The sequence below is a fragment of the Castor canadensis genome, chromosome 10 (assembly GCF_047511655.1).
Source record: "Castor canadensis chromosome 10, mCasCan1.hap1v2, whole genome shotgun sequence".
Lineage (NCBI taxonomy): Eukaryota > Metazoa > Chordata > Mammalia > Rodentia > Castoridae > Castor > Castor canadensis.
In genome coordinates, this window is record NC_133395.1 from 3,172,504 (window position 1) to 3,244,051 (window position 71,548).

Genomic DNA, 71,548 nt, shown 5'->3' on the forward strand with positions numbered 1-71,548 from the left:
TTAAAGCAAGAAAGATTTGTTTCGGCTCCTGGTTTCAGAAATTTCAGTCCATCATGGCAGGGAGGGTGTGTTGGAGCAGCTCACATCAGGGCAGAGAGAGAGAGAGAGAGAGAGAGAGAGAGAGAGAGAGAGAGAGAGAGATGAGATGGAGGAAAGAGGGAAAGGAGGGAAGGGAGGGAGAGAGAAACAGAGAGAATGAATATGTCTGTGCTCAATGGCCTTCCCCCTTCCTTCCCTCACTCCATATAGGAACCCAGCGTCTGAAATGGGGAAGGCCAGGCTCTTGCACGTTTGACTCACAGGAGACGTGGCTGCAGGGTTGCTTTTGTTGCCCTCAGGATCAAGCAGTGCACAAAGCAATGCTTGCAGCATGTTGATATACTGACAGAATTCCGTGTTACTGGTTATATGAACTTACTGCCAGATGACGGAACCAGAAAGCACCGTATTTACTATATGCTGAAGAGACAGCTCCCCGTACTGCAGACCAGCCGACTAAAATGTTGCCTTTGGAAAATCAACCCAAATGTGAATTAAACAGAACCACTAATGCTTGACTCCTTTAAACTTACAGACGTTATTTACTGCCTTCGTTCCCTGGGAAATATTAGCAGGTAACTTGGAAAGCAAGCCCTGAACTGCTTTGAAACGGACGGGCCTTTGTGAAACGATACTAACGCGCTAACTATGCACTATTATGTTTGTGACTGCAATCCTAGGGTGACTAGCAACACCATCCAGAAAACAAAAAGTGTTTCCACCTCCCATGAAAACAAGGAGAGGTAGCTTAAGAGGGAACTTATTTACAGGCCTAGAGAAAAACTGCACCAGTGGACAGGAGCAAATGCTTTAGTTATTAAGGAGCATTGGGATAGGAATGACAGGGAAGGACATATGCCGTTAAACACGTGGAGCGCTGACTCTGGGCCTGACAGTGAACAGCACTGCGTGTTGATCACAGGTCAGCTGCTGGGGAAGCCAGTAGAAGATACTTCACAGCAGGGCTGGATGGCCAGAGACCTCTTTGCAGCCAGAGAGCACAGAAAAAACTCAGGACCACTTCCAAATCAATGTAGAAGTTAACTGCTCAGTTTTTAACATCAACATCAACATATTAAAATTAAAAGACTGTAAAACAAGATTCGCCTTAAAGTTCCCCAATTTCTTTTCTACTTGGTCTTTTTTCTTTTAAACAAAAACATAATTTTCTTCAGAAGGTAAGTTCATTTTACTAAGGTGGGCGTTTGATTTTGTTTTCACATCACCTTTCCATCAAATTTTCCTGAATATGAAATCTAATTTGATATCTGACCCTTTGTGACACTTTGTGAAACTTCCTATGCTGAAAGATGAAAATCACTTTCCCTTAGTCATTGGTAAGGAGGGATTGAAATAGCAACATTGAGACAGTTAAGGAAAAGATCAGGTGATGTCATACACATGACAATTTTTGTTTTTAAAAATGCGTGATAATGCTGCAACAAAGGTATCAATTTTAAAAAAAGAAAAGAAAAGAAAACCCTTTGAGCATGTAAGGACTACAGTGACTTACAAGCTAAAAAAAGGTACAGGGGCGAAAACCTGTGTTCTGGGTAAGTCCTCGTGGGAGGCTTAAATATCCAAGATGTTTAGTCCATTTAAGATTGGAGTTTTATATTTTGAATTGAAAAAGACATAAATAACCTACAGGACACTAATTTCCTTTTAAATCTATCTTGTGAGTGGTGTGGGTGTCATTTTGATATTTTGTACTTTTAGTGTGAAGAAGTTTTAAAAACAGGTACAACTACAGTTTGTACAGGTATCCAACTACAGTCAAAAAAAAAAATCCAGTTTCAAAATATTTCATTTTTGTGTTAATAGAAGGGCATAACAGATTTTCCTTCTTTTAATACCTAAACAAGCATTCTTGAAGTACAAAACAAATTTTAGGAGAGGTTGGGTATCTCTAGTGTTTTCTCTTTTAGCAGGATGCCTGGACAAGGCTGCCATCTGAAACTTCAATGGCGAACCAGCAGACATGAAATTGCAAGCCATGGTGTCCTCACAGTAGTCACTCTCAGAATGTGTTTATCTGAACGGAAATCTCCATTCAGTAGAGTCAGCGGGAAGCAGGCATCTGCTTCAACTTCTCAATTTGTTGCTTGTGAGTCACTAAATGCACTTTCCCTTAAGTGGCTTTAGTTTAGTATCATTTGTTACAAACTTTCCAAACAAGGCAAAAAGTATAATATGTATATAAATGACTAATTGTTTTGTTTTTGAGGTCTGGGGGTTGAACCCAGAGTTCTTTTTAACCTTGCATAGCCATGTGGGCTCATGGACCAATTGGTAAAAGTTACCCAGGTAGGAATTAAGAACCATCAGTTCAATTCCCAGCTGTGTTGTGATCATATCCTTATAATACCTGCGTGTGGGATGTCATAAGTCAGAGTATGTGAGCACAGGAATAAACTGCTCACTAGTTATTACTAATATTGATATTTTATTTGTCAGCTTTTCTTTTATACATAAATAAAGGCATCTTAATGACAAGACTGGCACAAGTAAGCCAAGCTTTGGGTCCCCTCCTGCTAGCTGAATGACAACTCTAACTAAATACATTTGCTAGTTCCAAAATCTCCATCTCTGGATTTACCCAAACTGAGACCAAAGCAATTCATACAGTGGTATCACTTGTACATTTAAAATTCACAAGTAAATCATCAGTATATAACTTTATTTTATCCAATCCAAAAGATAGTTACATTGGACACATTAACTGACATTTATATTTTTTAAGTGGTTTTGCTATTTGTAGTTTTAGAGTTTTTCTTCCACACCCATGCTGTTTTGAATTGTTTTTTGGTGTCTTTCAAGATCACTTTGACTTATTCTAAAAAGGAAAAAACCCTGAGATGTAAAGGTCAAGATGTGGGGGGATATATGACTTTATTCATGTTTCATCTAGAATACACACTGCAATAGTTATAGGCGTAGATTCCTTTTTTTCCTCTTTTTTCATTGGCACACATTAATTGCACAAGAGAGTTTCATTGTGATATTCCCATACATGCAAATAATGTGCTTTGATGTTCACCCCTTCACCCCTTGGCTAAATTCACCCACACCATTTATTACTTTCTTACCCTTCCCTGCCCTTTTTGAACAACTTTAATGGGTTTCATTATTTTATTTTCATAAATACATAAGAAGTATTTCACCCCCCCTTCACAATTTTCATCCCCTCATTGGATCCCACTTCTCCCCACATTGTTTTACACACCAGTCACTCATTTTTTTGAGGAGGGGGAGGTAACAGATCTCTGACTTTAGATTCTTGTTTGCTTTCAATTTTTTGGGTAATTTTTAAACCTTTAAATGGACATTGATAAACATTTTTCCATTTAACTGTTCTTGGTAAGTAAACATGCAAATTGAGGGGTGAACATATTAGCTTGGTAATTATTCAGTCATTTAAAAATGAAGTTCTGGCACTTCCCGAGGCACCCATGCCTCCCGTCACCTGACAGTGCTCTTGGCCACTCATTATCAGTGCTTCTCTGTTTAATCTCAAGTCATTTCTACCAGCTTCCTTCGGAGACCAGTAAAGCAATTTTCTATTAGGTCACAAGCAGATTTCTAGAAAAGCAACCAACCTGTACCGGAGCCTTGGCAACTCACACAAGCACCCGGCTCTGCCTTGGAGAGAGACATTGCCAGTGGGTGGCAGCATGAACCAGAGCGGGTCACATTTCTTCTGTTATCTGTAGGTTGAGTTTCAAAACAACTGGAGAGTACAGGCTCAGAAGGCAAGCCTAGAAGCAGCCTGCAAACGAATGCAGGGAAGAGCAAGGTTTCTGGCCATAACACAGCTTTACAAGACACTAGGGCACCTGGCGGGAAGCTGGTAGCTCCAGCCCCACCCCTATCTCCTGTGCAGTTTTCAAAACTGGGGAGAGATAGCTTGCTCCTAGAACCAACAGTGAGATCAATGAACTCAGGCTGACCTTCCCCCCTCCTATTACACTTGTACTCTGCACAAGGTCACTCGCAGCTGTCCCCACTGCACCCCCCCTCTCTCCCAGAAAATAGAGCTGTGTCATGTTAGAGACATTTTTAATGTCATCTGCTCTTGATGTGCAAAACGAGAAGCAATTTTGTTCTGCTCTGGCAGAAAAACAAAAGAAAACAAGAACGTTTTAACCCAGCAGCTAGAACAGCAGCAAACAAGACGCAGAGCAATGGTTTAGTCATGCAAAACAGGATCATATGATATTACAGGAGCCAGACATTCCAAGGAAAAGTGTGGTCCAAGAAGGAACTCTCAAGTCATTTTCTGGTACTCAGCAATGCTATGCAGATGTTAGTGTAGACTTCTTTCTGGCAGTGCTGGGGATTGAACCCAGGGCCTCAGAGGTGCTAGGCAAGTGCTTCACTACTGAGCTATACCCCCAGCACCAATGTGTAATGTTTTAATTCAGTCATGGAAAGTCTTGTTGGAAAAGGGGCTTTGTTGTGTTTTTTAAATCTACAAATATAGTCTAAAAATTCAAACATAACACAATCCAGAGGAGCATTAAGAAGAATTTTAAGTTCCTAACTACAATTATTTTTAATGGAGTACTTATATTTCTTTGACATAATCAGATTTAAAATGAAAATATTCTGAATATTTGATTAGCTTCATTTGTACCTACTACGTATTTTTTTCAAATAGTATGAATTTGATCCTACACTTTTCAGAAGAATTCTTATTTTTAAAAGTCATGGTTACCATAGACAAGCATTAAGTAAACATTTCTTTTAGAAATCCCCTCCCCAAATGAGCACTTAGGAGCATTAAGCCTATTTAATCAATGTTTTCAGTGAGAATAAATACCAAAGTGGAAAGCCGTTACAATTTCCAAGGAACTGCTCCAATGCATTGACAAACTGTAATTCTTCACATGGTTGCAGTGCAATTCACACACAGTAAATGAGCCAAGCAGCCGTCAAATTCTTGCAGGTAAATCATCATTGCACATCTAGAGTTATTAGCATGTTACAAAATTGTTGTGCAATTTCACTTGAAACATATTAGCAAATAGATTTGTGCAGAAAAACAAAAAACAAAACAAAACAAAAAAACCTAGCTGGTAACAGTAAGTCCCCCAGTGAGTCCTAGATGAGCAAAAGTCTGTGCAGGGTTCATTTGCATCAGAGAATGAAAATGTATTAAAAGAGCTACTGAATTCCAATATTTAGTACAGTGAGGTAGGAGGAAATGTTGCCATTCTTTCTAAAGACTAAATATATCCTTTGACACAAACCTGTGAAGCTAAAATCTGTACCTCCTAAAATACAGTTTGGTTAGGTAGCATTCCCCTTAACAACCTGCTTAGTCAGTTTTTAGACTGAGTTCACTCAGACACAAAATACTGTCAAACACCTACAGGGTACAGAATTAAAAAGATCAAAAACTCACAAGCACTGAGAGGCTATCTACTTTTCTCCTTCACTCCATGTCTTTTTCTTACATGAAAGGAAGGCAAAAGTGTTTGTTATTGTTAGTAACAGCAGCATTTGTATTCTGGGTTTGTGACACGTTTTATCATTTTACAAAATCGATCTCTTGATGTAAAGTTATTATTCCCCAAAGGACTTTTTTCTTGTACTAAAAGAATCTTTATTGCATGAGTCTATGTTAAATTTCCAAACTAAAAACCTTCTCGCTAAAAAGAGATGGCCATTTTGTGAGCTGTGAGAGGAAATCCAGCTTCTAGCCAAAGATCTTGAACCCTGAGAAAAAACTGCATCCAGACTGCTTGTTGGCAACACGCCAGGAAGCAGCACCCAGTCCCGCATGCTGCACGTCAACAGATGTGATTAGCTGACTTTTGCTGAAAAAGTATGGGAGAACAGTTGGAAAATCACAAGGTGCAGAGCAAGCTTTCAATAAATAAGTGGCTTATTTAACAAAAGAAAAGGGGAAATAAAAGGTGCTCCTTCGGTGAGGAAGATGGGTGCTTGTAGTGAAAAGGGTCTTCAAGGGCTGACTCATGTGGACTGAAATTAACCTCCCACATTTAGACACAGACGTTCTAGGATTTCCGAATTATGAAGTTTACAGTTTGCTGTAGGAGACAGCTACTGGTAGAGGCGGTAATCCTTTACCCTCCCTCTTGGCTCCTAGCTAAGTAACTGAGGCAGCACAAGAGGAAAGTGTCACCTGTCAACTTGGAGCCTCTGACACATTAACCTAACATCCAGGCATTTAATACTACCATAGCCCTAAAGAACACAAACAAAGCTGACACTTGCTAACATCCAATCCATACAGGAAGGCAATACAGGATGCATATGTGAAATTTTGCATTAAAAGTCAAACCCCAAAAGAAAACGAAATAATTGCAAAAGATACTTTTCAGAAGAAAGCATTGCATGATGCTGACCAGAGATGGACTCATTATCTCTGTCTGCTATTTAAGGTTATAGAACATAGAGGCATGCCCGTTTATGTCCCTAATAAAGTGGAATGTGGATGATCAGAAAGCCAATAAAATTGGGTCACGTTTTCCAAGACGGGAATCCTTTCTGTTTCTTGAGTAGACATACTGCTAGGCAATATATGTTAACATGAAACCAGCAGCAAAGTCTTAATAGAGAAGCAAGGCCTGATCTCCATGAAGGCAGTGACCTCAACACACACACAAACACACACGCACACACGCACATGTGCACGCACACACACACACACAGAGGTGCACACTTAAAACCGCATTCATCGAGGTATTATTTTTAAAGGTCTGGTTTAAAAATGGAAGATACAGCTCTTTGAGGCCCAAATTTATGCTACTCATCAGAAATCATAACTGCAAACACGCTGAAAATAAAAATTCTCCAATCTTTCTTAGGATCCCTTGGCACATAAAATTAGCCATTACAGTCTAAATTTAAGTCATTCTTTATAAAGATACGTGAAAATATATATACAATTTCAAAAAGTACAATCTAAACTATTTTCCTTAGACTTAAGATCTCATCACATTGAAAATAAAAACTTTTATAAATTATACAGGAAATCCGAAGGCCAACTTCCAGCACTTAATAATCAACATTATAATAACATAAACTATTGTAACGAATTATTTCTTGAAGACTTTTTTTTCAAATCGGCAAGGGTTTGTTTTGTTTGGCTTTTTTAGTTTAGGATGGGAGCCTGCTCTGCTCTGAACTCTAGGATTCCCCGCCCTTACTTTGTCTTTTTGAAGATGCAATTGTCTGGGTGCTTATTTGTCACCGACTCTGAAAGTCGTAAAAGCCACCTAGATGCAAAAATTCGAAGCAGTTCTTCAAGGGCATCTTCGGCTGGGCACCGCGCCCGCGGCCGCGCTCGCAGGTAGGGAACGCCCACCGAGCGGGTGCGCGGGCGCGGGGCGGGGTCGCGCGCAGAGGGCGCCCGCCGCGGGGACCCGCTCCCCGCGCTGCGCCTTGCCCAGGCCCGCCTCTTCCCGGCGCTATGGAAACCGCATTTTCCTCCGCCTGCACGTCCTCCTCCTCTCTCCTATCACATCCCAAACAGACGACTTCCACTTCCCGGGAACCTGACAAGTGAATGGCGCTGATGACGCCCCGGAAAGAGCCCACGGCCGCGGGGTGCGGGGGAAGGGCGCACCCCGGGCGGGTGGGGCCGCGGGAACGTCGCGCGGCCCGGTTCCGGGGCGCCACGCCCGCGCCCCTCGCGCCCCAGCTCTCCTCCCCGGAAAGGGCACGGAGCGGCGATCGATCCGGAGCTCGCAGGCGACTACCGCGATGCTCGTAAACAAGCCGGGGCCGTGCGCCCGCCACCCCCGCGGCCCGGCACCGGGCACCGCCCAGGGCGGACCAGCCGCGGGCGGGGGCGCGCGCCCACCCGAGCTTGGCGCGGGATCCGCTCACCGCACTGGGGAAAAGGGGGTGCGAGGGGCTGCCAAGCCCACTGTCCCTTCTTGCCTCTGCAGGCCGAGAGAGGGGCTGCCACCGCCCCCCGTCCCCCGCCCCGGTCCGCCTCTCGGGCCCCGGATCTCCTCCAGCCCGCGCCCCCTCCCCGGCGGAAGCCTGGAGCCCAATTAATTGAGTCAAAGGCGGGAGGGAAGGGCCCTCCGCTGCGGCCCGCCCCCGCCCCTCCTCCGCGCCCCCTTTCCCGCCCTGGGTGGCATCTCCTCCGCCGGCATCCACAACGAGCCTCTGATTAATGAGGCCCGGCCCGGCCCCCACCGCGTCGGCCCCGGCCTCCGCGGGAGGGGGAGGGGACGGCGGGAAACACGGCCCCGGGAGAAAGGGGGGCGGGGCGGGGGCGCTGGGCCCGCCCTACCCCGAGCCTTGCGCCCATTGGCCGCGCGCGCCGTCCGTCGGGGGGCGCGGCGCCAATGCCGGGCGGAGGGGCGGGGCGACCGCGCCGTGTGTGCCTGCGTAACGCCAAGTCACATGTTGTTTTGCTCTTCTTAGTTCAGTCACTCGGTGCGCGATGTGTTACTCACTGTGCGGCGGGGACCGCGACGAGCCCAGGTCGCCGTTGGCAGCAGCAGCAGCAGCAGCAGCAAAAGCAGCAGCCCCGGCGGCGGCGGCGGCGGCGGCGCGGACCCCGAGTGTCCGGGAGCACCCCGGCTTTCTGGAGCGCGGCACCGCGGCAGCCCTGGTGCGGCCGCGCGCACCTTAGGCTCGGCCCCGCGGCTCGGGGACCCCGACTCTCGGCCCAGCCAGCGAGTCCCCAGGCGCCGCCCGAGAGCCTGGGAGGCGGCGGTCGCGGGCAGCCGGGCCAGGGGACAACCACCGCCCGCTCCGGGCATCCTCGGGAACCGCGGAGCGCGGAGGGCGCTGCGCCACCGAGCCACCGAGCCGGACGGGCCTCCTCGGACCTTCCCCACCTCCTGGGCCCGAGGGACGCGCGCTTGGGCGGGCGGCCGGGCGACGGGTGGCAGGGAGCTGCCCCCGCCCGCGCCCCTCCGCGCCGGGCCGGGTGGCGCGGCCTGAATCGCCCGCGATGGCGAGCCCGCCGCTGAATGGGCCCCCTGGGCCGGCGGGCGGCGACGGCCCGAACCTCAACAACAATAACAACAACAACAACCACAGCGTGCGCAAGTGCGGCTACCTGCGCAAGCAGAAGCACGGCCACAAGCGCTTCTTCGTGCTGCGCGGGCCCGGCGCGGGCGGCGACGAGGCGACAGCGGGCGGGGGGTCGGCGCCGCAGCCGCCGCGGCTCGAGTACTACGAGAGCGAGAAGAAGTGGCGGAGCAAGGCGGGCGCCCCGAAGCGGGTGATCGCGCTTGACTGCTGTCTGAACATCAACAAGCGAGCCGACGCCAAGCACAAGTACCTCATCGCCCTCTACACTAAGGACGAGTACTTCGCGGTGGCGGCCGAGAACGAGCAGGAGCAGGAGGGCTGGTACCGCGCTCTCACCGACCTGGTCAGCGAGGGCCGCGCGAGCGCTGGCGACGCGGCCAGCTCCGCGTCCTGCAGCGCCTCCCTGCCGGGCGCCCTGGGCGGCTCTGCCGGCGCCGCGGCGGCCGATGACAGCTATGGGCTCGTGGCACCCGCCACGGCCGCCTACCGCGAGGTGTGGCAGGTGAACCTGAAGCCCAAGGGCTTGGGCCAGAGCAAGAACCTGACGGGCGTGTACCGCCTGTGCCTGTCGGCGCGCACCATCGGCTTCGTGAAGCTCAACTGCGAGCAGCCGTCGGTGACGCTGCAGCTCATGAACATCCGCCGCTGCGGCCACTCAGACAGCTTCTTCTTCATCGAGGTGGGCCGCTCGGCCGTCACAGGCCCCGGCGAGCTGTGGATGCAGGCCGACGACTCGGTGGTGGCGCAGAACATCCACGAGACCATCCTGGAGGCCATGAAGGCGCTCAAGGAGCTCTTCGAGTTCCGGCCGCGCAGTAAGAGCCAGTCGTCCGGGTCTTCGGCCACCCACCCCATCAGCGTCCCCGGCGCGCGCCGTCACCACCACCTGGTCAACCTGCCCCCTAGCCAGACAGGCCTGGTGCGGCGCTCACGCACCGACAGCCTGGCTGCCACCCCGCCGGCCGCCAAGTGCAGCTCCTGCCGCGTTCGCACGGCCAGCGAGGGCGATGGCGGCACGGCGGCAGGGACCGGGACAGCGGTCGGCAGGCCAGTGTCGGTGGCCGGGAGCCCCCTGAGTCCCGGGCCGGTGCGCGCGCCCCTGAGCCGCTCGCACACCCTGAGCGGCGGCTGCGGTGGCCGCGCGAGCAAAGTGACGCTGGCACCGGCAGGGGGCGCTCTGCAACACAGTCGCTCCATGTCCATGCCGGTGGCGCACTCACCCCCGGCCGCCACCAGCCCCGGCAGCCTGTCGTCCAGCAGCGGGCACGGCTCAGGCTCCTACCCGCTGCCCCCAGGCCCGCACCCGCACCTGCCGCACCCATTGCACCACCCCCCAGCTCAGCGCCCCTCCAGCGGCAGCGCCTCTGCCTCCGGTTCCCCCAGCGACCCCGGCTTCATGTCGCTGGACGAGTACGGCTCCAGCCCTGGCGACCTGAGGGCCTTCTGCGGCCACAGGAGTAACACGCCCGAGTCCATCGCGGAGACGCCCCCTGCCAGGGATGGCAGCGGGGGCGAGCTGTATGGGTACATGACCATGGACAGGCCCCTGACCCACTGTGGCCGCCCCTACCGCAGAGTCTCTGGAGATGGGGCCCCGGACTTGGATAGAGGGCTGAGAAAGAGGACTTACTCGCTGACCACACCTGCCCGGCAGCGGCCGGTGCCCCAGCCCTCCTCTGCCTCCCTGGATGAGTACACCCTAATGCGGGCCACCTTCTCAGGCAGCTCAGGCCGCCTCTGCCCGTCATTCCCCACCTCCTCCCCCAAAGTGGCCTATCACCCCTATCCCGAGGACTATGGGGATATCGAGATTGGGTCTCACAGGAGCTCCAGCAGCAACCTGGGGGCAGATGATGGCTACATGCCCATGACCCCTGGCGCAGCCCTCATGGGTGCCAGCGCCAGCGGCTGCAAAAGCGACGATTACATGCCCATGAGCCCCACCAGCGTGTCTGCCCCCAAACAGATCCTGCAGCCCAGAGCTGGTCCCGCAGCTGCCTTGCCCCCCACAGGAGCAGCAGTGCCAGCGCCCCCCTCTGCAGCTGGCAGGACCTTCCCAGTGAATGGGGCCGGCTACAAGGCCAGCTCCCCGGCAGAGAGCTCCCCAGAGGACAGTGGGTACATGCGCATGTGGTGTGGATCCAAGCTGTCCGTGGAGAACACCGACTCAAAGCTGCTTCCCAATGGGGACTACCTCAACATGTCCCCCAGTGAGGCGGGCACTGCTGGCACCCCACCCGACTTCTTCTCGGCAGCCTTGCATGGTGGGGAGGAGGTGCTCAAAGGTGTCCCAGGGTACTGCTACAGCTCCCTCCCCCGCTCCTACAAGGCTTCCTACACCTGCAGTGGGGACGGCGACCAGTACGTGCTCATGAGCTCCCCCGTGGGGCGGATCCTGGAAGAGGAGAGGCCTGAGACTCAGTCTACCCCAGGGACTTCCCAGTTGGCCAGCAGCTTTGGGGCTGGTGGAGGCAACCACATTCAGTCTTATCATCCAGCAGTACCTTCACCTATGAGGCCAGGTGGCGGAGGTGGCCGCCCAGATGGCTTCCTGAGCCATCGCTGCCGGGCAGTGCGACCCACACGCTTGTCCTTAGAGGGGTTGCAGACCCTGCCCAGCATGCTCGAGAACCCACTGCCCCCAGAACCCAAGAGCCCTGGCGAGTACATCAACATAGACTTTGGCGAGGCAGGAACCCAGCTGTCACCGCCTGCCCCTCCGCTGCTGGCATCAGCGGCCTCGTCCTCTTCACTGCTGTCTGCTAGCAGCCCAGCCTCATCCCTGGGCTCAGGCACCCCGGGCACAAGCAGTGACAGCCGGCAGCGCTCCCCACTCTCTGACTACATGAACCTGGACTTCAGCTCCCCCAAGTCCCCCAAGCCTGGCACCCGCAGCGGGGACCCCATGGGCTCTCTGGATGCCCTTCTTTCCCCTGATGTCTCCTCCCCCTATCCACCACTGCCCCCTCGTCCCTCTGCCTCCCCGTCCTCTCTACAGCAGCCCCCACCCCCCCCAGGGGAGCTGTACCGCCTGCCTCCAGCATCTGCCGCTGCCACCTCCCAGGGCCCCAGTGCTACTTCCTCGAAGTCCTCTGAACCTGGGGACAATGGTGACTACACCGAAATGGCCTTTGGTGTGGCTGCCACCCCGCCACAACCCATTACGGCACCCCCAAAGTCCGAAGGTGCCCGAGTGACCAGCCCCACATCGGGCCTGAAGAGGCTGAGTCTGATGGATCAGGTGTCTGGAGTTGAGGCCTTCTTGCAGGCCAGTCAGCCCCCCGATCCCCACCGGGGGGCCAAAGTCATCCGGGCAGACCCGCAGGGGGGCCGCCGCCGTCACAGCTCAGAGACCTTCTCCTCCACCACCACAGTCACTCCTGTGTCCCCGTCCTTTGCTCACAACCCTAAGCGCCACAGCTCAGCCTCTGTGGAAAACGTGTCTCTCAGGAAAAGCAGTGAGGGCGGTTGCAGCAGCATTCTAGGAGGGGGCCTTGGAGGAGGTGACGAGCCACCCACGTCCCCAGGACAGGTGCAGCCCCCGCTCCCTGGGCCCCTGCCACCACAGGCACGGCCTTGGACCCCAGGTCAGCCTGGTGGGTCTCCCATGCGAAGAGAGATCTCCTCGGGTTTCCAAAACAGCCTCAACTACATCGCTATCGATGTGAGGGATGAGCCTGGGCTCTTGCCCCAACCTCAGCCCCAGCACCCACAGCCAGGAGACAAGAGCTCCTGGGGCCGGACCCGTAGCCTGGGGGGTCTCCTCAGCGCTGTGGGGGGCAGCAGCACCAGTGTGGGCTGTGGGGGTCCGGGCCCCGGTGCCCTGCCCTCTGCCAGCACCTACGCCAGCATTGACTTCCTGTCGCATCACCTGAAGGAGGCCACAGTTGTGAAAGGTGAGGCCCTTTGACCTTGAGGTTGTAGAAGGAAGGAGGCTGGGGGGTGGTGTAAACCCTCTGGGCTTCTCTCGTCCCTCCTGGGTTCCTTGACCTAAATGCTGTCATGCTGGCTCAGACTTGTTGCTTTTGGCTTCCACATCCCCCTCTTTCCCTAAAGAGCTTGTCAGGAACATTCAGATGGCCTTTGGGTTGAATTGACGCCTTCCCGTGGGAGGGAAACTTTGACCTTGTTTCAGGTTCATCTCCTTTCTTGTGTCCTGTGACCCTTCGTCCTATCTCTTGGTGTGCTGAAAGTTCTCTAGATTAGCCACACCAGAGGCAGACTGTGAAGCGAGTCCAGATCTGGATAGTTTGGGGACCTAAAGGCACCAGCTGCTCCCTCTTCCTGTGCTGGAGGCTGGGTCCCAGGGCACCCCCAAAGTCTGAAGATGCCCGAGTGACCAGCCTCAAGATGTATAAAAATTTACCTGAGAATCCTTCAGGAAGTGTGCCTTGGTTTTAGTGGCTTCTCAAGGGAGTAGTTACAACCATCCCAAGTTTGCACACGAACTGTAGGAGCTTGTTCATTCATGACATGATGGTTCCCTTAGGGGTGAAATGGCAGTGTTGCTTAAGCAGCCCAGCAGTGGTGGTTCTCATCTGAGCACATCTGCTTGTCACCTGGCAGGTGTGCTGCACCACAGACACTGGGCAGTTAAACCCCATGGCTCTGAGCCCAGAATGGATATTTCTTTTTTGGGTGTTTTGTTTGTTGGGTGATTGAGACAGAGTATCTCTGTGTAGCCCAGGCTGGCCTCAAATTCAAGAACCCCCTGCCTCAGCCCTGCTAAGTGCTGGTCTTACAAGTGTGTACCACACAACGGGCATTTCCTTAAGTCCTTATGTTTTGCTGTGTTGCTGCTGCTTGTGGGACACCAGATGACATTCATCTGGGGTGGTTTGAGAAATCCAGGCCCATTAAAGTAAGTCATGGGCTGGGCAGAGTCCAGGACCTGGCGTTTCTCCATACTGCCCAGGTGGTTTTAAAGTACAGCCACGTTACAGAATCAGTGCTTTAAGGAAAACGAGGAAAAGACAGAAACACAGGTCTTTTCAATACCCTCGACATGAGGGTGCGCAGTGCTGCTCTCCCATCTCATCAAATACCCATGAGCACAGAGATGTGCTTGCCCTGGGCTGCTGGGGCCTTCTGGCTGTCTCAGACAGTGGATGGGGCAGGAGGGAGAGCCAGGCGTGGCTAGAGTGCTGCTTTGTGGCATTGCTAGCAGGACAGACTGTGGGCACCAGTAGCAAGTAGTGTTATCAGAAGCTGTGACTGGTGCTGGCCTAAGGTCACCAGTCTTGAGGGTTAGACTTGCAGGTGCACACATATGCCTTTTGTTGTTAAAGCAAGCAGACCAGATTAATGCCTTCTAAATCTGGTATGTTTTGCAGAACACTTGAAACTGTGTGATTTAAAAGTATAGCTGTAGGGTGAGTACCCTGCCCTCCAAATGTAGTAGAGGCAAAGGTATTTCTTTTTTTATTAAAACTGTAGACTAGAAAGTGAAAAGTCAGTGAATTATCAGAAGCATCTAATTACATCAGCTAGAGGTTGTCAGAATATGTGTCATACACAGTGACTCCGCTGAAGGTCACTTTGCTTAGAGTTGTGTTAAACAATAAAGATTGCTGGAGTGCCAGAGACTCAAAGGACTGCCTGCTGTCTAGGCCACAGAGCATGTAAACACAGCAGCAGAACGTGACTTAGTGGGAAGGAGGCACACGCATACGCACACATTCACGCGCACACACACAGTTCGGTGTGCCCACGTGAGTATACACAAAAGTGAGTGTGAAAACTACTTTTTGTCCAACTCTGATTCTGACTAGAAGTACAGCTTGAGACTGGAACACCTTCCCTGCCCCTGGTAGAGGGCATGGGTTGAACCTGTAGTCCTGAGGTGGGGCCAGGAGTGGGTTCTCCTGCCTGGCGTGGGCTGGAGCCCAACCTGCATTACCTGAGAAGACTCAGCCTCTCTGATGAAATCACTGCATTCATAAACCCTATTTGTATGTGTGACAAATGTCCCTTGCGGACTAGTGAGAGAGTTCTGAGCCTGATGAGTTTGTATGCCCGATTTAGAGGTCTCACTTCACGTTTTCCACAAGTATGAAATCGCTTTCCACCTACGGAATCCAGGATTCTGAAACTAAGCAGCAGTTGTAGGCTCCGTGGTTATTGAATAAAGAGGTCGTTTTGGTTGTTTTTCCAAGGTCTGTGGGTATCATGGTAAACACTTTTCTAAAAAGGAAAAGAGCTATTTTAAAGAAAAGTAGATAACTGCAGTTTGCGCAGTTGTGTCAAAACCACGTTTTAAAAAAAAGACACATCCACTAAATTGGATTTCTAGTAAATTGACTTGACCAGAGAACAGCAGGATGGGGTCTGTTGAGCCAGAAAGGAACATTTAGAAACTCAGAATGCACGCCCTCTCTTCCGCAGCTCGCACATGTAGGTAGAAACTTGTTTGTGATGCTCACAGATTTAAAGTTCACAGTAGGTGACTGTCCTGTGGGAGAATCACTTATAGAACTCAGTCTTGACCATTTCTTTGAAGATGAAATAGCAAACACACTTCCTGGCAGCCGCCTGCTCTGCCCCAGCTCAGCAAAGGGTCTGTGGCTCCATACAGAGCAGCTGGTGTTCCATATAGGACGAGCTCATTAGTGAGGTGGAAGAAGAACAGTTTGGGGCAAGTTGGGTGATGTTTAGTGTTTGCATGAGTGGTAACAGACTGAAGTTTCAGCAGTGTTTGATAGTTAGCTATAGTAGGATTGAGAAAGGGGTGGGGATTAAACAGAGCCGATTAAAAAGCTAGTATACCTCAGGGGTGTGTGTATGTGTGTGCTCACGCGTGCATACGTAGTTCAGAGCAAGTCCAAATTCTGTATTTTATTTGGGGGCGAGGGAGGGTGATTTGTGATGTGTTTTGTGTGAGCATATAGAAAGATCTGGCCAATCTGTTAGGATTTTGCTGTTGTTTGGAAATTGGAAATACATTATTGAATTTATTGTGTTTGAAAACTACTTTTTATAATTTATTTTACGTGAGGATTATAAATTGGTATATTCACTAAGATAAGTAATTTTAATTTTCCTCCCCCGTGGGGTTTTTATTCTAACATTGGTATTTATGGATGGAAGAAGCAGGTTAGGTAAGAACTTGGAAAAGCATCTGCCTTTAAATTTGGGATGATAAAAGGACTGTCCACTCAGTATAAGATTCTGGGATAAGAGAGGTCCAGTAGAATCATAATCTATGTCCAAAAAGTATTGCCTCTCAAAGTCTTAAAGCAAAGAATTTGTATGTATTCAGAAATCCAGTGGGATTCCTAGATGCCACACCAGCCTTGCTTGCTCTCCGTGTGGTGCCCGTGACTCTGTCCGAGTCATAGCCCTTGTCAGGATGAGACAGAGCTGTGCAGGGTGGCTCCCACCCTCCTTGCAGGAAGAGACAGCTGAGGTGCTAAGGAAAACACACAGGCTTTCCTGAATGAAAGTCACGTGATTCGCTCTGATTCCTTTATTGAAAGAGAAACCTTTACAAAAATAGTGCTTCAGAGGAGGAAGCCTGGAGTCAGGAAGCCAGGTTTCTGGTTGCTAATCTTGAGTGGCTCTGTGGCTCTGGGCGTTCTGTCTGTGAAATGGGGTGATTCTGTTAATGGCGCTGGTGCAGTCTGTGATCAGAAGCCTTCCAAATTCTTTGTGTCCAGTGGGGAAGAATCCATCACAGGACACATGGATGTAAATAAAAGTTAGGGAAGGGAAATACAGAGGAAAGCATGGTGGGGCTCAGGTGGCAGCTGGAAGCTGAGTGTGCCCCCTCTTCAGGTGTGATTAAAACCCATGCTAACCTATGGGAAAGGGAGCTAGGTGATTCCCATCCAATCATCAATGAGTGGGGAGGGGCGTGGTGGTCCCCAGCCAGGTGAGGGCGGTCCTTGGACCAGAGCTTGGTTAATCTAAGATGTAGTATTTTTTCTAAAGTCCCTACGTTAGCCTGCCTCAATTCCAGTGCTGTCCTTGCTGTCACAAGGTCACTGGGACTCAAAGGAGCTCATAAGCATTGAGTCTGTTCTAAGTCCCTCTAAAGGAAGTGCAGTCACTCTCCAGATACTTACCACTTTGAAAGTGTGGATACACACGGGAAAGGCACTTTTGTAAGCGGGTTCTCTTAAGGAACATACAAAAACATACCAAGCTGTTCTGTCGGTGGTCTCAAATACGGCCAGTGCCTGGTTAAGACCACTGCCTCTTTGCTAAGTGCACTGTCTCCTGGAACAAGAACCAGCTTCCTACTCCTTTGGTTCAAGATTTCTTCATGGGGCAGGGGGTGTCACTTAGTGGTAGAGTGAGTGCTTTGCGTGTGAGCTGCTCTGGGTTCCACTTCCATTGCTAGCAAAACAAAACAAAAGATTTGTTCATAGGAAATTTAACAAAAGTAACAAAGTTGTGTTTTCTGCTACATAGTAGAGTAACAATTAAGGAAAACATCTGACTCCTGACTTAGAGTGAGCTTTGAATTGCTTTGCTGATTTGTTCATGTATGGAGAGCTATTGACAGGGTGAGACTATAATCACAAAAGTCATTTTGTAAACATGGCGCTTATACGGGACATAGGAAGATGGGAGGGCCTGGCTCTGCCCCTGTGGTGTCCATCGCTCTTCTGGGATTTGCTTCTGGCTGCCTTACTTTGCAGGCTCCCTGCTGAGGCTGTGATTTGTAGCTCTGAGCTGTTTGGTTGTCAAAATAGAGTAAGAAAATGTTTGATTCTTTTGTTCTTCACCCCAAAGAGGAATTTTAATAGATAGCGCTGTTTTCTTTAGCAGTATCAGTATTATACTGAAGCTCTTTGTGTGAAGAGAAGTTTTAGCACAGCAAGGAAATAATGGCTTTTCTCTTAAGATTTCCACTCATGCATTTTCTTTACAAGCACAGCGCCAAGAGCCAGGTAACTTTGGGTATCAGATCTGGCAAGTGGAAAGGTGTTTTTTTTTAATTTTGTTTTGTTTTTTGGGGTAGCACAGAATCCAGTGTTCCCATGTCACCCTAGAAACTTAAGGGAAAATGTAACTTTACTCTTTTATCTGGTTGCCAAGTAGAGAGGGGAAACACTCAGGAAAACGGAGCCCCAACCCCTGCCAGCCCCGCACTGAGGGGCTCTGGAAGGGGAAGTTGGACAGGCATGAGGAGAGAGCATGTTTCTGTAGAAGATGGACAAGACATTTTAATCAACACACTACATTTTCCTAATCTCTAAAATTACTGGCTAAAAGATGATGTTATTTATCAGGCCATGGGTTCTATGAAGAAGTGTCCATGTGTGAAGGACACACTGTATTAATTTGGTTTGGTTTAGTGTGTTCTCAACACAGCCAGGATGACTTGGATTGGTGAGGTGGGTGGTGTAGGCAGGGTTCAATGCCAGTTTGGTTCTGGAGAGAACTGGTAAAGTAGGAAATACTGAGGTCGGGGAGAGCCACTGGCTATTCGGTGTCTTTCAGGAAGGTGACCAGGAGACAGGCTGACCACACACTGGGGCAATCTGCACAGAAGAAACTTGGGCTAGAGATGGGGTACGTTTGCTCCAGGAGCAACAGTGCGGCATGCTTCTCAGGCTGGCAGTCTCAGTGCTTGATTGAATTTGCTACATTAGACTGCTGAAATGGAATTGGGTCAAAACTTAACAGACTGTGTGTGTGAGTGATAAAACAGCCAGGCAGTAGTTCTGTTTTCTTTTCTGTTAGTCCAGAAATATACTCCATTTGCATAGAAGCATGTTTACTTGTCCAAAGACACTGTAAAATAAGCAGGTGGATATGCCCTTAATCTTTGCTGTACTTTATACACTATGTGATATTTGTATACATGAGATTTATAAGCTGTTTCCCACGTCTTGTGCTGTTATTGAAATTTGGGCTATTTAGTCAAATATTTTGATCTGCAGTGTACCTTAAAGATAAGTGGTTACAGGCATCATATTGTGTAAATACTGAGTCTTTTAATATTTATTTTAAAGAATATCAGGTTTTCCAGAAATAAATGTCTGGGACGTGTGTGTGCATGCGTATTGTGTCATAACATTGCTCTAAGAGGCATTTTTTTCTTCATAATTGAAACTCAGGTACTAATGATGTTTTGTGATCATTTTAAAATTTTACACAGTAACCTTAAGCACAATTATAAATAAGCTGTTGAATCTTATTTATGTGGAATTGGTACATATCCGTGTGTGAATTATTATGCTACATTAAATCTTGAGTTTTTCAAAACTTATATAAAGCAAGGTGTTCTGACGTATGCCTTTGTTACTTAAAGCCTATACTTTATGTCAAGAATGACTTGTGTTTTTCCGTGGGATTAGTGCACAGCATTTAACATTTGTGAATGCGACGTACTAATTTCCCTGTGCACTCTGGTCTTCAGTCAGGCCATCTTTTGCCATCAAGGTATGTTACTAACAAACCCAAACTTGGTATGGATTTGAAAGAATGCTGTTGAAGTTGGATGTAATGAAAATTATAACCATTACTTTGATAGATATGGAAAGATAGTTGCATGGAGCAAAGAACTGGGTAAATTCAAAAGGTGTTTTTCTTCACATCATAGTCTGGGGACATTTTCAAACATACAGGGTCATGCAGTGTTCCAATAAACCTTGAGATGCAGGCAGAGCCAGTTCCATCCCCATTTGGGGGAAGAAAGAACCTGCGCAGGGAGGTCTGTGCAGTGACCTGCCCAAGGTCACTGAGCCAGAAGGAGGAGTGGTGTCAGGTTCCTGGGTCCCTAGCCCAGGCTCATTATGCTTGTTGTCCACAAGGAAAGTGCAGTGCCACAGTTCCATTAAGGCTGTGTATCGTGGGCTCTGCCTTAGGCGACTCCAGCTAACATCTTGTTTTTTATTACACTGGGTGATAATTTCCCTCTTGCTTTCTTCCCTACATTATTAGTTCAGAGTCAGATTGGACAGTTAAGGAAGAAGAGGGAGCATTGTGGGAAAGCCCTTTGTTTGTTTGTTTGTTTGTTTAACCGGTTTTATGGCTACCAGTGTGGCGAGCTTGAGATTTGCCCTTTCTTTCAACACTCTTGTTTTGCCAGTGAATCTTAGAGTTCACAGTCAAGTCGCTGATGGGTCATGTGTTGTGGGATCAGGCCTTGCTCCCAGACCTCTTGTGTTCTATGAATGGAAACCTTTTCTCCCTCTAGCTGTTTTAAAATAAATTTTAGCAAAGCAGACTGCATTTGATAAGATCTCCTCCTTTCACCTCAGCATCATGATGATAATCAGACACTGATACCCTTTCACCTCAGCGTCATGGTGATAATCAGAAAAAAAAAAAAGCAAACAAATAAAAAATCAACACCAGGGCATTTGAGGGCACATAGTCGGAAGCGCTGACATAATGTACCTTACTTATTTTAAGGCTGTGAAAACAGAGACCCGGGCAGTTGGTGTCGTAGTCAAGGTCAGGGATTTCATTAGAGGAGAGCAGTTGGGAAGAAGCATGGAGGGTGGCAGGTCTCAGATGGATCAGTGTGACTGTGGCTCCCTGTCTCCAGGCCACAGCCTGCTCCCTTTGGACAGCCGGCTGCGCGCAGCAGTGGTGTCCCCTTTCCAGAGAGCAGCTGGGAAACTGCTTCATCCACGGCCCAAAAGACTCCCTGGAAGCCGGAAATAGAGAGGAAGGTGCCTAGCAGGGCAGCATGTTGACCACCCCGGGAAGGTGGCCGGTGGCCGTTCACCGCAGAGTGGGGTGAAGAGGCAGACAGGAGCATTGCGAATATGCAGGATCACATACTTGTGAAAAAAGAGAGGAAATCCTTGGGGTGGTTGAAATCTGAAGGCCTAGGCCATGTGGCAGGACTGGAGTCTTTGCTGTTTGTGGACAGGCCCTGTCCCGCTGCAGCCATGATTCAGCAGCCACCATGTGGCTTGTCCTTGCCAGGCATTTGTCCTATAAGTGGACGTCACTCACTGCTCCTTATGCTGGGAGTCCATTAGCCGTTTCCTAAGAAATGAGTCGTTCACCTATTTAATGGCGACTATTTGAAAACTAACCAATTTAGACTTTGCCTCAGGACCAAGGAGTATAACCCATCAGTTGTGACTGGGTGGCTGTCTTCTGAGGAGCCCAGCCCTTCACTGGGGCCTCTATTGTTCTTAAGGTCTTTTTTATTTATTTTTTTAATTCTGGGAAAAATCGTTTTTTACATGAAGACATGAGCGCCATACAAATTTAATTGGACAGATGTCACCATCTTTCTAAAGATGTGACTGTAACCCCATTTCAATAAGAATACTTAAGTAAACACATAAAAATTCCTAAGAGCCCCATAGTTAAAGTGCAATATGTGGATGTGGCTGGTACTCTGGGAGGCTGAGTGTTTTGTTGACCTTGGCTGTCAGTCCCCTCCAAAGCCATCCTAGAGTACTCTTCCTTCCTAGCTACATGGCAGCCCAGGGCCACCGCCTGCTGTCATGAGCCACTCAGCATTGCTGCCCAGAGCTGTTGATGGCGGGAGACTCCCATGGGACAAATGAAATGGGGTGGCCTTCCAATCAGGGGTGAAGGTGGCCAGAAAACCTCTCTCACCTCGCAGGTGATGGAGAAAGTCAAGTTCAGAATATCCTGTCTTGCATCATGGGGTTGTTGGGCACTTTGTTGGGTGTGTTCCCAGGTGTGAAAGGAGCCACCAGATCTGTCCCCTGAGTTAGGCCACCTTTGGACAATCAGCCTCTCCCCCCAAGTTGTCTGCTTGCCTCTCCCTTCAGGACTTTGGCTATCCCGATAGGTAAATGGGAAAAGCTGGGAAGCAGGGAGAAAAGTCTTGGAAATTGGCCAAGACATCCACACTAAATTTGCGAGCTGTGCAAGCAGTACTGTGGGAACCCTGAGCAGTAAGCAAGGTTAATCAGGGCTTGGATTAGAGTGTGTCGAGCAGCTTGTTTTTGCTTGAAGAGGTCAGAAAAGGAGGTGCTAGGACCCTGGTCACAGTGCGAACTTCACAGGGCTCCAGAGCTGCCCAAAAGACAGAAATGTGCAGACATGGAGGGTCTAGGAGTCACTTTCTTAAATGGTACCTTGGATGCCTTTTTAAAGATAGCTGCTTCTATTTTATTCTGATACGATAGTAAGCGTTCATTTTTTCTGTCTTCATGCATGAAAGTGACCTAAAATGACACTTGACATGTGCTGCTGAAACAGAACAAATCCGCCAGCCACCCGTACAACCCTTCCAGTCACATCTGCCAAATGAGTTTGGAGAAAATCGTACAAAGAACTTTTTGTCACGTTGTCAAGTGGACATCCTACAAATGTGCTGCTCCACTGCAGGGCGGTGTGCTTGCTTATGGAGAGTCTTGAGTGCATAGCTGCATGGGCTTTCGTCCTCCCTCCAGATATTCTGAGGCTGGGAGTGGACGTTATTTTCACTGCAGTTAATTTCAGAAAACCAACTGGAATGTAGCTGGTAGAGTAGGCCAAAAAAAAAATTTAATTAAAAAAAACTCGTAATGAACTGGATGAAATACTAGATACAAAAACCACACAGACGCTTCATAAATATAAACATTAATGAATTTGCAAATGCTCTTGAGAGTTTATTTTGACAAGCTTTTAAAATGGGAGTTTCTTTTTAAAGGTTAGACAGCTTCCACATACAATGACATTTTGGTATGTGGGATCCTGCTAGAACTTGAAGGCTGATGTAGAACAGCGCCCTTGCTTCAGCTTCCTTCATACGCCTCTCTGCAGTTTGTTTTCTGACAACGCTGGTTTATCTGCGGTCCCAGCTCATTTGGAGCTAGCTAAGCGTGTGATACAGGACCCACATTTTCCCCGCATGGGGAACTTAGTTAAGTTCCTAGAGCACTCCTTCTGTGAGCCCTCTTCTCTGACTCCTGAGCTCATCTGTATAACCTGGGTGCTCAGAAGTCCTGTCCTCAGCCACCCACAGCAGGTGGAACATGGTAGACAGTAGCTATCTTAAGCCACCAGTTCATTTCCAGAGTCCTGTGTACCAGCACAGGTGTAGATGGTGTGGGGACACAGGAGAAAGAACACGAGCTGTCTGTGTGGACAGCACCCCCGCAGAGCTACTTTCTGTGCTTTCAGAGATGCTCTGAGCCTCACAGGTGCCACCCTGCAGGATGCTTGGGCTGGGCTGGCCCTGCTGGGCAGGGTCCTCCCAAGCTATCTGTCATGGTACCCGTTCTCCAGCTGGGAGCTATTTGTGAGAAGCCAGGTCTGAATGCTCTGCTCTCCTGCATCCCGGCCATCAGCTTGCTCTCCACCGGCTGACTGCAGCCTGGCCTGGGACCATCCCATCCTTTTTTTGTCTTTGTGGCAAATGGTGGCATCCAGACACCTGGGGCTGTTTGGTGTGTGATGTCCTCTCCCACGTGGAGTCTCCTGGGCTGTAAGTCCTTGCCCTGACCTTGCCCTTTACGCTCCTACCCGGGTATATAGCTGGGTCCTTTAGTGGAAATGTAAACATTTAGCTAGGTTTTATTTCCTTTTTTTTTAATCTATAAAACATTTCATAGAATCCTGTTTGCTAAATCTTACCCCTCAAGACATTGCCCTGGTAATGTCCAAGTGGCTCTGTGTTTTCTCTGAGCATGAAGGCAGCCCAGAGCCAGTTCAGGAAGTGTACACGGAGTCAGAGACCTGTGACCCATGCGGGGGCCATCCCTGCCTTGCAGTTGGAGGGGAGTAGTGAGGGACCTTGTGTCTCTGGCTGCTCAGACTGACATAGCAGTTAGCTTCAGGTGGGTTTCCCATTGTGCTTACCTTGCACTGTCTTTTATGGTTCTTTCCAGAACAAACAAACAAACCCCCAAATGAAAGGAACTTCATTATTGACCTAGGGGAGGTAGAAACCTGGGAGGCAGTGGGTGGAAAGGTCAGAGGTCCTTTAATTGCTAAATTTTAATGTTTTGTCATTCCAGTTGTTACACATGGACTACCTTAAACATGTCTTCCTTTGAGCCAATACTAAAATAGAGGCTAGAAAGAAATGTTGTTTTTCAAGCTAAAAAGAAAAACAGAAGGTACTGCATCTTCAGTAAGCTGTCTGCCTCTGAAAGTTAATTTGAGGTGTGTTCAGGGCACACTGTGCTCTGCCTACAAAGTAGGGAAGAAGAGAGGAGGAGGATGGCATTTGAACCCAGAATCCTGAAAAGGCAAGTCTTGTCGATATTTGGGGAGAGAGTCTACTCAGGCAAAGAGGAGAGGTAGCAGTGCACAGGTCTGGGGGCAGGAGATTGCCTGGCATGTCCCAGCATCCTAGGAGAGCAGTATGTCTGCCAGAGAGCGACTCAGGGAGAGGAGCAGGTGAGATGAGGGAGGATAGAAGGGCCAAGCACATAGGCCTGGTGAGCTAAGTGACAGAGTTCAGTTCATGTATAATGACATCAAGGGAAAGGAGTCTCCCTGGAGACTCTGTAGAACATTTTAGAACTTGTGTGCTAGAGCCATCTGATTCGTCATCATGGTTGTGGTAGCTGTTGGCGTTTTGTACTTGGCAAGGTGTTTGTCCATTTCTGAATCCCTTTGTCAGAATTACTGCATACCGTTTGAAACACCTAAAAGTCTTCTAGTGGAAATAGGACACTGACATGTCCCTGAGGTGGGGGACCAGAGGGAAACTTTGCAAGATAAGCACCTGCGTTCAGTCATGGAATGAGGTGCTAGCTTTATTACAGAAGCTGGTGTTGGCACAGCACCTTACAGAGTGTCTAAAAGTGGTACTCAGTCCTCAGCACCTCTTGCAGTGTGGGCTCTTGTTATCCCTAGACTAAGCCCTGTGTCTGCCTGGCTGTGTTGCTTGGCTCTGGGTTTTGGACAAACTGGTCCTGGGCTGTGGAGTCTGTGTCTCGGGAGGGTCCAGTGGTGCCTGATTCCATGTCTCCTAAGCAACAAGGCACTCCCTGGGCCATCGAGGGCTGCCTTTGGCTCAGAACACTTGCCTTGCCCAGGGGCTGCTCAGTGTGGGTGTATAAACCAAGTAGATACCATCCAGCAGCAATCTGCAAACCAAAATGGAAAATGGCACATTCCTGGGAATTCTGGTGAAGTGCTGCTAGGTGAGTTTAGAGCTGGAGGTGTGGTGGCTGGAGGTCACTGTGGCGTGGGAGGAGCCTGGGTCAGGTCCATCTGTCCCTGTGCAGAGCACAATTTAACAGTCTCCAGCCAGCACCAGGCAACTGCTCACTGCTTGAATGATTTTACAAGCAAGCTGCAGTCTTCAGTCTTCCTTTAGAATTTAGGCTCAATGTGACTTAGCTTTTCTAAGTCGTGTTTTTAAAAGGTATTCTACATGAACTGTCGCAGAGAAGCATCTGTCAGTGTTTGAACTTATGGGTGGTGATTCCTTTCAAGTGGAAGTTATGAAGTAATCCGTTGCTCTCTAAGTAGTCGAGGACATACAAAATATTTTTCATAGTTTCATGGAGACTGGGTATCACAAGGTGATGACTTCCCGGTGGAGTCTCCAGGGAAGCAGTGTCAAGTTCAGAATGTGTAGGATGCACTTGATGGGTGTCATACACTGCTGGGTTATCCTGACTCTTATCTTGGGTTTGCCGGGGTGATGGTCAGAGGGTACACCTCGTGTCTCCCATGTGTCTTATCCCTCTTGATCTGTTCTCGTCTCACAGGACTCATGCACAGCTCTGAGAAGCTGAGAGATGGGACCGTTTAACTTCTTCACAGCTCACCCTCTTTTCCCCTGAGATGTGTTCTCCTTGTAAGTTAGGAGCATACCCCCCTCTGCAAACCTCTGGCAGCCCAGGAATTGCATCTCACTGCTGCTGGCTTTTGTCCCTTGACTGCTTCCTCCTGACAGTGAAGAGTGCTAGGTGGGAGCTAGCCTGCAGTCTGGTCTGCATGGCCTGAAACCTCTGTCCCTGTGCCTGAGTGGCAGGGGCAGGTGCCCTGGACAAGTCATTGCACCCCACTGAACCCTCCTAAGCAAGCCTGCTCATTGAGTGTCCCCAGAAGCCTCTGGAGAACCCCAGGCCAAGGGTCTGAGCCAGGCATCCTGGGCCTGGGTACCCTGGTGTGTGCTCCTCCAAGACCACGAGCATCAAATGACCCCAGGATCCTTGCTGTTGGAGGTTCTGCCAAGGCCAAAGCCATCCTTCTGCCAGTGTGCTATGATTTGGGGTCTTGGGTGACATACAATTGCTGTGGCACTTGGCTGAAAGGGCATAGTAGCAACTGAGTATGGCTTGAGAACCATTTGAACCACTGTTGGTCACTTGAAGTTTGGTGAGCAGAGCCAAGGTGGGTGGACTGTGGCTCAGCAGCCTGGGGCTGGAGGGGTCAGGGAAGAGAAGCACAGGAGCAGAGTCCCCCCAAGAGGCCTGGTGCTGCCTTTACAGTGAGTGAACTTCACATGGTGGTGGAGGCATGGCTTTTTACTCCTCATTCCTGACAATGAGGAATTCCAAACAGTTTTTCTTTTGGATGTGATACATCTTTGCAGAGGAGTTGAGGTGCCAGCCAGAGTTTAGTGCCTGTTCTGTATGAACCGGAGAGACACAAGAGCTGCCTGCTGTCCCCACCCGCTGGGCCCAGATGGAGCCCTGCTTGCTAGTGTGTGTATGCTCCCTTAGCACCTTGTCACAGAGAGCACCCAGTGTGCTCCTTGCCTTTCAGATCTCTCAATGGCCTAGAACCACCCAATACAACTCTCTTTCCGCTCCACTTTTACTCAATGAAAAGGAGCTCCTTCTGTGCTGAGGCCTGTTGACCACTGGTTTTGTGCATCCGTGGGTGGTTTTGCATCTGTTGGTGATGTCATTTGAGCTGGAGTTTGGAAGGAGGATAGCACCATGACAGCAGGTGTGCTTAGATGTGGCGGGTGGCTCCAGGAGCTGTGGGCGGAGCCAGCTTTCCTTGGCAGCTCAGGGCCGCCTGGTCTTAGGAAGCCTTTGTAGTTCAGAACTGAACGTGTGGTTGCACGCAGACATCACTTGAAGGTGCGCAAAGAAGCGAGGGGAACCAGGCCACGGAGCGTGAGTCATGCTAGCAGCATGTGCATCCTTCTGGGTGCAAGATGAGTCCAGGTGTATTTTGCTTGTTGTAATTGTGCTTTATACAGAAAATCTCATTTGGGAGTTTCACTGTGATCCCACTGGGGAATTCAGGGAAGGGGAGAGAAGGTACCCATTTTCTTAGGTGGGAGCCACTCAGGTGTGGCTGACGTATCATCTGGCCAGTGGAGGGATCCCAGGGTCAGCCCAGGTGGACTCTTCCACACAGGCACGTGGTTGAGCCATGGAAAGGTGTGTGGTTTTAAGGAGGAAGAATGGTTGCACAGAGTTGCTGGTACTCCCAGGAAGCAGCTGCCTGTGTGCGAGGCAGGTGACTGGGATGCACAGTGCACCTGGGCCAGGGGAAGGGTGTGCTTGAGCTCCTGAGCAGGGCTGCATTTCTACCTTGACTCTCCAGGTGGCTTTTACTGCTCATGCGCAGGAGGGCTTCCTGGAGGAGATAAAGCTGCAGTCCTGTTCTATGTTGATGCATGGCAGAGTGGAAGGGAATCTGCCTAGAGTGTTTAATGTCCTAAGGAAAGAATGGTCCTGTTGAAATAATACATAAGAACGGGCCATTTGGAGATGGGTCTGTTCTGAAAACTTATTCCACGTTTCCTCAATTTCACAGGAAAAATGTAAAGTAAGGTTTTATAACTTCAGGTATAAACATTTTTATAGTGAACACAAAATATTATTTATGTCAGTATAAGTCATGCATACAAAAATGTCTAATCTGAGGAAATGACTACATGGCTTATAGGACATTTATAATTTTAATACAGATTTCTGTTGCTCGCCTCGAATATTCTTATCAGAGCAGAACATGGGGCCTAATAATCACTTTTCCAAATGACCCAAGCAAGAGGAAAGATCTGGATGGTTTACGACTTGCAGATCTGATGTGTGCACCTTTGCTCCTGTGAAGCAAAGCTTGCAGTGTAGGGTGTACTTGGTAATCACCACATGTGCTCAGGACTTCTGTGCTGAGCATACTCCAGGCAGACGAGCCGTGGGTGAGGGACACTAATTCACTAATTCCAAGAGTGTTGCTTCAGATATGATCCTATGGCTTGCTTCCTCCTCTTCGGTGGGGTCTGTGGCAGGATGGTGTGGGTTCAGTGTACAGCACTGCATTTCTGAGGAACAGAGGCTGGCATGTAATTTTATTCTCAGGTCTAACACAGATGGAAGTATACGGAGTTATTTTGACAAATTGCCACTGTGTTCAAGGCAGAAGCAGCCCTGTGTAAGTGAGTGAATGTGGCTGTGTTTGAACACAACTACTTGCAGGCAGTGGGTTTGACTGTTTTTCTTGACCTCTGCCTTACAATATCATTCTTGACCTCTGCCTTACCATGTCATTCTTGACCTGTTTTTCTTGACCTCTGCCTTACAGTGGAAAAGGTTTCCTTTGCTTCTGAGTCTCCGACTGACCTCAAGTTTTGTTTTCCTTTAGACAGTTATGTTCAGCCTTCCTACCTACAAGCAATGGCATTGACCGCGTGGGGTTTTCGTTACAATTTAGTTCAGCTCAGCTTCACTAAGACCTAATAAGCGTTGTGTGAGTTGCTGGGGATGGGAAGGTCAGAGAGGCATGGTCAGACTCAGTGTCAGGAGGAACGGGGACTCCAGAGCAGGCATAGGTGACCAAGTGTTCTTTACTAAACAGGATCAAACAGTAAGGTACCAGGCATGTCTTCTGAGGACAGTTTTATAAAGAGCCAATGCAAGAACACTGTTGCATAAGCTTGCTTCTATGTAGATTCTTAAAACAAAAAATTCAACTCTACAATAGAGACGGAGAAGAACACTGGTTACCACGGGTGGGTAGGAGGTGGAAAGAGGAGAGAGAGCACAAAGTGAGGAACACAGGATGACCACGTCTGCAGGGCTAGAGGTAAAAAACTGTATCAGGGATTTTTGTTAAACAGGTCGGCTTTAGCTGCTCTTGTCATCGAAATGTAACTGAGTGGAAGACTGTGCTAATCCACTTATCATGGTCACTGTACGCATCCCCTAGCGTCATGTTGTAAGCCTCAAATATGCACAGTGACATTTTCAGACAAGATCAGGCGTGTTCACAGTGATATGGCCATAGACCATAATGACATTTTCAAAATCGCAAAACTAGGTACAAAGTAGGAGATAGAAGTTTAATCTCAGGACCAAGAGATGCTCCCCACGCCCACCATGGAAGCCAGAGGGAAAGTCTGGGAGGTGCTGAGCAAGCCAGTCGTTCATACTTCTTCCTCTGGTAACCTAGGCTGGCACTTCCTAACCTGGGAGACAGTGTCCACAAGTGAACTAGAAGGCGTTTGGTCTCTAAGATGTGTGTGGGCTGGAGGAAGAAAGTGCCGTTTCTTGTGTGGTATTGCCTTGGCCTCTGCAGGTGGCTGGGAGGTTCTTGCCCAGAAAACAAACCCAGAAAAGGAATGGGCGTGTGATGTCCCTGAGTCCACCATGGTTGTGTGCTGGGCAGGGTCCCACCCGTGCACGAGGCATGGGGTGTGGAGAGAGAGGAATCTGAAGGGAGGTAGCTCACCATTTGGGAGGCCGTAGCTCTGGTCGTAGGTGACTAGGATGAAGGATTAAACAGGAGCTAAAGGACAAAGATACATGTTACTCGCCCAGCCTTAGCAGAAAATGAGATTGTCTCATCCTGTCTCGGGTTGTGTCATTAACAAGTTACAACTTGATGATAGGTAATTGCTTTAGTAACAAGTATTCAAATTGAAGCGATTTTAATTGTCAGTGCAAGGAGTGAGCTCCTGTAAAATAAAGTCTAACTCTCACAACTGGGGTTAGTATTGTCCCCATTGTCACAAAGAGCTGATTCATCCATATTTTCCTTTTAAATGTTTTGGTTTTTTTTTTTTTTCCAACTTAAAGTTTGATAGCCGTTTTTCTTAGAATCCCTGGTTTACTTGTTATCACACCCAACCTTACTCCTTTTTTTTCCCCCATAGTCTTAGAGCTTTTTGCTTTTAGTAAGACAAAGAGATACTGAATTATCAGGCTCATTTTCCAGGAATTTCTCCCATAACTGAGAAGTTTATTTCCCCTCCTACTTCTGTGTTTAACATAAAAGGTCTAAACTGGGCAGTAAGCTAGGCCTGCCAGATGTGTTTGAAGTCACCCAAGGGCTTAGCTCATTCTTAACTTTTTCTGCTACTAGAAATATAAAATATAACTCTTAAGAACTGTATGGTTTCATTTTTTCCATAAAAAAAGGTAGTTGGTAGCCCTCCTAACAATGCTGAAGGATCTGCCCGCTCTGTGAATTGGCCTTGTGGAGCCATGGAGCCTGCATGGGGCTCTGTGGGCTCCGTGGGGCTGTCAGGGAGCAGCCATGGATGTGAGCTGTGTAGGACTCTCTGCAGAGGACCAGGCCCTTCATGGGCAGAGTTGGCACCACCAGCTGGATTCTCAGCACTGAAATACGACCTAGAAGTCAAACCCTACAAATGCAAATTCTCATGAGAAATCATAATGAAACCAGCAGTGAGTCAGAATTTCTGTCGAATGCTTCCTGATTTATTTGCTGGAACACATTTACTTATTTATTTGCTGACATATTCTGGCCCTGACACTCACTCTAGTTTTCTCTACTGTGATTGTGATTATCGCACTCAGCTGTCTCGTGCTGTGACAGTTCAGTGTTTTGACTCTTGGATTGCAAGGGTGCTTTCTACCTGTTTTAATAAGTTTCTTGGCTGTTTTCTCTTTGCTTCCTCCCCTCCTCCCCTCCTCTCAGGGAGCAGAGCCCAGCATTGAAGGTGGGGGGGCACTCTTGCATACTGTACTGACTGCTGTCTTACATGGAAGAGAAGGGGTGGAATTGCAGCTGGTCCACAGGGAGTGAGGAGTTGTGGCCCATGGGACTGCTTTCCAGTAGGAATGTCATTTGTTGCAAGCAGCAGCAGAATGAAGATGGTGACTAGCTGGACTGCATGACATGTCATATGGCACGACTTTCCTTGCTAAAAGTTCTTGTTGCCGTTGCTCATTTCTACTCCATCACTCTAGACACATGCTTCTTACAAAGCACTGTCTGAGGCCACATGGTCCAGTGTGGGATTATGTGGAAAATCCAAATGCTGTGACTCTCGGTGATTTTCATTTTTATTTAATTTTGTTTTTAATTTACTCATGTGTGTATACAGTGTTTGGGCCACCTCCCCCCACCCCCGATTTTCGTTTTTACTATGCACTATCTCTGGGAGTGAACTGTGAGTGTGTTGGTCTGTGACTGAATGAGCAGCCCTTCCTAGGTTTCTGTTCTGTTTGACTTTGCATCTGATGAGTTCAAAGACTGTCTCCCTTCACGAGAATTGTGGTTCAGAGTCAGCCCAGGCAAATAGTCCATGAGACCCTATCTCGGAAAACCCTTCACCAAAAAAAAAAAAAAAAGTCTGGTGGAGTGGCTCAAGGTGTAGACCCTGAATTCAAGCTCCAGTACTGCAAAAAAAAAAAAAGTAGGCTGGAATCTTCTCCTGAGGAAGCTTAAATATTTAAGGTTGAGGATGTCAGATTAGTAGCATTAGAAATTATTTTCTTTGGGCTGGGGGGGCATGACTTAAGTGGTAAAGCACCTGCCTAGCAAAGCCCAGTACCTCCAAGGAAGGAAGAAAGGACAGGAGGGGGGTGAAAGGGAGGGAGGGAGGGAAGAAGGAAGGAAGAAAAGGGGTGGGAGGAAGGAAGGAAGGAAGGGGGTGGGAGGGAGAAAGGAAGGAAGGAAGGAAAAGGGAGGAAGGAAGATATTTTCTCCTAATGTACATGAACCAGCCTAATAGCTTGCCCTAAAAATAAATAAGCAAAAAGGTGCAAGTGTACTCACATTGCTAGTTTTGTATCCACCTGTGGTTTCCAGCCCTGACTTTCCCTTTTTCAGGAGTCAGGAGTGGCTGGGGATGTGGGCAGGTGCATGCTTGGCTGTGTGTCCGCTGCTGGCCTTTGTTGTCTGAGTGCTGCCTGGCCTGGACTGCGTGTCTGCCCTGCCCCAGGGTGGTGCCCTTCTTGCTCAGGCTAGTTCAGGACCCCGGCCAGCCTGTGTGACATGGATTTTGCCACTGGCTCATGTTGGATGCCATGGAGGCAGCCTTCTTTCTGTAAGAAGCAAAAAAACGGCTGCAGGTTTCTGAAGCCATTCCTTTTCTTCCCTCCGTTTTCTTCCTGAGTGCCTGTGTTTCTCAGGGCTCCCTGTATCCTGGTCCTTGAGTCCAGCTAAGGTGCCTTCCCAGCTCTCCTTGCTTCTCCGCTTTTGCACCTCCCAAAAAGATCACTTCTGTTGGTGTTGGGTGTGGTTTTCAGGCGCTCACTCTCAGCTTCTGGACACGCTCTAAGCCTCTTTCTTGCTGGCATCAGACCTCTGAACTCAAGACGGGTAGAAAAGATTTAGAGTCACAAAAAAATAAGCCAGGGAGAGAGGGGAAGAGTCAGGGCTAGGATTTTAAGGGGCTTTGGGGTGTGTCTAGTGTTACAGTTGGGTAAATATGGCTACCAGGGAAAAAAATCTATCTAAAGCAGAGTGTGAGCAGGGGGCTCACCCATGACCTCCTCGCACTCATGGTGAGTGATGAAAATTCACAATGTGCCATTTTCATTAAAAAGCCAAGAAGCTGCATTTGCCCTAGATCTAAAGTCCGCATATGAGGGGGAACATACGATTTTTGGTCTTCTGAGTTTGGCTGACCTCACTCAGAATGATGTTCTCCAATTCCATCCATTTACCAGCGAATGATAACATTTCGTTCTTCTTCATGGCTGCATAAAATTCCATTGTGTATAGATACCACATTTTCTTAATTCATTTGTCAGTGCTGGGGCATCTTGGCTGTTTCCATAACTTTGCTATTGTGAATAGCGCTGCAATAAACATGGGTGTGCAGGTGCCTCTGGAGTGGCCTTTGTTGTATTTCTTTGGGTATATCCCCAGGAGTGGGATTGCTTTAGATCTAGGGCAAATGCAGCAATGTGGTTGGACTTGGATCACATGATAAGGGGAAAGCTCATTTGGGTGATATAGAAATAGTTAGAAAACCCAAAACATGAAAGCGTTTGATGTCCCCACTCCAGAGGAACTAATACAGAAACCTTAAAGCAACAGAGGTTATCATAAGAAGGGGATCAGGAACCAGGGTAAAGATCAGTTAGAGATGAATAAACATGGGTCATAACACATGTGTACATGAAAGCAGTGCTAGGAATATTTCTGTATAGCTATCCTTAACTCACCTAGCAAAAATGCTTTGTCTTCCTTATTAGGCTTGTCTCTTTTCTTCAACAAAACTAGTGATAAAGGCAGAACAGGACCTGCCTGGAACTGAGGGGGTAAGGGAGAAGAGGGTGGGAGAAGGGGGCAGGGGGGAGAAATGACCCAAACAATGTATGCACATGTGAATAAAGAATAAATAATAATAATAATAATAAAAAGCCAAGAAGCTTTAAAAAAAAACAAAAAAGCAAAGCGATGTGGTGTGGAAGCAGGCACACAGCAGTAAAATGTGCTTGAAGGCACTGGCAGTGACAAAAGAGCGAGAGGTGTCAGCCTTGGACCTGCAGGGAGGGGTCAGGCAGAGCAGCTGCTGGGTCCTTCCCAGCTTGCAGGAGAGCCCCATTCTTTTGTTGGTAGCCCTGCTTTCAGGACAGAGGCTGCATTTACCTGCCAACCCTGTTTCTGGAAAGCAGAGTGACAAACTGCTTCTCAAAGCGCCTCATTTAGTGGAAACGGCCCAGATCCCAAACGCAGGTGCGAGGGTCCAGGGCCTCGAGCCAAGCTGCAGCCCCTGCCCTGCTCTTGCGAGAGTCACTTGAGTTCTCTGCTCTCTCTTTCAGAGTGAAGCTGCCTGGCTCCGTGGCCCCGAGGTCGCACGTCGGAGATCCCACAAGGGTCACCATGTTTTCAACCCAAAGCTGCTTACTCGTTTCTTTCGGATCTGAGCAACTCTACAGTTTGAGACGTCTGGGAACTGTGTCAGACAAGGAAGCAACGTGGCAAGAGGGAGGTGGCCTGCCTCTCTTGCTTGTCCCTGTGGGGCGTTCTTCATTGTGCTGTTTGTGGTGACTTCTGTTTTGGTTTCTAACTAAATGAGCTGAAGAGGTTATTGTCAAGCAAATGGGACATTTTCATTGGCCCTTTTAAATGGTAGCCAGTGTCTTATTTCCTTCTGACTTTGGTTTTGGCAAAGCAAATGTATCCCTCAGCATGCTAAAAGGTTCTGCAACACCCACTGAAGTGGTAAAATCTGGTATTTACTGGCTTACACTCAAAACTACCACAGTCCTACCTCAGTTCAAGGCAAAGCCTGATTGCGTGGTTGGGCACAGAGGACCTCCTGCATATCTACTCCAGGGTTGCCAGGGAGGTCTGAGGCCTCATCAGTGCTGAAGGGGACGCAGATTCCAGTCCAGGTACCTGCGACGTTTACGTGCGCACAGAGCCCAGTGTGGGACTGACGTTTCTCTACAGAAGTGAAATCTGGGATTGGACTATGAAGACAGATTAATAATAATTATTAGTAAATGGAACTGAAGCAACCTACTTTTGAAAAATTATCAACTATGTTGGGTAGTGGGGGAGGGCCTGGGAGGGGGTGGGTGTCTCTTTTTACCTTTAACAGGCTTGTTTGATCTCGGTGTAGATGTCCACGTAGGTACTTCAAATCGCAGAAGCCTTTCTTCCTACCCACAAGCTCAGACGTCTCTGCTCCCCGGAATCTCGGGCTTGTATTTCTTTAACCAAAAACTCACCTAGGCATGCCAACAATTCAAGGCTGGTCTGGTTTGGCAGATTTAATTTTTTAAATGTATTATCTTTAATATAAGGCTACCCTAAACAAAAAGAAGAGAGAGAGAGAAGGAGAGAGAGAGAGAGAGAGAGAGAGAGAGAGGGAGAGACTGATTGAAAAAAAAAAAAAGCCATTCCAGCCCTTGTGCTATTAGTGGGAAATGAAAAGAGAAGGAAACCAGTCTCTCACAGTCTTGCTTGTCAAAAATTATTCTTGACAAGACTCCCCTTGTCTTAGGTTTTCAGTGTTCTGAAAATGTCAGTGTTGTGGCGATTGTGGCTGATGTCACCTGGAGCTGCTGAGCTAGCCAGCAGAATGTCCGTCACCTCGCTGCTCCCAATGCGGCAGGAGGCGCCACCCCCAGTGCCTGTCTCCCTGATAGTCCTGTGGAGGTCACCCTAATGCTTGGAGATGTGAGCTATTGGGTTTTTTTTGTTGTTGTTATTTTGTTTTTGTTTTGGAGAAATATATATATATATAAATAAATATATAGAGATATATCACTATAGAATAATGCATTAATAAAATGAGGCTTTTTAGAGGAAGACCAAAAGAATTCAATGTCTTAAAACTATATTTAATGGCAATGCAAAAGTCTTCCTGCTTCCGTGCTGAACTCTTAGCGGATTCATACTGCAAGACGAAGTTGAATGTAAAGTGACCCCCGGAGCGTTTTACTTTCCTGAAATTACACATCACAGCAGTGCAAAGGTCACAGTGTCAGCCTGAAGGTCAGTTGTAGTGGATGACATACCTTATCAAGATGTAGAAAATCTCCTGAAGCTTTAGTTTGGGGACTGGGCATTGGCGGATGGTCTTTGCTGCGTAGCTCCCCTGGGTACAGTGGGGCTGGATGTGGACCCTGCTGATCCCAGGGTGGTGACGTGCCCTTGGTCATGACAGGACACCAGTGACTCACGTCCCTCACCGCTGAACACAAGCAAAATAAAATGTCGATGCTACACTAAATCTTCCTCTATCCTGTACATTTCAAAGAAAAAAAAAGCATATGCAATATTTACATTTTAATTTAGTTTACAGAATGGAACCAAAATGTATAAATGCTATGTTTGCTAAAACTTCACAGTGTATATCGGGTCTTTGTATATTTTTGCCTGACTTACCTTAAATTTAAACTATTTTTTGCTAGATATACTTTAACAGTTATTAAACAGTGTTTTCCTTTGGGGTACGCATTGTTTCTGGACAAGACGTTGACTATAGTTCTTGCTAGTTTGTGCTGACAAGAGACTTCACTTTCCTGCTGTCTTCCATGTACACGCTGTATATAGGGTCGGTGTGGCGCTGCTGGGGACGGGAAGAAACTGGACTAGAGTAGGGTATTGTATTAGTCTGTACTCACCATGGTTCCCCTCCTTAATAGCCATATGCAATAAAATAAAATACATTATTTATGAAATGAATGAAGCTTTGACGATGTCCTTTCTGTATGGAGTCCAATTCTGGGGTTTTGGAGTCAAAGAGTAAATATTAGGCTTCTAGAAATACTCTGATAACTTTTTAATTTTAAAACTTCTTTTCCAGAAATCAGAAAGTGTCTCTTAATTCACAAAGTTTAGTGAAAAATTAATGTGATAAGGAAAAGAACAACTTTACTTACTTTATAAAACTGTTTGCAGTGACTGGGTGCTATTCTAAATGCTTTAGTTCATCACTTCAGAAGGAAAGAATTGTCATTCTGTTTCCATGAATGAGGAGATTGAGGCACAGAGAAGCGAAGTAACTTGTCTGAGGACACACAGTGGCACGAATCACTCCCAGCAGGGCAGCCTGGAGCCTGCCATCCTCTGCAGTGCTTCCTCCCCCCAGCACAGCAGGTGCACCAACATCAAGAGGACAGAGAAGTGCGACCCTTGGAGCCAAGGTGCAACTCAGGAGCAGAAAATACAAAATGATGCTGGCCTCACACGTGCCAAGCAATTGCCCTGCTGCTTGAAACACCTCTCCCCCTAGCCCTTTTTGCTTTATTTTTCAGGTAGGGTCTCGAGTTTTTGCCTGGGGCCAGCCTCAGACTGCGATCTTTCTACCTGTGCCTTGTGCGTAGCTCCTGTCCTCCAACCCCTCTGATCTGGCACACTGAACTCTTGGATGCCATGTAACAAAACACCCCACTGATGGATAGGTTTTTCTAGAGAAGATCCATAGGCCACAATAAAGGAGCTGTGTTGATGAGGATGTATTGAGCAGCAAGTGTGGAAACCCCAGTTCAGTGGCTCTTGGTTTGCACAGCTGTAATAAAATACCTTAGATTGGAAGGCTTATAAACAACAGTTTCTCACAGTTCTGGAGGCTTAGAAGACCAGAAACAAGGTGCTGGCGAATGTGGTGTCTAGAAGGCACTTTCTTGGTTGTCCTCGTGATGGACAGAAAGGGAGTCCTCTGGAGTCCCTTTTGTAGGGCACTGACCCCATTGAGGACTAAGGCTCCACCTCCCGACACCAGCATATTAGGCATCAGAATTTCAACCCGTCTCGGGGAAGAAGCAAACACAATAGTAGTAACAAGCTCAGACTTGCACTGAACTTGACTACTGATCAGAGGTGGCTGGGGAAAATGGATTGCTGTGCTCTGCTCTGGGAAATTTTCAGCAAAAAGATATCAAATCTTACATGACCGATGGAGAGCCAGAGATGTGGGTCTTTCTATCTTTCTGCTCAGGGGCCTCAATTTCTTTCTTTTTTTTTTTTGCAGTAGTGGGATTTGAACGCAGGGCCTACAACTTGAGCTACTCCACCAGACCTTTTTTTTTGTGATGGGTTTTTCAAGATTCAAGGGGTCTTAATTTCATTTCTCAGACCTGTGCTCTTGGACTCAGAAAATGGTGCGGCAGCTCTGAACAACAAACCCCGATGTTATCCAATAAAGATGGAAAGATGCCAATGATAGACCACTCCACCAGTGCCACCTCTGCCTGCCTTCCAGTGCCCAGCCCTGGGTGACCTGGTTATTTTATGCAGATCATCAGGGAGGAGGTGATTCTGTGAGTGACTGACAGGCTGTTCGGGGAGGGAGGAGTTGACCTCCCATGAAGAAAGGTGGAAGGAAAGTTGGGTGTTGGTGCAGAGGACTAGGAAGCTGTGAGGTCATTTGGTAGACAACTGTTGGTGTCTGCTGCCTCTGCAGAGAAGGAAGTGTGGTCAGCTACACCTGGATGTGCCATCTGTGCTGTCCTCCCCGGGAAGCGTGTTCCCAAATCCACAGTGCGTTGCAAAAGAGGTGTTTACCATGGCGTGCAAGTAGGAAGAGACTGTGAATGTAGCATCATCAGAAACAGTGGTGCTACAGAGCCTGTGTTTTCAACCCGTTATTTTCTGCATGAGATCTTCGTGTGTGTAGCCCTGCGTCATTGGCTGTATTGACAAGGTCAGGGTGCAAAGGGCTGGATGTTGAACTCTGAAAGCACAGTGAAGAGCGAGGACTTGCTAGACTGGGAAGAGAAACCTACAGTAGGATTGACTGGGATTGATGATGTTAGACACTGTAAGATTTGTTGACTCCCCAGAAGATAAAACCAGGCAAAGGGGTAGAACACAGAAGAAGATGTTCAATTTCCAGAAGGAAACAGATGTCACTTCTTATTTTTCACTGACACTACGGGGATACCTCAGAGGAGATGGGAATCCACCTCACCATGCATCAAGAAGAGGAAGACTGGGAATATTTTTTTGGTGGACGGTTCTAATGACCACATTATCACCTGTCTTCAACTCACCTAGGCAGAGCTAGCAACGCACCTGGACTCCAAAGCCCTCATCGTCTAGTTTTCAGTGTTTTGTCTGTTTGTTTCTTCCACAGAGGCTCCTTGAGGAAAAGGACCTGTGCAGACATAGTTCCTGCCAACGCTGTGTCCTGGAACTGCTGAGCAGCTGTGCTAAGACATCTCATCTCAAATTCCCAAACCACTATGGGCTAACTATTGCTCATAAACTGGAGCTTTGAAAGGTCATAGTTGCTCAAGGTCATGCTAACAAGCCAGTGAGTCAACATTCAAAGCCCTTCCTCCAATCATAGCTCTTTCCCACTGTGTTTTGGGAGAGATAACACACAGTGGGCGCTCAGCAAATGTTCATTGACTGTTATGAATGAATGTATTAGCTTCTCTACTGCTGTGGGGCTTCAGCCTCAGGGATCTGATGACTTTGGTTGGTTGTACTGTACACTTGTATGATTTCTTCAATAGTTATCTTTTTTATTGGCCTTGTGAAGGTATGATATTAATTGGGGAATGAAGGTACATTCTCTGAGTTAGAATAAATGGCCAGTGTTGACTCCTAATGGCCCACCAAACCCTGTATATGTAGGAAATATATGTAGCTACACAAAACAGAAAAGGCAAAATGATAATGGCTTTGACCCACCCAGGGCTGGGGAGGAAATACACACTGTGGCTGTCTCTCAGCAGTTGTGTGGTTGTGTGCTGTGCGACACCTTCCTTTCTCAGTAAAAGGACATGAACCTGATGCACCAAGGTTACTCAGAGCCTCAATTCTGGTGAGATATTCTTAGCTCTGGTCCTCACTCATCTACGCAGAGGCATCGGAGCAATTTGTTAGCAAGACTTCACAAGAGGAATCATTAGGCCTTCTAGGAAATTCTCTCAGCCTTTTCCACTCAGATGTGAGGAAGGACAGTGTGGCATTGCCACTGCTGTGAAGGTGGCTGCCTTTAGGGACAGAGAAACGAGGCACAGTGCACGCCTGCGTACGCAAGTGACTTCACTGAATGGTTCCTTTCTCCGTTGTGCATCGGTTCAACAGTGTTCGCTGCCTCTCTGATACTCCTCCTCATCCAATATTATTCTGGGCATGGGTGATGCGGGCGGGGGCGGAGCCCTGAGTGCTTGTACTCATGGGATGTGCTTTCAGGGATGAACAAATGTCACAGGAAGACAAACAAGAGACAGGAAATACGGGGAGGTGTATTAGTTACTTTTCCCATCACGGTGACAAAATGCCTGACAGGACAACTTAGAGGAGGAAGGATTTATTTGGGCTCATGGTTTCAGAGGGTTCAGACCACAGTTAGTTGGCCCTGTGTGCTTGGCAGAACATCACGGCAGCAGACTGTGTGGTGGAGGAGAGAAAGAGAAAGAGGGAGAGACAGAGACAGAGAGAAAGAGAGAAAAAGGAACCAAGGACAAGAAACCCCCAAAGACCTACCTCCTAAAGTTTCCAGGACCCCCCAGAAACACACTGTTACCTAGAGACCATTCCGCAAGAGCCTGTGGTGACACTTGGGTCCCATATCATTCCAGTGGTGGGCAGAGGAGGCACTGTTTAAATTAGGTGGTCAGGCAGGGCCTCTCTGAGAAAAGGACACTTGACCAAGCCCTGAGGGGGCCCACTGCGTGGATATTCAGAGGAAGAGCATCACTGAAGGCCATGAGCCAGGAAGTGCAAAGGCTCTGGGTCAGTAGCATGCGTGACAAGCTGAAGAAAACAGGAAGGAGGTCAACAACCCAGTTTTTACTTTACTGTTCTATAGTTGTCTATCTAGAACTTCTGTGTTTACAGGGGAATCAGTCATAGAAATATTGGTCACAGTTTTGCATCTGAGTTTGACCATTAGGAGGTCTGTCTACCTAACACAAAGAGAATGGAGAGGAGAAAGGGCAGCCTTAAGCAAACATAAGGCCTCTCTTTGCCTTCCAGGGTTTATTCTTCCAGGATTTAGATCTATTCCATGGCCAAGGACAGGATGTAGGTGGGCTGGACACTGGAGTAGACAGTGTCCCAGCAGAGGGCATGTGTGGTGCTTACCTGGTGTCATCTGGAAGACCAGATGACAGTGAAGGGTTGGGGACCCGGCTTGGGCTGGGGGTGCAGGCTCAGCGCTGCTGTTCCAACAGAGCTGCAGGATGGTACACGTGCCCCCCGACATTGCTGCCTGAGGAGGTCAGGTGGAAATAAGCTGACGTCAAGCTTATGGGGTATGAGTCTGATGTGCTCATTGTCCCATGCCTAAGACATTCCCACTTAAATAGCAAATACCTTAAACGTTCCAGGATGTGTTTCTGTTCTCTGCTGCTGCAAGTATTGCTGTCGGCTGTATTTTAATCTTGATCATCATCACCTGTCAGATTTCTGAAAAGTCTGTGCGTCCAAATGAAATATAAATGCTAGTGACAGGTCCCTTCTCTCCCATCCCATGAGGAATGCTTACTGACCCAACAACCAGAGGAGATGGTCTCGCATCCTCAAAAATAACCAAAGACAAGTTTTAAGTTAAAATCCAACCTATTCTGTTGTTTTACAAAAATGAACCCAGAATGCAAAGAACCCCCCCCCACTGTATGTCCATGGTGACGGGATGAGGTTTGGATTCGGCTCATCACTGTGGAGTGGCTGTGGGTCAGTGTCACTGGCTTCCCTGACCAGGTGACAGGAGAGGCTTCAGAAGACTGGCCTCCGGTGAACCGCTTTGGTGCACGTGAAAGGAACTGGCTCAGCCCACGTTTCTGGAGGGGAAACCTCCAGTTATGAGCAGTGCCATTACCCTTCTTCAAGACGCCAGTGGCTTTGACTTCAGTGGGGACAGTGCCTTCGAGTGGGCTTGTTGTGGGCTGGCCATGGCTCATGGGCACACGGCCGGGTCCTTTCTCCTCCACCTCCCACCCTAGTGCACTGGGCCAAGGGTTTACCTCAGAGCACTCCCTACTTGCTTTTCCTCCCAGCCCTGGCGCCTCCCAACTCCTCCTCATGGGCTTTCGAGGATGTCCTGCCTGGTGGTGGCCGTAGGTCTGTGCTGCTCCCTGGCCCACAAGCCAGAGTTTCGTTTTGTTTACTGCTGTCAGAGCAGATGCTTGCAGCTTGCAGTCCTCACCTCCTGCTTCGTCTGTAGTGCCTGCAAGACATCTGCTGAGTGGCCAGGCCAGCCCTGGGCTCCTCCAATCATCCTGGGCAGAGGCCACGGCCCTGCCAGGCCCATTCATGGCAAGGCCAGCCCGGGGCATTCTGGGAAGCTCTTTCTCCTTCTTCTCCCCATCCCCTTGTGAATTATTAAGGTGAGTTTACTTTCGTGAGGGGACCACAAACAATCCAGCCACGCAGAATATATATAGAAGGACATCTTGTGTGTAGTCAAGCACACAGCCGCACACACCCTGTTTGCATGGCGGCAGCCCTCCTGCTTTGCCCTCCAGTGTCCTCCTCTGTCATTGAACTTCCCTCCAGCAGCCCCTGGAAGGCTAACTGAAGGCAGCAGGAAGTGACCACTGAGCGCCCTTTTGGTGTCTCCCTCCTTCCACCGCAGGCTGCTCCAGCAGGAAGCAGAGCCACTCAGCTCCAGAGCTCAGCCCCTCACTTCCCACTCAACCCCGCCCTGCACGCTGGTCCCATTCTTCCCAGGTGTGCCATTTCCCTTCTTAATTACCTGGAGGCATCCAGGTGTGGCTGACAAGGGACAGAAGCCCTGAGTAAATACACCTAAGGCAGGGAGCAGCTGAGCATCATGGCTTGTGCCTTCGCAGTGTGTCCCAAACAGCCTGTTACTGTTTCTCGGGGACTCAGACAGGATGCAAGGCCACATGGTTGGCATATTCAGAGGCCAACAGCTGCTTTCATTTGATTGTTGGAGAATCACCTCACACTGGAAATGGGACTTCCCACGGCTGCTTGCATCCTGCAATCCCAGTGATTCATTCAGAGGCTTTGTAAACTCTATCTTGAGGAGGGACAATAAGTTAATTCTGTTTCCTTTGTATTCAAGGTCAGGTAGACAGGTGAGACTTTAATTATGGAATGCTCCAAGTTGCACATAAGTAAATTGAAAACTCACTTTTGGCTCAGGCCCACTGTTACTGGGATCACAGGTGTGTGCCACCACACCCAGCTATTGGTTGAGATGGAGTTTTACTAACTTTTTCTCAGCCTGGCCTTGAACTACAATCTTCCTGATCTTAGCCTCCCAAGTAGTTAGGATCTCATCTTCAAGTCTGCAACTTCTCATCCCACTTCAGGTGCAACTGATGCATCCTACCCCTGTCTTTCTTACAGACTCACCGGGTTACAAGGAGCTGGACTTTTCAGCCAGCTTTGTCTGGCTCACTGAATTCTCACCATGTCTATCACAGGAATTCCTGCAGCCAGAATGCATTCAATGTGTCCAAAACCCATCTGCATCCTCCCTGAAGGCCAGTTCCGTCTCCTGACCATTTTCTCCAAGTCCCTGGCCTAGCGTGAGCCACCTGTTTCTGAAAGGGACCCTCTGCCTCCCCCATCCAATTGATTCTGATGTGAACTCCCTGTCATGTCCAGCTCTCCCCTGCCATTCCCCCCAATTGTGCCTTAATACTCACACCTCCCCCACTTTGCCTGGACTATGGTCCCTGCTGGACTCCTGGAGGCCTCCTGTCTGTCCACCTCTGGGCGTCACCCGATCAATCATTCATTCCCAAGCCCAGCTCAGGTCATTTTACTTCTCCACTCAAAAAAACCCAGAAGCTCCCCACTCATCTTCATTTCAGCTGGACTCCAGTGCTGCAGCCCTGTCCTGGGCCTCCTTCAGCTGTGCAGCTGCAGCAGGAAGTCGCTTCCTGCACTTGCACTTTCTACCCCCTGCAGGCTCCTTCTCTTTCCTCCCAGCTCTGCCTCACAAAGCTCCCCCTCCCATGCAGGTGTCCCCCCTACCCCTCCCAAAGCCGACTCACTCATGTACTTCCTTTTCTTTGAATGCACTTGCTGCTGAATTGGGTGTCTGTCCCAGTCTGGTCCTTGACTTATGAAAAATAACATGATGATAACATAGCGTATATTTCACATGTCAGGAATGAGCCTTTAAAAAATGTGAAAATACTTTTAAAAAGTAGGCTGCAGAGGCTTCCTGAGGTGAGTAAGGAGCAAGTGGCTTTGGGGGGGCTTTAATGAGGGGATGAGAGGCGAGGTGCTCACAACTGGACCTCTCAAAGATGTGAATGTTTGGATCTTCAGAATGGTGTGCTTGTGGGATTGTGAGCTGGAATGAAAAGTCAGTCCTGCAAGGAGCGGCTGAATTTTGATAAATGACTGTCGTGGACACTCTGGGTAACCTCGTTCTATGATGTTTTCTCAGAAGTTGTAACCAGTGAAGCCAGGTATGGTGGGGCAGACCTGTGATGATCCTAACACTTGGGAGGCTCAGACAGGGGGATTGCAAGTTCAAGGCCAACCTGGGGTACATAGCGAGACCGTGTGTCAATTACAAAAAGAAAAAAAAAAAAAAAAAAAAAACAAGTAACCAACTAATACGGGCACTATGAGAAACTCTGTGCCTGAATTCCCTTATTCATTAAAAATTGTATCAAACCATAAGATGCACATTCATTTCTTTAACAGGTAGCAGCATCACCAGAGATAAAATAGCAGCTTGAGTTGGGGTAGCAGAGTCCAGCTCCTCCTTCAAGGCTGAGTTGTCTAAACAGATTCTCTGGCCCACAATCCATCAGCTGCGAATCCAAAGACTTCCTTCCTCTAGCAAGTTGGACGCCTTGTGTTCCTCTGTGTATTTCAGGTTCCATACTTTGCTTTGGCGTCATAAAGGCAAACACAGCGAGCAAACAAAAAGCAGACTGGCCTTAGTTCACATCCTCCTCCCTCCTTCTCCTCTTCCCTTCATGGCTCTCCCCTCCCCATAACTCTCTCCTGGCCTTCATGTAGGTCTGACCTGGTGACTGTGTCTCACCCTGGCACTTTTCTATCTCCAGCACTCCTGGGCTTGTTTTCAGGCCCAGGTACTCGCTGTTTTCTCCTTCATATCTGCCTTTTCTCTGCATTTGTTTTGCTTGTTTCCTACTGACCACACCTCCAACATGGCTGTGCCAAACCCGGGGCCTCAGACATATTTGTTGTCTGTCTGCACACACTACTGTAGTCACCCCAGCCACCCACAGCTGGAAATATGTGAACACCATCTACACCCTAACAGCTCTCCGTTTTGTGTCCTCAGATCACTATGGCCTCCTTGAGTGACCCACCTGATGGTTGATAAGCACAAAAGTTTAAACCTTGCCCCCAATTCCCAAATCAGAGCCCCTCTCCTCTCTCCACCACCCAATAGCACAGAATGCCATCTCATTGCCTCCTCCTCCTCACACTGAGAGGGGGAGCTGCACTCTACAGTGTGTCTGTGTAAGTCCCATGCTTCCTTCCACCTGATACCCCTCCCCACACTGTCTACCCCTCCTCACCGCCCTCCCTGCTTCCCTCTCTGCTCTTTCTCAGGAAACCATGTGATTCTGTGGAAGAAGTTAAGTGGTGAAGTTGACCCTCCCCTGAACTGATCTGCCTCAGTTCTCCTCCTGCTTTGATTTCACCTCTACCTGCAACTGTTGTCTCCATGGTGGCTGTGCTCCCTAGCCGCCCATAGCCACCTCTCAGATCCTCCGTCCCTTGACTTACCATCCTGTGATGACCTCCCACCTCCAGGGCTGTTCCCACCTGAGGACCGCTTGTCCACAAGCTGAGCGCTGGGAGACCACCCCACTTCCTCCAGCCTGGGTGGTTCTCCATCTGCTACTCTCTAAGGATCCTCAACAGGATCGTTGCCCCAGGGCCAGCTCCCTGATAACACACCCGCAGTGGCATTTTTCCTTCCCATCTCCCCCATGGGTGCCATTGGACTCCCCTTCTGAGTCAACTCAAATCCCTGTCTCAAGGATCCTCTTGGGTTACTAGTATGGATGGTCCTTTCTCACTGAAAACCTTCCAGATCATTTGTTTAGACTGGAAACCGGAGCCCTGTCTCGGTAATTCATATCCTCCTCTCCTGTTTCTGTTTAATACTTGCCACTCTTCAAAATGTATGTTTTCCTGATTTGCTTTGTTTATCTTTCCTGACTGTGACTGAACAGTCAGGTCAGCTTTGCTCACTCCTATGTGTGCACACAATAGGCACCTAGTGAATACTTTGCAAGTCCTGGGTTGTGAAAAAGTGGTGCATTTCTTTTCCAGCGGGAGTAGCGGTAAGAGAAGAGCCCTGAGTTGTGACCGTGTCAGGGCATGGTCCTGGGGTGGTGTGCCAACAGACAGTCCATCTCCTCTCCTCTGGCTCTTCAGCTGATAGGGACTTGAAACTTACCCCGTCAGTTCCTCTGTTAGGGAACTCGGTTAGCTCACTTCAGCACGCTTCTCTAGGAGTCTCTGCTTCTTGTGCAGACCAGCAGACCCTGGACCACAAGCAGGCAGGTGGACGCACCTTGGCTCCCTCTCTGCGGCTGTTTGTGGCTGAGGGAGGGGTGTGCTGAGCGGTGTGCTGAAGGGTTTTGCAGCCCCAGTGGGAGATCTTCGGGAAGGGGCTCATTCCGTGAAAATGAGTAAGTTTCCAGTAGCCTGGGATGGCTGGAAGGACAAGCGTGGGGAAGGAGCCTATGCTGTGATGGGCTAGAAACGGCTGATGGTAGAGAACACCAATCATGAAGGGGGCCTCTGGACTTACAGTCATGGGACCAACTCCTCTCATTAAACTAGACAAACCCTGTTTTTCTGCCCCTCTAAAGGACACAAGTTTAGCATGCAGGAGGACTGCAGATGTGTTCTTAAGGTAATAAGTAACAGTGGAATTCAAGGGCACTGCTGATACAGGGATCACCCCATGCACCCCATGCTATCATTGCCGTGAGCCCTGACCTTTATCTACTGCTTTTGGGGTGTAAAGCATGTGCTAAGGAGGCAAATCAGGGAGAAGTTTCATTTTACTTTCAACAAATCAACTGAATTTCCTTATTCTGGTATCTACTTCCACATACATTAAAACTCTTACATAAATTTGAGAATAATCTACCCTTCAGTATTAAAGTTAATTTGCCTTCATTAAAGATTACCAATTCTCCTTACATTTTGCATTTCACAGTTTAAATCACTTCGTGATTGTTTTTTATAGAGAACAAAGAGTTCCCTGTAACCAGAAGCACATGTTTGTTTAACGTAATCCAAGGAAGTCATGGATATGGTCCAAATTATAATTCAAAATTGGAAAGGGCGCGTTGGCTTGAAGTATCCAGCACCTAAGGAAGTAACTATGACTTGATTTTATTATCTTAGGTCACAGATTTGTTAACTCTATGTACCTGACTGGAAAACTGATCCTGGGATGTCTTTTACATTTTGGACAGCTCTGTGACTCTTCCATTGCTACAAAGGATATGCCAAGCTTCAAATTGGGAATATCAATTTGGCTATGTCACAGTGCCACTCATTCAGTGGCCAGATCTTTCGTGGTCTTCAAACTTTAAGCTACCATGATTCCACAAAACATAAGAAATAAAACAAGCTAGCATGTGCACACAGAGCACACAAAGCTGTTTGCATGTCTTCTCCAAATATGGCTGGAAGAAAGAGACAAAGAAAAAGGGAGAGCTAGTGTCCTGAAAGAGATAGAGGGGAGGCAGCACCTTGCTCAGGCCCTTCCCAGCAGTTTCTCCCAGGAGGTGATGCCCCCAAGTCAGCTCTGCACAGTTCACCTTTGGCAGAGAGGCCACGGTCAAGTGTACATCTTAAGAAACATAAGGAAGGCAGGTAAGGGGAGAGGGGGTGGAAGCAGAAGGGGGGGTTCTAATCAGTGAACCATGCACGCTGTGCTGGGCGGGAAGCAGTAGAGAGCCAGGCGCCTCTGCAGAACCAGGAGAGCCTGCAGGCACTCCTGAGCTGGGGAAAACACTTTAATTAATATGTAAAACAGCAGTGGGAGAAAAGCAAGGTTAACTTCCAAACCACATCAGTGAGGGCGCATTCAGGTTAGGAGACCCTGGAAACTTACAGGCCTTGTCTGAAGTCACAGAGGTGCTTTTGTGTGCAGCTGCTTCCTGGGTGCTCGAAGGCCTTTTTATTTGCCCCCCACAGTGGCTTTCCTTTTTCGAAACTTTGTCCTGGCTGGTGGGCTGTTGCCTTCTGTTTTTTGTTTGGGACCAGGCTGCAAGCAGTGCTCTGGAGACAGAGTGCAGTTCCCTTGCCCTCCTCCTCTCTTGTTGCTTGCTGTGTTTCTGAGGTCAGCCACCTTTGGAACTGGTGACCCGGACCCTCTTCTGCTCTCCACTTGCCTGACTGCAACTCATTTCCTGGGTTGAGGTCCAGTTCCTGACCTGGGCAAGGAGCATCAAATGCTCAGACACACAGTGCTGAGGACCAGCATCTGGCTGAGAGTGGAGTCCAAGGTCAGCTAGGAGAGGAAGCAGTGGACAAGGCTTTCCCTGGATGGAACTGAAACAGCTCCCTTCAGTGCTACAGTTAAAGCAGGCTGCACTTCCTTATGCCACATGTCTGTTTCCTGATCCCTTCCAAGGCCTCACTGACAGCTTCAGAGCAGCACAACTGACAACTGCACCTACACGCCTTGTCTAGGAGAAGCCAGAAGCCTGGGAATAGGCTGTGTTCCTGCCACTTCTCACCGGTCAGCAAAACACCAACTCCTGTTAGCTCACTGTCATGAGGCACTTACGCAGCTCCAAAATAGAGGCAGGACATTTTCCTTGTCAAGGACTCCTTGGAGAATAAAAATTCTTCTCCAGGGAGTCAGGGGCTCATGTGAGGCCTGGAGTTCCATCCCTAGCACCACACAAAACTAAGCAAACAAAGCCCTCTAAAGACTCTTCCTAGAAAAACAAGAATATTTGTCCATAAATACAAAACTCATCACACATCTTTAGGTGCTCCCATCAAGGCAGTTAGGGTGTCTGCTCCATTTCTCTTGCCATTTCTCATCCACCACCTGGCCTGGAGAGTGACTGTAAGTAAGCTCCCAGTTGCTGATTTCTTTCCCATCTACCCTGCGGGCCAGAATTGTTCTTCTATCTCCCCAAGGCTACCCAAGGCCCCTTGGAAGAAAGTACAAACGGTGGCATGGCACGCTTAGCTCTCCATCTCTTGCTCATTGGAGGCAGGCCGAATGTCTGTGTTCTGCTGCACACACTTTCCTGTTCTGCCTGCCCATTTCCTCCCCGCACATCTGTGGATAACTCAGACCTGTGCTTTGATGGTCCCTGTGCTCAGAGTGTGTCTGGCACCTGCAATCCAAGTGTGTGCCTCTCAGGAGCTCCCTGGGAACACCCTGCATTCCACTCCCTGAGCCGGTCCCAGGGCCTAGAGGGGTCACTGTTGGCTGCATGTCTCCTGCACTTGACCTTGAGTTCCTTCAATCAGAGGCCTCATCTCTCAGCCTTCCAGAGTGGTGCAGCCCCTTGTTCCATCTTGGGACACTGACCCAGAGAGTCGGGCTCTGTGGACCCAGCTCTTCAGTGATGTGACCAGGTACGCATCATTTCTCTCTCCACCTCTCCACATGGCTATCCTCTGTGGTGATGGCACATGGCAGCAAGTGCCTGGCCCTCCTAGGCTAATGGACTCTTCAGAGTTGGATTAGTAATTTCAGAAAGAGAGTTTGTGACATTCACACAAATTTTTCAAAACATGACCCACACTGAGCAGGTCACACGTTTACCCCTGGACCATACCTTAGGATAACCTTGTTATCACATGACAACCCTTACAGTGAGCAGGTGACACTCCTTGAAGGACAGATCTCCTGCCCACCACACATTTAGAGATCTATCTTAAAGAAGAAGGAGGGGACAACCAAAATGCTGTATGTGTCACTCCAGGCACCACTACCTGGAGATCTCTGTAGCTATCTACCAAATGAGATGGACAAAGCACTTAATCTCATGAAGCCTCATTTTATTTATGTAGATAATTGGTTCAAAATTGCCAGCATTATAGGATCACTGTCAGGATTAGAAATATCTTTTGCTTGCTCCAGCCAGCATGTTGTGTGCCACATAAAATACATGGAAGAAATGACAGCTAGATATGAAGGGAAAGTTGCCCTCTCCTCAGTCCTCTCTCTCTCTTATAGGAAAAGGTGTCTGGCACTATATCTGGTAGAGTCACTCTGAGGGCACTCAACCCATCCATTTGTCCCTGCCCATCTCCTGCTCCCTGACCAGTGGCCAAGTTTTCTCCATCCATTCCCATGAGCAATGAGGTTCTCTACTGAAAGATGAGGCGTGTGTTTAAGACATACCCATCACATTGGCCCCCTTCGGATGTCTGCACCCCTTGGGTGAGAGCTGCAGGGTCCAAGCCATGTTCTTGCCTGCTGCGAAGGCACGTCCTGCAAGGTTCTCCCCACTTTTCCCTCCAAGTTTCAGGCCTGCTTGGGAGCTCCCAGGGTGAAGGGACATCAGAATGTCCTTCTTGTCTTAGCTGGGCATTGTGGGCCCATAGTTCACCATAGTCCTCTCCTCTGAGCACCGACAGACAGAACTCGTCACTGCACCTCATGCAGCATGATTAAGGTGAGGTGTGTTGCGGGAACAAGTTTTTATTGCCTGTCTCTTGCTGCCTGCTCATGATCCCAGACCGCATGGCTACCTGCAGGAGAGTGATAATAACAGCTATGATTTACTGGGCTCTTCCGTGCTAATTGAGGTTCTTTTCTACACGAATAAGTCTTGTAAAGTAGGTATTCAATTTTACAGATGAGGAAACTAAGGCTTTGCGTGATCCCCAAGATCACGTGCCATACACAAAGCACATTGTGGTGGGCTCTGTCCTGCCTGGCACCCAGCCTGTGACTGCAACCTAAGTGCAATGTGAGTGTGTACTTTCTTACCTCTTTCCTCAGACCTGGGTGGGATTTCTCCATAAAGAACCCTGAACGTGAAATCCAGTTCTAAACTGGATTAAATATAAATTCTCTCTCCCTCCAGTGTGCACTGAGATTTTGGCAGTCCAGGAAGAGACATTGTCCAATTGTTGCGATGAGTGATTTTCTCACATTGCTACTCTGGGCCTCCTGCCATCGCCCCAATCACCTTATCAAGAGATGCCTTTGTTAGGGCAGAGGCAACCTCAGATAATTCCCACCTGACCCACCTTTGATCTTAGGCACCAGGTTCACGTTGGTGCCCCAACTGAGCTGGGGGTGAGCAGGGCTCTGCCTTTGTCCCGTCTGCTCTGTGCTGCTTTCCATACACAGGAGCTGTGTCCAGGTGGGCTGATGCTTCCTAGCCACAGGGGCTCCTGCTGCAGTGTCATAGACAAGCAAGTGACTTGAGGGTTAAAACTCTGGGTGTCAAGTCCCCAAGAGTCCCTCAATATATATGGGGAAACTTGTCACTACTACTTCCTGCAGTTTTGGAGGTCTTTCCTGGCTTTTACCGCTTCCCTGCAATTTTTCAGTGTTGTCCACACATTGTCCTCAACTGGGGGATAAACCTAGTGAACAAGCAATCCACTGCTGGATTTGAGAGGATTACAGTAAATCAAACCCTTAAGGTAGAAAAACGATGACAAGAATGGAATCTAACTTCTACGTGGGACTAACTGGAGCTTCCTCAGAGTTTGGACTAACTGGAAAGGTTTCTGATTTTTAGAGAAAATAAGTCACAATGTTCAGAGACATGTAGCTGGCAGTGGAAACCTGTCCCCTGTCTCAAGAGACTTGAAGGGATGCTGCCCTTCTGTGACTTGAGAGAAAAGAGGCCTCAGCCTGGGAACAAGTGCACCAGACTCCCAGGGAGGACAAAGCATGCTGCACTGGTCGTGAGGGCTGTTTGGCAGCCCACCTTTCCTTCTAATCTGTTTTTCTTCCCCCACCCTCTCCTCCTTTGTGAGCTGGGAGGAGAAGCCAGCACCATGACAGTGGGCGAGAAGTGAAGGAAGCCTGGGGAAAGAGGATACCTTTGACTGTGGTGTGCCTGTTAATGACAGTTCTGTTAAGGTTCTAGCATCTGAGCTCCCTCACTCCAGTATGAATAAAATATTGTTTCTGCAGGCAGGAGGAGGCTGGTTTACAACCTGCGAACCTGCTGTTCATACTGCAGCCAGTGATCACTGTCAAAAAGAGACATCCCCTCTGATTTCTGCTTCCTCAGGTCAGGAAAATACTCTTCCTTTAGCAAGAAAAATTTCTTGTCTCTGATAAACATCTGATTCACTTTTTGTAGGATTTACAAAATCCTTTGGGCATATTCAGGTTTGACCCATATCTTAAGGGGACTACCGTCCAGCTTTCCATACTCATAAATGAGATGCTTTGTTCAGTTGTAGCCAAGTCACACAAGACACAATCATAAAAACCCATGTGGAGTCCCCATGGTCGCTGACTGGATCCTAAACGTACTGTCTGAGTCAATCACCCTGTTCGCAGTCTAAGCTTTGTAAGCAAAGGAAACCTTGAAGTGTAAGCACAGGCCTCTGGTAAGGCATGAGCTCTGGAAGATTCCACCATTAATTATTTTAGCTTGGTCCAATCCAACAGTGTTCATGACCCACTCTGACAGTTATTCAGGATGTGTGAGGAGGTAATTTTTCTTTTAAACTATCTTATCAACCAGGCGGATTCATCCATGTGGCCATCTGCTGAGTTTTGCAGCCCTCAGCTGTTCTTGGAGCTGAAAAAAAAATTCCTCTGTGGAAAAATCAATGCATGTCTGTCTTATTTACCACAATGCAGAAATGGAAGCCATAGTGGTGTCTGAACTGATTGCTTTGATTATACCTCCATTTGATGGCGAGATCTCAGATTAAATAAAACACAGCTCAATTTAGTTAGATTATCTAGGTGGTTGCTTTAATAACTAACTCAGTAATTTCAGAAATAGAAGAAGAAACCCACAGCATTTTCTTTAGAAAAAGACTTCAGACATCTTTCATGGAGGCGATGTCTTGTTGAGAATCTTTTCCTGGTCTTTTTTGAAACTGTTGGTAGCTTTAAAAATAAAAGCTTTGAATTTGACTCTGTTTGGGCTCAGCAAATTAGTGCAGTTTGTTCTGGTTTTTATTTGAGGTTCTGTTTGGTCCTCATCCCGGCGTCAATGCTGTGTTTGTGAATAGGGCCCTCGTTCATCTGAGTAAGTAACAGGAAAAGCTGGGTTGGCAAGAAAAACCCTCTCCTGTCATGCCCACTGCGTCTGCATTCACCATTCACAACACCAGCTTCTCAGGGCAAGTCTAGTGACAGACAGTGAGGAGGCCATCGGTGGGGTGGGACAGAGACCAAGGTGGCTGACTTCTGTTCCCCACCTTTGCATACCTGCCCAAGACCCACTGCCATCTGTGCCTGCGTCCTATTGGAGCCGTGTGGAGTGGCTATCCGTGATTGGGAGATTTCTGAGGGAGGCCTTGGTGCCGAACAATGTGCTGAGGCCCGGAGACACAGGGCCTCCACAGAAGGCATCTTTGCCCCATTTTTACATTTGAAGAAAGTCCTACTCAGAAAAGGCTCACATTTGAAGTAATATGGCAGTAAGAGTTGGACGTCATTTGAGTACTTTCTGCCTCCCCAACTGCTCTGTGTTCTCTCTTGTACCTTCCATAAACACAGGTAGTTGGTAGCATATAAATTGAAAACATCAGCATTTTTATAGTGCAAACATCTGTGAAATCCACCTTAGTATAATTATAAAAACCCCGTGTGAGTTTAGATATTTTAATATGGTTAAAGCAGACAGCAACTCCTTTTATCTGAATACAGGCATATTATAGACCCAGCAATGTTTTCCTCAAACATAATCATTATGTCTAGTAAACCTGTTATTTTTTGGAAACAGCCTCCCTTATCCTTGCTACAAGAATGGCCTTTTCTAGATTGTAAACAAGACTGTGTAGCCATTACCTTGTTTGTCTGTTCACCAGACGTGGACTGGCATGGGGGGCGTGCACCTCCCCATCAATACATGAAGCCCCTTTGCCCTGTGCCCAGGGTCACAAATAAGACATCACTGTGCATCCAACAGGCTAAAACCTGAAGTTCAGTTAATGCCTCTGTCTTGATCTATGTATCAAGTGCAACTGACTTACATCTGCCTTCCTGTGCTGGATGAGGTGCCTGAAGCAGGTTCCTGGACTGTGTGAATAAAACCAAAGGTGAAAACTTTGCAGCAGCAGGGGTTGGAGCTGGGGGTGGAGAGGGTTGCAGGGGGTGGAGGTTAACTTCAGACTATGGTGAGTGTCTTAGATGTAGACAGTTCTTCTTGGGGTGTAAGGGGGCCTTTTGCTTTTGAATTTGAGGAATGCTATTTTCTGTTCCACCTCTTTCTTTTATTTTATTTTGTGGTTTATACTCCTAAACTTTCTGAGCAGTCTTACTTCACCTAGAATAATTTTAACTTGTCTTCCTTAGCTGTGTTCTTAATGTATCATTATGGCAACTCTTTAAGTGAACAGAATGATCCCTTTGGACTGCGGAATAGGTGAGTGACCTTTTGAAATATCCACACACTGTGGTGCAATGCAGCTAGGAACACCAAACGAATTGACAGCTGAATAAAAAGTGTTTGGTTCAATGGAGGCACACCTGTGACACCAAGCTTGCCAGCTGGAGTTTTTATGAATTCTCCTTGGTGTCTGTTATATAAGATACTGAGGCTGTGTGTATCTGTAAGTAACCATCGCTCTGAGAGTTAAAGAGCCTTGTTCTTTTATTTTTTTCCTCCTGGAATGAAGAATCAAGAGACCAGGGTTTACATATTGAAAATGAGAAACCAAATCAAACAGTGGCTTATTCTTTAAAGTAAACAGAGCAAAGGCTATCGGTGGCAGATGTAGCCAAGAGCTGGCTCTATGCAGACAAAGAGATTATGAAAACAAAAATCTCTGCCACTGAAATAATTGCCTTTAATTACTGATCGAGGAGCCGCATTTAATGTTTTTCATTTGCACAAATGTTAGGGGTAAATGATGCTGACAAGCACTAATCAGAAAACAGGAGTGCTTCATGAATCTGGTGGGGGTGGTAACTGAGATTTTTCTCTCCCCACCCCGCTTGGACTGCTTGTCTCCTGCTTTGCCATCAAAGTTCAGCAGAGACCTCTCTTCTCCAGCCCCACCCCTATACCAATCCTTTCCCACCTGCCCCCTTTATCATTCTGAAGCCCACAGAGCACCTGCTTCAGCTCTTTCTCCTTGGCAGATATGTGGAGGAAGAAGGGTGGGATCCACCCAAGGCTCAATTGGAAAGACTAAGTCACTTGAGCTTGGATGCTCCCATGGACTCTGCTGTGCTCTGATACCTGTCCCTGGCACAGCACAGCTCTAAGGGGCAGGGTGCTCCATGTCTGCCTCCTGTCCTCCCACAGCCCCAGCTGATGAGCAGTCAGTTGTGAATGATGGATGGATGGACAGATGGATGTGGAAATGGGTTCAAATGATTGCTCTATGGTTTTAAAAGTTTATTCAGATATTTGGGAAAAGATCTTAGACTATCTCCATCAGAGAGTGAAACTCTATCCTTTAGCCAACTAGTGGAGGGGGAGCAAGACCACCTGTTTGACCACTCCATGGTCAGGCCCGGTGGCATCTGCAGAGAATTGCAAGTCCTCCTCTGTGTTTGTGGTGCATCCCAGACCTCAGGGCTGATGCTGAGAGCTGAGTGGTCCTTCCTCTGTTGTTGGTTTCTCAGGTCTGATCTGGTGAAGTCCTTCAGTATCTAACAAGTTCTGGGTTCTTTTAGACAGGAGCAACTAACCATGATGAACGAGTGTCATACTTCTTGATGAAATCACTGGGTCCTCAGAATCCTGGCACCGGCCCCTCGTCACAGGTTCTTAAACAGAATCTACCAAGGGGTTAAGACAAGTGTTTCCACGTCATCCTTTCACTCTAAAAAGTGATTTCTGGCTTTGGACTCCACCAATAATTCTTGTAAGTGTTACACAAAGTATTGATTTTCTTCCACAAAAGTGATGGTCTCTGTCTCTTACTACTTTTAAATAAAGTTCTGTTAAGAATTGTTAAATATTTAATTCCTCCTGTTTGTGAAAGACCAGCTATGAATTCTAAGCAAGAAACTGAACTTGAGTATAGTGAGCAATGTAGTTTTCAGCCCTGGTGGTAAACACCATGATAAGATCTATCTTGTGGTGAGGTGCGAGGGTGGGTCACTGCAGTAAGAAGCAGACTTGGCACAAATGATGGTTGTTTATGTGTGTACATGTGTGAAGCAGTGCAACCCACTTCAGCCCTTTCAGATATGCTGTCAATTTCTTTGTAAAACATGCTTTTGTTTTTGTGTTTTTGCAGTCTGGGAGCTTGAACTCAGAGCTTTGAGCTTGCTAATCAGGCCCTCTACTGCTACAGCCATGACTCCAGCCCAAAACATTTTCTTTTTTAATCTCAAGAAAGTATTTGCATCACAGAAATGCACTTGAAATATTTAGGTTGTTGATTCAAAAGAATTCTCCCTAAAAAAAACCAACCAAAACCATGATTTGTGTCAGGTTTGTGGTTTGGTACTTCCCATGTGCGGAAAAACTGTATTTAAAAGGATTTTGTCCTTTGCCCCTTCCATCATTCATTATCAACTGGGAATCCAGTTCCAGGAACAGTTAAGGCTGTTTTACTGCATCAGTAGAATTTTATTGCTTTCTTTTTTTTTTTTTTTTCCCAGAGAGTTCTCTTTCTACAAAGTTGTGCTCTCCTAGAATCCCTATTCCAGTAATCAACTGGAGCCCCTCCTCTGTTCACTGAACTGGCTGGCTGTGGCCCAGAAGAATTCCAGGAATTCCTTTTAAAAAAGAACATCAGATTTCGTAGTAGGGAGAAGAAGTTGCCCACAGGCCACTCACAATCTCGACAGACCATCAGCATGTGAGGAAGACACTGGAAGGAGATGTGTGCATGACCCACTGACTTTATAGAAGGACGCTCTATTCTTCAGTTTGCAGTTACAATCCAATCATAGTTAGCTAGCAGGTAAAGAAACATTTGACCTCTTAGGAAAATAAATTTGGCCTTTGAAATAAAATAGACTTTCTCTGGTGGAAGAAGTATACAAAACAAAATCTCAAAGCATTACCAAAATATCCATATGTCTCTACATTCCCAGAAATGTCCATTTCTCCTGCTATCAGTTTGGCTACAATGTAACCTAATTAAAAGCAGGGCTGTTTTACTTGAGGGTGACTTCCACCCTCAAACAAAGATGGCCTGGGTCCTCTTTGGCCAGCTTTGGTCTCTACACACTTAGCAACCATATCCATAAGGAATGAGGGGGCCTCTTCCTCTGGGAGTCACCTCACTGAAGGGTGCAGAATTGTGGAGTTTCAAAAGACGGCAAGGAGGAGCACCCTGCAATTTCTATTTGTCTGTGAGCTGGGTACTTTGTGCCATTATTCAGCGAGTCAGCCTTCCAGCTTGGGGCATCTGGTCTGGCAGACCTTGTTTCAGAGGCAGAAGTGATTTGCCTATCTCAGGTGGTAGGTGGGAAGGTGGGTACAGACCCAGATCAGTTCAGCCTGCCTTGCTGCAACCGGCCTCCAATCTCAGTTCTGTGACTGAGGTCTGTCCTTTGTCCTGTTCCTTGGTGATCTTAGAGCAGCTAGCTCTTGAGACATTCCTCGTACACATCTGCTATGCATCTCCCAAGATATGTGGAGGTCTGCTAGCCACTTATCTCATCCCATTGGATAAAAATCCTTAATGAGACTTGTACTCTGTCCCCTATTCCCTCATCCACACATCCATCCACCCATCCATCCACCCATCCATCCATCCATCCACCCATCCATCCACCCACCCATCCACCCATCCATCCATCCACCCATCCATCCATCCATCCACCCATCCACCCACCCATCCACCCACCCATCCATCCACCCATCCATCCACCCACCCATCCATCCATCCATCCATCCACCCATCCATCCACCCATCCATCCATCCACCCATCCACCCACCCATCCATCCACCCATCCATCCACCCATCCATCCACCCATCCACCCACCCATCCATCCACCCATCCACCCACCCATCCATCCACCCATCCACCCATCCATCCATCCACCCATCCACCCACCCATCCATCCACCATCCATCCATCCACCCACCCATCCACCCATCCACCCACCCATCCATCCACCCATCCACCCATCCATCCATCCACCCATCCATCCACCCATCCATCCACCCATCCATCCATCCATCCACTCACCCATCCATCCATCCATCCACCCATCCATCCATCCACCCATCCATCCATCCACCCATCCACCCATCCATCCACCCATCCATCAGTGTGGCCACTTACTCCTTTCCAATCATTTTATTACATTCAAGGCACCAGGTAAAAATTTCCAATTCCAAAGACATCTTGTACTTCCCTAGACTGAATGAGCTCTACTCTAGAAATTAGAATAATGTCATTATTATTATTTATAGCAACAGTACTATGGATTGAATTGTGTCTTCCTCAAATTCATGCGCTGAAATGTCTCACTGCCAGTACCTCAGAAAGTGACTGTATCTGGAAATAAGGTCTTTGAGGAGGAAAAATAAAGTTTTTCAATATGAAAAGGGGGAGCTTAGACATAGAGAGATGCACAGAGAGCAGAAAATGTGAAGAAATGGAGGAAGGAGACAGTTATTGACAGGCAAGGAAGGAGCTGAGACTCTCAGGCTGCCCATGCCTTGAACTTGGACTTCTGGCTTCCAAAACCTTGGGATAATGAAAAGTCCCCAGTCTGTGGCCCTGGCAGTGCAATAAAGACAGAAATAACTTGAAAATATGTACCCGTGGGCCATATGTCATTAGTATGTGAAGAACACCACACAGGATCTTAGTTAAATCACCCAAACTTTGATGTTTCCAGTACGACTGAGGTTTGGAGCTTCAGGAACTTGCTGAGGATGGCACAACCCATGGGTGAGAAACCCAGGACCTGCACCTCCACCTCTGGCTCCAGAGCCAGTCCACTTCAGCCTCATGGTGTATCCCTTTCCTCCTGGCAGATCCTCATAGCTGGCTGGATCCAAGCCCTAAAAGTCCCCAGTGTGAATTGTCCTGTGTCTCAAATGTCGACACAACAATGGTGTGTTCAAGTCAGTGTGATATTCAGGAGACATTAAATTGAGTAGGGGTTCTCGTGTGCCAGACTGCATAGCAGAGAGTATATGAGAATGGGGAAGGAAGGTGATGGTGTTAGGGAGCCATTGCCTCTGAGGGAAGTGCAAATACTGCTTTCCTTCTGCCAGCAGAGGATTTCCATGTAAACCAGGCCAGCGTGGTGCCGTGTGGAGTTTCTCATGAATAGGTCACTGTTTACAGCTCACAGCCGAGCGTGGCCTCAGTGCCAGCCTGACTCCTTATGTGGGTCAGGGGTGGTGGCAGGAGATTTGCGTGTGGCAGCTCTCTGAGGGTTTCTGGGGGGACGGGCGTTGGCAGCTCCTTTCTGCCCCAGCCTTCTCTCCTAGGCAAATGAAGATCGATTCCTCTCGGTAGACCTGGATGCTGTTTGCAGGGGGCTTCAAAACACAGACATTGTGGATGACGCACCCTGACGATGAACCCAGGTTCAAGTGCATCTGCCTTGCTAGCACACAGCCCAGGAGTGGTCTTTGTAGGTGACTTTCTGTGTCTTATTCTTGTTCAATACTTATTGATATACAAAGAGGCCAGGGATGGGTAGATGCTTAGTATTTCAACAATTTGAAACAAATAACTTTCACCTAACATTGTTTGCAGTTTTAAAAAGAATCTAACACTAAGGGATCACCTCTTTATGTTGCCAGTATTAATGGGATAAGATTAATTAAATTAGTGTTTCTATCTCTCTGCGCAATCCTGGTGGAAGACGGTAATCGATAGTGGATCTGGAGGCCGTGTTGGTCCTCATTCCATATTTCCCTCTCCCAACTTTGAAATTTTTACATTCTGAGAATTTTAACACTCTCTTTCCCCGTCACACACCCCCTGCCCCCCGCACATGAAAGCACGCCTGGCTTTACTACTTGGGCTGTTCATTTTTATTTTTTTAATTTATAAAGAAAAGAGATTTATTTTAGATCATGACTTGGAGGCTGAGAAATCCAAAAACATAGCTTTGCCTCTGCTCCACTTCTGCTCAGAGCCTTGTGCTGCTTCAGCTCAAGGCAGAAAGAGAAAGAGCAAGCAGATGTGTGTGAAAGAGAGAAAAGGGGACCAAACTCTCTTGGTAGTTAACCCATTCCCAAGACAAAGCATTAATCCATACAGGAGGCTCTGCCCCATGACCAAGTCACCACTCATTAGGCCCCACCTCCTAACACTGCCCCATTGAGGACTTAAATTTCCAACACAGGAACGTTGCTGTGTTCCAGCCCTTGAACCACAGCACATCTCCCAGACTGAGCCTGCAAGGCAGCGCAAGCAGAGGCACGCCCATGATGCTCTACGGTACACTGGGGATGGAGCCTGGCTGCATGGTCCAGCTGTCTACCTCCATGTAACCTGGGAGGGCTTGGATCACATGGGCTGTTCATTTAAACAATTACACTTTTTCAACAGTTAAGATGTGAAACTGAGACAGACCTTGAACTCAGCAGAGAGAGGCCACAGAGGAGAGCTGAGCAGCCTGAAGGACTGGAGCCACTCACAGGATCCAGGCCACTCAGGTGACAAAGGACAGCAAGAAAGGTGATGGGTCTTCTAAGATGAGGGCTTGGCTTCCACTTTGCAGGACTTGACTCTCAAAGAATCGTGTCACTGTGATCAAATGCCAATCCTGACAGGTGAAGAAACCTAGTTGTGAAGAGAGACCCTGCGGAAGGTCACACAACAAATCAATGGCCAGATCTGCCCAGTGTTTACAACAGAAGCCAAACGCTAGTAGTTATTTCGTCAATTAGAAATGCATTGGGCTACCTCAAAGCCATGGCTGAACTTGATCTCATCCTTATCATTTGAAGGCCCCCCAGAGCCATCACAGTTCCTGGAGCACATGCATGCATGTCCTGTCAGAGCACTGCACACCTTTTCTCTTTGACCATTGTCAAAGTAAATCTAATATTCACTTTTGCATACCAGGAGCTTTGTCCTTCTGTTGCTCATGAATAGAGTTGCAGGAGAAAGAGACAGATCTGAAGTTCACCTCTGTTTTACTGCTTCTTTTTAGTGGCGCTGAAAAGTTTTATGGCAAAAGAAGATAAAAATTGAGTGAAGAATGGAGCTGGAAGAGTCATCAAGATATCTTCCATCTATGCCACATGCATGGCACAAATGGAGTGGAGGCGGTGATGATAACGAGCCCGGTATCAGTAAAATCCTCCGTAAAACGCAAGGCCGGCAGGTCTACAGTTCAGTCATACATCCAAAGAGGTCAATGCAACTTTGAAAAGCGTATTCAGCTTCTTTATTGCTTTCAGGAGGTCTAAAAGAAAAGGTGGGGGGGGAAATCCTTAGGAAAATTACAGGGGAGCCTCTGATCTAGAGCTGTGCCTCGCCGCTGTGGATACAAACAACTGAGGCTTGAAGAGACTTTTTAAAACAAAAGATAACATCACAACAATAAAAATAATACAAATTAGTATACTATAACAACTACCTGCATAGATTTGCATTGCACTAGGTATTGGGAGTAATGTAGAGATGATTGAAAAGCTAGGGAGGTTTTCCTAGGGTCTATATAAATGCTATACCCTTTTGCATAGGGGACTTGAGTGTCAGGCTGCTAGTGTCCCAGGCGGTCCTGGAACCATCCCCAGGGATACCCGGGGTGGCTGCATTTCCTCTAGCAGATGTAGTTACAGGAAGGCGTTGTGACACTGATCAATATAAGCAGCATTTGAGGGTGCTGTGTGAAGACTGTGACAGTGTAGCATGCTGTACTGAGTAGTAAGAACGGTTCCTTTAGCACCGTGGGTTCCTGTAGGGCTTGTAGTGGCCACCACAGAACCTGACGAGGCTTCAGATTGGTCATGGCTTACAGTTGTGTTGACTATGCCTTTTACCTTAAAATGCATTTATAGTTTTTCTTTCCTAAGTAAAGAAAGAAGTGGCGTAAAGAAGTAATTAGAGGTCGGTCGTGGGTTTATTTGGTTTATCCTCCAAGCTGATTGAAGTGCCCACACGGTTCACCACGCACAGCTCCGGGAGCCCTTGGCGGAGTGACAGAACCCAGAGGCTGGGAGTCTGCACTGTAGACAGAAACGCTCTGGGGTAGGCGAAATGTGTGTGTTTATCAAGGAATCCACAGTTGTGTAGACTGGTGAACTCTCCACCAGCAAACCTTCCCCCCCACCCCACACCTTCCACCTAAATCCCATTTCTTTGCCTGTGCAGGCGGCTAGCTAATCTCTCGGAAAGTGTTAGCTGATAACTTAAGGTGTGACCACTCCCAGGGGTATTGCATTTCAAAAGAGGCCTCAGAGCTACAAAATGCTTCCATTAAAGGAGAGAGAGGGGGGAGGTTGTTATTTTTTAACCTACTTGTAAACTGAATACCCAGCTGTTTCCCTCCACGTTCAGTTAGAGCACCGGGTGTGCCAGACGCCTCCATGCCTGAGTGCCAGGGCTGTGGGCGTCCTCTCCTCCTGTCACATAATGTCACAATCCTGGCCTAAAGTGTAGCTTACTCACCTGAGCCCTCCTGCAGACTGGAGTTCTGTAAATGCGCTTGATTCTTCCAGAATAGAAACATGGGATGGCAGCTGCTTGATTTCTTGATGGCAGAGGATGGGGGCGGGGAGGATTTTCAGGTTGCTGCACCTCTGCGGCTCAGGTGGTCCACACTTTTGGAAACACAGTGACATGCTTTATGCGCTGATCTCAAACTACTATTTCATGTTCTGTTCCTTCTTTTCTTAGGTATTTGGTTGCTCTTCAGTATGCAGAGACCAGCAGGCTAGGTCTCTGTGTGCCTCAAGAAGTCCCCCTGCTGGGATCTGTGTGAACAAGATATGTATACATATGACAAATATATATCATATATGCATAGGTTATGCTCACATTTTCAGTGATTTCGCTCTTCAACAGCAACCATTGCTCGACTCCTTTCTGTCACCAGCCAGCACTAGACAGCAGAGATCAGCCTCTGTGTCCAGGAATGCATACATGGAACTCATTTCTTGTCCTGGTTATATCTTCCTGAAATGATGAAGATTGCTGCTGTGCTCCCTGTAGGGAAGCAGGCTCAGCTGTGGGTTTCTTCAGCCCTTAGGCTTCCAGTTGTCTGATTTGTCTTTGGGTTGGCCGGGGACTGCCGCCAGGTGCTATGAGAAGCGTGTTTCCTGGAGTGGCTTTGTGCTGTGTTTTAGCCGAGGACAGTTCTTCAGATCCACACGAGCACATTCAGATGACGATGACCAGGTCTGTGGATGGCTGCAGGAGAAGGAGTTTCTTCCAGCCTCGTTCTGCCAATTCTTGGCTGGGACTGCACCCGTAGGGGAAGGGAGGAGGGGGAGGTACAAAGCAGAAATAAAATCAGTCTTCTTGAATTTGTAATATTTGGTGAATGGTTGGTAATAATTTTGTTTTCAGACATGGACACTTCCAAAAATTCTTTCTTTCTTTCCTTTTTCTTTTTTGGCAATGCTGGGGATTGATTGAAACCAGGGTCTAGCACATTCTTTTAATCTTTTCTGAATAATACTATTGGTTTTTGCATTTGACATTGAAGAAAATGACACAAATAGCACAAAGGTCAGCAGGGGGAGAAAAGGGGCTGCAGAGCCTCTTCCTAGTCTGGGGTGACCTCCCAGTCACCCGGGCAGTTACTTACCTACTTGTCTGCTTCCCCTCACCTGCAACTGCCTGCTAGGAACATTTCTAAGAGCTAAGATGCAGGACCCGCCTTCTTCCAAATGTCACGCAGTAAGCCATCCCTGAGGGACACAGTTATTTGTGAATGGGTTGTTCTGACTTTCAACTCAAAAGCCTTTCAGTGGTCATCTCACACTATAAAAGTAGAGACCATGGTACAAAGAGTGGTCACAAGTCACCCAACTGCAGCAAGGACACACTCAGGCCAGTCTTGTCCACAGTCTTCCTCCCAGGCCTGGAGTGGACAGATGAAGTGTTTGGAAGAGTGGAGACTCTGTCTTGGTGAGCTGTGTGTCTGTCTGTCTCTGACTCTGTGTGTGTAGAGAGAGAAAGAAGGAGAGAGAGAGAAAGAGCGCCTTATGGAGGGTTTGATTAATCCAGTGTGTAACATTGTTTGTGATATCAGGGGTGGGATGACTCCAGAAAATCCAAGCCTGTGTTTTACTTTTAACCCGAATGACTTTATGTGTGTATTTCTAAGACATTCTATATCCATATGTACACAGAAAAAGAGTCACTTCTTTGGAAATTTCTGTCTAGCTCTAGATGGTGATCTTTGTGGGAATAAAACATCTGTTTAACCACAAATGAACAGGCCTGGGTGGTGGTCATAGCTGTACTACGGACCTGTGTCCTGTATAGCACAGGCTGGCCTGTAACTCGAGATCCTCCTGTCTTGGGCTCCTGAGTGCTGGGATTACAGGTGTGCACCACCATGCTAGTCCTCTCACTTATTTGTTAAACACAGATTGAGAACCAGGCGCTGTAGAGGACATAGTGGTGGTGGTAGTGGGGAGTGTATCACTTTTTCCCCTTGAAGGGCTCCAGGCTGCAAGGGATGGAATGGGATGGATACTTCCAGTACCACTCCAGCTCTGTCTGATAGTGTTTTTTTTTTTTTTTTTTTTGAGACAGGGTCTTGCTATGTAGCCCAAGCTGGCTTTGAACTCACTACCGTCCCGCCTCTGCCTTCCTAGTGCCGCCATTACAAGAATGCACTACATGCATGGCTGGCAGTGGGTCTTGATTATTTTGTGTTTTTTCCCCAAAGCATTCACTCTTTCTTGTCCCTTACAATACAAAACCTTTAGTGTAATGTTGAAAATTACCACCCTCGTATTCGAGCTGTTCACATTTCTCCTTCTCCCCTCTGCCATGAATCTCCAGTGACAATGGTTTGTTAGATAGGAAGTAACTTTGTGGGCAAGATGTTTGCCTCATCTGTCTTGTAATGATAGCTTGTAACATGATCCGCCCCTGCACAGAGAGGATCTTGAATTAAGCCAGGCATGGTGGTGCACTCCTGTAATTCCAGCAGGAGGCTGAGTCAGGAGGATCTCAAGTTAGAGTCCAGCCTAGGCTACATAGTGAGACCTTGTCTCAAAAAATCGCCAGGTGACAGTGGCTCACGCCTGTAACCCATCAGGAGGATCACGGTTCATAGTAAACCTGGGCAAATAAATAGTTCCAGTGACCTCCTCTTGAAAACACCCAACACAAAAAAGGACTTGCAGAGTGGCTCAAGTGGGGAAGCGCTTGTCTAGCAAGTGTGAGGCCCTGAGTTCAAACAAAAAAAAAACAAAAAAGAAACCCCAACCTTTTTCAATTCATGAAAAGATTTCTAATCTTTCTCAGAAACTAATAATTTTTAACCATAAATCGCAATTTGAATTTCATAATTATTAATTGCATACAATTCCAAATGCTTACATATTTGGACAGATATCCTTAGTAGGTATATACACTTTATTTTATGATGTTTTTATAGATCTCATTCGAAAGTTCCCGGAAATAAAATTTTAAATTATTGTCTTTTACTAACTCTGCTTCAACTGAAGTAAAAACGTTTTTGTTTGCTTGATACTGTGGTAAATGGGATTGTTTTCTTTTTTTTTAAAATAACATCTTTAAAACCTTGCTCGGTGGAATCCTTGTGTTTGGAGCCCAGAGAGAGGCAGCTGAGACTTTTGTTTTGGCACCTCCTAGTCAACTGCCAGGTGGGAGCTTTGGAATTTGGAATTTGGCATTTTACATATTCTGTCAGGTTTGTTGATGAGGGAGTGAGGTGGAGCACCCTGTCGTAAATAAGCCTTCATGTGTGTTCTTTGGGCTAAACTGGTAGCCATGTCACCTACAGGCTGAACTAGGACAGGAAGAAGCATGATCCTTACTGGTGAGTGGAAAAAACGTGAGAAAACCAAGAGAAGACCAGGACCCTCAGAGGTGTCTTGATTGGTGGCAGAGGACCCCCCAGGAGTCCCCAAAGCCTGGAAGCCAGATGCCACAGGGTCCCAGGTCATCTGTGAAGTGGGGCGGGTGGGGGAAAGGGCTGTGCTCCCGTGCCTGTGAGCCTCAGCTGGCACACGTAGGTTTGCTGTCATTATTATACAAGCGAATTTGTAGCAAGTGAGTTACTAAGAGCCAGCTGTGTGCAAAATCTTCCTTCTCCACATTTTGTACTGAGTCAGTTCATGCCTTTATCCGTAGATGAAATCAACACTTTCACAACTACTTCTTCTTTGGGTATTCATGAATATTCACTGAGTACCGCATCTCCTGTGTGTGCGTGAGAGAGAGAGAGAGACAGACAGACAGACAGACCTAGACAGGAGTTCTCTCTACCTGGGTTCTATGAGGGTGTGGCATGGAGGGATGGATTTATTTATTTCAGTACTGGGGTTTGAACTCAGGGCTTGAGCCACTCTACCAGTCCACTTTCTTGGGATCTTGGCTATCATTCACTGACTGCTCCCGGAAGGGAGGCGATTGGGCAGCGGGGAGAGGAATCTCTGTGGTTAATGAGGAGTCCACAGGGCTCGGTTCTGGCCCAGCAGGTGACTGCTGTGGCCCAGTAGGAGTTCACCTGCTGCACCACCCAGGGGTTGTCCTCACTCCCCCCTCCCCACCTCAAGCAGAGAAGGAAGACATTGTGGCCCTGCCCTTGACCTCCAGTCTCGAAGGGCACTGCAAACCATCAGTGTCACTCCTGTGTGTCCCACTCAGCTCCACTCCACCTCCTTTCCCCTCGCACACAGTGTTTTGATTTTCTCAGGCATTCTGAAGTGAGCCTTGCCCTTTCATCCAAACACGGGTCCCCTCACTCTTTTCAGTAATCACTGGGGCCGGCTTGGCTTCAGAGCAAGTTTCCCAAGAGGTATCTGCCTCACTCTGCCCCACTCACTCCTCTCAGGCTTCTCCTGAGACCCAGGCCAGCTTCAGGACGGCTCCCTCCTCTCTGCAGGGTCTCCTGTGACCAGGTGTGTGTGGCTTTACATCAGATTGCGTCATGTGATGTCAGAGGCTGGAAGAAAACAGAGTGCTTTCCCCAGGGAGCTGGGCCCTCAGCCTGGGGGAAGCCTGGACTTGGGTTTCCATCCAAGAGTGTCCACCGGCTTCAAATGGCCTTGGTGCAGTCCACATTGGTGGTGTTATTGGTTTACTTTGTGGACATTAAAATGCTTCATGGACTTGGGGTGTGACTCAGTGGCAGAGCATTTGCCTCCTGGAACCGAAGTAAATAAGTGAATGAAAATGCTTAGCTTTCACCTGCTTTCTGGGATTCTTGGTTCCCAGATATGTCCGTTGTGATCCGAGGATAGACAATTAGAACATCATCAACGAAGCACTTCTGATGACTGAACCGCCAAAAACTTGCTGATTGTGAAAGATTTTTCTGGCACCAAATGTTTTAAAATAAAAATTTGTATGTAAATATAAATGCTGGCATTGTTTTGTTTGAAACAGAGGTTAAAATGTGAATTTATTTTTTATAGCTGCTTTTCTCACCTTTTTTTTAGCCAGAGTCTTACTGTGTAGTCCAGGCTGGCCTCAAACTCAAGACTCTCTTGTCTCAGCCTCCCAGGCTGGGGATCACAGGTGATCGTCGGTCACCATACCCAGCTGTAACTTATTTTTATCTTGACTTTTATTTCTGTTGGTGATCTCTGATTAAATGTCAAAGCAGAGCCTCTAATTCCTACTGACATTGACTTTTTCTACAGTCACTCAGGAGAGGATATAGTGCAGCTTCGAGTGCTTTGGGGACACTGGGAGCCTGGCCCTGCCCACGAGGGGCCCAGTCCCCTGGATGGCTTCTGGTGTGCTGAGGTTGCGTGAAATTCAGAAGCACACACACTAACACAGTAATCAATCTTGACATGGTCTAAGTTGAGGTTCTAGTGTGAGGGTAAGCAAGAGGAACTTAGTCCGGCTTCCTCTTCCACTCCAGGCCCATCTGCCTTGGGCAGGTGGCAAAGACAAAGACAGGGAGGAAGAGTGGGGAGGCATGTCTGCTGCTGAGTTTTCCCAAAATAAGGTAGAGTTTATCACTGTGTTTGAGGATGGCATTTTCTCAACTGCATTCAGACAAGGGCAACTGGGCCGCCATGTTGGTGGGAGATGACTGGAGGGCACAGTGGAGTGTGTGCCTGTGGTAGTGGCCTTCATTGTGCTTGCTTGTGCTCTGAGCGTGTCTGGGATGGTTACTCTCCATTTGTGTGGGGGGCTATGCAGATGAAGGTACCACAGAGCTGGGATGGTATAGGGAAGTCCCCGTACCATCCTGGTACCATCTTTTCCAGTCTGTGGATGGTTACTGAGTGGGATGAAGACCGTGACAAACATCACATGGTGTCATCCTGAGTGTGTGGCAGAGCTGCCCGAAGAGCATCCCATCTCACCCCTCTCCATCCCATCTGAGCCTGGAGCCAGGTCCTGCTCCCCAAACATGAGCGGGCACCTGCCCCTGCCCACTGGCCTGGATGGCCACTGCATGGCCTCTTCCCTTCTGCCCATTTTCACAACTTATTTCTCTTGGCATTCTGTGACCCCTGGGGCTCATCAGCCTTTGGAGTAGGCAACAGCTTCCTCCTCCTGCCCTTGACTGTTTAGAGATGTTTTTCCTTTGCTGAAACACTGTTCTCTTCCTGTTGGCCAGGTAATTCCCTGGGGTCCTTCAAAACTCACCACAAACTTCTCATTGCCTCCTCTCAGGTTAGGCAAATGCTAACTGTGTCATGAGTTTCTTCCTTGATTGCTATAAAACAGGGTAGCATTTCTGAGACACACAGCTATGATTTCAAGCTTTGCATTTCCTGAACAGCCCAGTGCTTCTGGGTGTACTCATCCCTGCTGAGTACAGGTGGCTCCTGGCACCCTTGCTAGGAGAACTGAAGGCTAGGCTTTGTGGACAAAGGAAAAGGTTTCCCAAGTTGGGGATCTCCCCATCAGAACCCGGTGAAGGGATTTGGTGGTGGATTTTTTTTTTTTTTTAACAGTACTGAGGCTTAAACTCAGGGTCTTCACCTTGAGACACTCCACCAGCCCTGTTTTTGTGAAGGGTTTTTTCGAGATAGGATTTCACAGAACTATCTGCCCAGATTGGCTTTGAACCATGATCCTCCTGATCTCTGCCTCCTGAGTAGCTAGGATTACAGGCATGAGCCACTGGTGCCTGGCAATGGTGGAGTTTAGTGTCAGCCAGTTGGTGATGAGAGGGAAAGAGAAAGGGGTGGCCTGCCAGAGCCGGCAAAGCTGTGAGGCCTGCAGCAAAGCCAAGCCACAAAGGCCTGAGTATGGGCAGGGTGCTGCCCGCCCCTAAATGGGCCTCCTCTCAGGGTGGATGGGGCAGTTGATGGGCCAGGGGCAGGAGTGCTTTGAGACAGTTTAGATAGAATCCAGTCCTCATTAACGCTATATGTGCATGCGGCCTTGCTGGCTGCCTCTGCTCCAACACACAGGGCTGAACCTATCAGTGCATCTAGGATGTGGGACCCCGGGGAAGTCACAGACAACTTCCGGGCTCTGTGGGCCACAGGGTAAGGCAAGGGCTGGTGAGAGGTAAAATACGGGGCACCTGACAAGAAGTGTGTGTGGGGGGTGGGGGTGGTGGGGACCCTCATGAGTTTCTGGGTTTTTTTAATCTATAAAGACGATGCAAACAAACTTCCCTCCCCAGTGCAGAAGGAGAGCACCAGGGACTGTGAAGACAGGAGTACAAGCAAGGCATGAACAAGGATGAAAATAGAGATCAGTGAATCCAAACTGCAATGACAGTCACTCACATCAGTGAATATTGATGCTGGTGAATCTTGGGCGGGTTACGAGGACCACAGGGACAGCGCGATTTGTCTGCAGGAGGGATTGGGATAGGCGCCGAGGTGCTGTGTGGCTCCAGGAGGGACTCTCAACCTTCCTGGGCTCCAGATCCCTCTGCCTGGTAGTGCTGTTAGGAAAATTAACTACTCAGAACAGAATTTTTAAAATAAAATATGTGCTGGTTACATAAAACAAAGAAAAGGGTTTTAGAAAGCAAAGTAACCACGTATAGCCATAGGAAAGCACATTTTGATATCTTGGAATGAAAAATCTATTTAGCAAATAATACTTAAGGGACAGACAGCTTGAATTTATTATTTATTTTGGTGGTGCTGGGATTCAAACCCAGGGCCCAGGCAGGTGCTAGGTAGGTGTTTTACCACTTGAGCCACACCACCAACCCTTTTCACTTAAGTTATTTTCCAGATAGGGTTTGACACTTTTTGCCCAGGGCTGGGCTGGACAGAAGTCCTCTTGCCTGTGCCTCCAGCATAGCTGGGATTATAGACGTGTACCACCATACCCACCTTATTCTTTTCTTTTGGCAGCATGGGGGTTTGAACTCAGGGCCTCAGGTTTGCTAGGCAGGTGCTCTTACTGCTTAACCACTCTCCCAGCCTCTCCCAGCTTGTTCTTTGAGGTAGATAGTCATTCTTCTATCTCTGTTTCCCAAGTAACTGGGATCACAGCAGTGAACCACTGCACCTGGTCGAAAACTTGAATTTCTTAGTAATATGGAAGACCCTTAAAAAAGACTTGGATACAGCAACACCTTAGCTGATAGTATTTCCTTTTCTTCTTTTTTTTTTTTTCTTTTGTGGTACTGGGGTTTGAACTCAGGACCTCACACTTGCTAAGCAGGCGCTCTACCACCTGAGCCACTCCGCCAGCCCTTTTATGTGTTGAGTATTTTCAAGATAGGGTCTCGAGAATTATTTGTCTGGGGCTGGCTTCAAACCTCCACTCTCCTGCCTTTGCCTCCTCAATAGCTAGGGTTACAGGTGTGAGCCACTAGCACTCGGCTTATATTTTCAATCATTTAACAAATTCTGACTAGTTACCTACTCTGGACATCATGCTGCTTTCATTCTAGTGAAGGAAATATAATTTTTCCATATTTTTTAATTTAAAAAATAATCCATATTCCTTGCTAGAAAGCCAGGAGCATCTCATCGTCTGGCTAACGTCCTCTTAAATGTTTTTAGGTTTTGATCTGTCTGTTTGTCTCTATCTGCCTGAGTATTTCTCCTCAATGGGAGGTCACACATTGTTTTGAGACTGTTTTCACTTTGTGGATGTCACCCCTGTGTCACACAGAGTACTATAGTCATGCACTTTTTAAACTGGGTGACTGAACAAACCCATGTCACTAACTCCCCTGCTTCTCTAGGCAGGGTGACCCAAGACCAAGGTCTACGGGATTCTTTTGAGATCTGCATGTGTTGTCCTCTCTTTCTCAGAGCCATGGGCTCCCCTTGTCCGCTCTGTTCTGTGCTGTGGGTTTTGGAGTCCCCTGTATTTCTGGCGCTCACCCACTCGGTGCTGCACCGCCCTGTTCAGTTCTCTTCACTTTGCTCCAGTGACTCCTCCAGTTCCTTCTTTCTCCACTTAAAACAATCTGTCTCCTGACTCTGTCTTCATCCTCTAGCTGTCTGCTCTCCTCAGTCCAGGAAGCTCCTCTTCAAAGCTTTGTGTCTCAATTGAATTTTTATTTTGCCAATCATAGTTTAATTGCCAGTATTTCTTCCCTTTCTGTGAAAGCTATTTTCTCTCCTTCTTCCCCTTTCCTTCCCTCCCCTCCCCCTCCCCCTTCTAATTGTAGCCACTTCTAATTTTATGGGTGCAATTTCCTCTCTAATCTCCCTGGATCAAATTGGATTTTTATTATTTGTTTCCTCTCAGGTGAGCTGTTTTATTTGTTCATCATTATTGTTATCTGCACGATGGTGTGGTCCTTTGTCTTGGGTGGCTCTTGGTTGGGCTCACTTTTCTGAATGAGGCTGGGTTGATTACACAGGAGCACCAAGGGTTTCCTCTGCAGCCATGTGCATCTGTTTCCTTGAATGGCCACTGCAAGCCCCATATAAGTGGGTGAGGCAGCAACAGCA

The 71,548-nt window shown here is 48.0% G+C and overlaps 1 protein-coding gene across 1 annotated transcript; it reads left to right on the forward strand.

Moving 5' to 3' along the window:
• The first annotated feature begins 8,419 nt into the window (after nucleotides 1-8,419).
• On the forward strand, nucleotides 8,420-36,264 carry Irs2 (insulin receptor substrate 2). Its single transcript, XM_020186321.2, has 2 exons — nucleotides 8,420-12,962; nucleotides 33,888-36,264. The coding sequence occupies exons 1-2, from the start codon at nucleotides 8,984-8,986 to the stop codon at nucleotides 33,890-33,892; spliced, it is 3,984 nt and encodes a 1,327-aa protein (XP_020041910.1). The 5' UTR covers nucleotides 8,420-8,983; the 3' UTR covers nucleotides 33,893-36,264.
• The last annotated feature ends 35,284 nt before the right edge of the window (nucleotides 36,265-71,548 follow it).

What these genes read in the sequence shown, in the direction of transcription:
- Irs2 (XM_020186321.2), top strand. Translation starts at nt 8,984, where the DNA reads ATGGCGAGCCCGCCGCTGAATGGGCCCCCTGGGCCGGCGGGCGGCGAC.